A 58,949-nucleotide genomic window follows, 5' to 3' on the forward strand; every position below is an offset into this window, starting at 1 on the left:
GTATTTACAGCAAATCATAGTATTTGTGCCCAAACATAGTATTTCTTGCCAAATCGTAGTATTTGTGCAAAAACATACTATGTCTGCTAAATCACAGTATATCTGTTATGTTATAGTATTACTACTAAGGCATAGTATTTCTACCAAATCAAAGTATTCTTTCAAAATCATAGTACTACTGCAATTTCCTAGTATTTGAGTGAAATCGTAGTATTTGTTCTAAAACATATTATGTCTGCAAAATCACAGTATATCTGTTATGTTATGGTATTACTACTAAGGCATAGTATTTCTACCAAATCATAGTATTCCTTCAAAATCATAGTATTACTGCAATTTCACAGTATTTGAGCGAAATCGTAGTATTTGTGCAAAAACATACAATGTCTGCAAAATCACAGTATATCTGTTATGTTATAGTATTACTACTAAGGCATAGTAATTCTACCAAATCATAGTATTTCTTCAAAATCATAGTATTACTGCAATTTCATAGTATTTGAGCGAAATCATAGTATTTGTACGAAATCATGGTACTTGTGCCATATCATAGTATTTGATGCAAATCATAGTATTCGAACCAAAACATAGTATTTGTATGAAGTCATAGTATTTCTTCTAAATCATAGTATTTCAATCAAATCTCAGCAGGTGTGCTAAAACGCAGTATTAATGCCAAATCATGGTATTTGTACTGAAACATAGTATTTCTGCCCAATCATAGTATTTCTGCCATATTGTGCTATTTGTGGAAAAAAATAGACTGTCTGCAAAATCATAGTATATCTGTTATGTTATAGTATTATTACTAAGTTGTAGACTTTCTGTTTTGTTATAGTATATCTGCTGAATGAAGTATATGTGCCAAATCGTAGTATTTATAGCAAATCATAGTATTTGTGCTAAAACATAGTATTTCTGCCACATTATAGTATTTGTGTAAAACCAGAATGTCTGCAAAATCATCATATATCTGTTATGTTAAAGTATTACTATTAAGGCATAGTATTTCTGCAAAATCATAGTATTTTTGGAGAAACATAGTATTTCTGGTAAATCATAGTATTTCTACTAAATAATAGTATTTCTGCCAAATCATAGTATTTGTTTCAAATCATAGCATTCCAACCAAATCATAGTATTTGTGCCAAAACATTGTATTTGCACAAAGTCATAATATTTCTTCTAAATCATAGTATTTCAATCAAATCTCAGTAGTTGTGCTAAAACGCAGTATTATTGCCAAATCATAGTATTTGTACCCAACCATATCAGTTCAACTTATTTAACTCTTCTCAAGACCCCAACACCTCTTCTTCATCCCGTTTCAGCAGAATTGTGAGTTTTTTCATCCCTTTTCAGCACAAATACCAGCTTTTTCGGTTGTTTTTAGCAGAAATCTCTTTTTTAGCAGAAATTCTACTGATTCACCTGTTTTCAGTGCAACGTTCTACAACTTTCCCTCTTTTCAATAGAAATTCTGCTGATTCACCTATTTTAAGCACAATTTTCAGCCTTTCATCTCTTATCAGTACAAATCTCAGTATCTTCTGCTCATTTCAGAAGAAACTTTTTCACCTCTTCAGGACAAATTTGAACCTTCTTACCCCTTTTAAGCAGAATCTTTGCCTTTTCAACTCTTTTCAGCAAAAGATTCTGCTTCTTCACCTGTTTTCAGCAGAATTTTTCAGTTTCTTTACTGCCATACAATTTTTTGCAGCTTTTCATCTTTTTCAGTCATTTTCAGCAGACAGCTTCAGCGTTATGGCATCCACACAGCATTTTCGCAGGAAATGCAAATTTTTCTAGTTCTTTATTATTATTCTTCATCTTCAAGTTGCTTCCGTACGTTTTTTGGCCTTTAACTACTTCCACAATTTTTGTGCTATTTTCACCGTTCAAATTTCACAATATTCCGCTATTTTTGCTCTTTCCGGCTATGACTTTTGGTATTTATTACTATTATACTTTTTGAAATATTACTTTTTTTTCCTTTAATTTGTCCCATTGAAATGAATGGGAAACTTCCACAATTCTGCTAAAACTTGCTTGTTTTTGAAACTTAACTACTTCCTCATACTTTCACCTAGAACAACCATTCAAACTTTAAAATGTTCACAAATTATTGGGCTATTCATGTATGATTCAGCTTTTTCATATCTGTTATCGTTTTAATCTTATCCCTCTTTAAGTTTTGAGTGTCATTTTTGTGATTTTTCACAAAATACATGCGTTGTTATGGTTGCTATGCACTTGGCTTTCAGTGTGCCACTGAAAGTTTTGCAGTCTTCTCTTCATGTCCGAACAACTTCTTGCTACTTGCTCAGTTTTCACTCAACCCCCACAAATTATACATCAAAACGTAGGTATTTTTGCTGGCTTTCAGAAAATGTCACTATCATTGTTGTGGGATTTATAGAATTTTGGCAAATCTCCTCAGACTAACACAAAGTCTCAAAACTCTCCATACAAAGTCAATGGAGAGTTTGTTCAAAATCACCGCTTGATTTCTGTAATGAGAGGCATATTCGAATCGTCATATCTCCTTAACGAAGCGAAGTTAAAACATGAGGCTTGTCCCAGTATATCTTCAGACACTCCTGACGCTCACAATTCAAGAATTTTTTTCTCACCTATTACTGTTCTGAGATGAGTTACACTTGTTTGAGGGTAGGAAATTCGTCCTTCGCTCAGATTTCTTCAGATTTCAAACTCTGGAAATGAGGCCATTTTTTCTCTCGTCATATCTTTTTTTTGGATTTCCACAGAGACCTGAAAATTTCCATGACTGTTCACCAAAGCCTTGCTGTCTCTTACGGTGAAAGAATGATATCGATACTCCAAATAGATTTAGAGTTAGAAAGCGTTGTTTGAGGGCAAGTCAAGGCAGTTTTCGCTTTGCCTCTACTCAGTTATGGTGCATTAGAAGTCAAATATCTTCAATAATTCATATTTTAATGATAAATTGTCAACACTTGAGGATTCCCCCATCTCTTCTGAACAAAACGGTGTAAGAATGACTGTTCTAGCCCCTATGGTTAGGAAATTATAGCCATTTGTTTGAGGGGAATCCTCACTATGAAAAATAAACAGCACAAATCCTGTCTCTGTGCTGCGTGTGTGTAAAAACAGGTGCACCTGTTTTGGCGGGAAAAAGTACACAGCCTCTCTGATTGGTGGATTCAAATTTAGCAGCTCCCAGGCTGTTTGGCTGCTGCTGCTGCTAGTGTGTGTGTGTTTGTGTGTGTGTGTGTGTGTGTATGTGTGTGTGTGTGTGTGTGTGTGTGTGTGTGACAGAGAGAGAGAGAGAAAGAGAGGGCGAGAGAGAGTTTTTATGGGAGCATCTTATTGTATGATTTAAATTCAATATATTTAGACTGGTTGACTGAATTTGATCCTGTGTGTGTCTCTCTGTGCTTGTATGTTTCCATATGTGTACATATTTGTGATTGTGTGACTGTTATACTTTTTTTTGCTGATTTTTTTTTCATTTCACAATTACATTTGAGGGACCCTTAGCATGTTCAGCATTTTTTCAGCTGTCCATTTTGCTTTTCCAATTTTTCTATTTAAATTATTACTATTGTGCTAAGTCATAGCATTTCTGCTGCTTTTCAGTATTTATTTTTATTTCAGTAATCATACTATTTCTGCCATTTTATAGGATTTGTACTTAATATAGTATTTCTGCTTAATTATAGTATTTCTGCCATTTTATAAGATTTGTGCTCAATATAGTTTTTCTGCTAAAAAATAGTATTTCTGCCAAATTGATTAATTATATTTTTATAATCTATCTACCAAATCATAGTACAGTTTTACTGCGTTTTATATGGCTTCTAAGACAACCAATCATATCTGAGGGCCTGCTCATTCAAATTTGCATATTGGAGCATTCATGGCTTCTAAGACAACCAATCATATCTGAGGCCTGGCACATTCAAATTTGCATATTGTTGCTTTCATGGCTTCCCAGCCAGCCAATCATATCTGAGGCCTGGCACATTCAAATTTGCATATTGGGGCCTTCATGGCTTCCCAGCCAGCCAATCATATCTGAGGCCTGGCACATTCAAATTTGCATATTGGGGCCTTCATGGCTTCTAAGCCAACCAATCATCTATGTCATATATCTTTAATATTTCATATTTGTATTTTAAATGGTCAACATTTCAAGATTCCCCCATGTCTTCTGAACAAAACGGTCTAAGAATGACCGTTTTAGCCCCTACGGTTAGGAATTTATGGCTGTTTGTTTGAGGGGAATCCTGACTATGAGAAATAGACTGCAAAAATCCTGTCTCTCTCTCTGTGCTGCGTGTGTAAAAGCCTGCACTTGGTGCACCAGTTTTCGCAGGAAAAAGCACACAGGCTCTCTGATTGGTGGATTCAAATTGAGAAGCTCACAGCTGTTTGACTGACCTAGAAACATGCTGTTAACAGCCCCTGTTAATTATCATACTATTTCTGCTATTTTATAGGAGGTAAATATAATATTTCTGTGTAATTATAGTATTTCTACCAAATCATAGTATTACTGCTAAAACTAAAAGTATTTCCGCCAAATCTTGATAGTTCTGCTATGTTATTGTACTTGTAATTAATTATAGTATTTGTGCCCTAGCATAGTATTTCTGCCAAATCTTAGTATTATTGCTAAATCATAGTTTTTGGGCAAAATCATATTATTTGAGCACATTCATTCTATTTGTGCGATAGAATAGTATATTTGCTGAATCACAGCATTTCTGCTATGTTGTAGTATTTGTCCTAAATCACAGTATTTCTGCAGTGTTTAGGTATTTTTGTTTAAATAAAGTATCTCTGTAATCTTGTACCATGTTTGCTAAATTTCTGTATTTCTGAGAAGTTATGTTTCTGCTAAGTTACAATATTTCTGCTAAGTTCTGCTAGGTTATTTTGTTTCTGCCGAGTATTATGTTTTCTTTACATTATTGCAGTTCTGCTAAGTTTTTACATTTTTGCTAAGTTCTTATACTTCTCCAAATATATTACAATTTTTTGCTACTTTTCAGCTTTTTCAGCTATTTTTAGCAGACAGCTTCAGCGTTACAGCATCCACACTGCATTTTCGCAGGAAATGCAAATTTTTCTAGTTACGAGTGCTAAACAAGAAGAGTTCCCAGATGGTCCAGTGGACACATGTGTGACTCCTGTGATTAAAGCATCTTTCTTTCAGCTTAACGAGTGAACCGTCAGCTCGTTCAAACACACGTTAAAGTCCATTTGGCTCGACACCACCGAACAGAGGCAGCAATATAACATAGCTAACATTAACAGTGCAGTGAATCCTGCTTGTGCCGTGATATTCAGGACTGCAAACCGAGCAGCATCACTGACTTTCGGCTTGTTGTGTTTGTGGATATATGACTGACTTTAATTATCCATAAAATCATCACATTCTCTGTAAGATTAAGGTCAACTATATATGTATTTAGAAGTAGAGGCTTTAAAACCAAGTTACCGCTGAAAGTACAAACATCACTAATGTCACATAACTTTCCCGACATGTGGCCAACAGTAATGTTTTAATAGAATAGAATAGCCTTTATTGTCATTGTACAGGGTACAACGAAATTGGAGTGCCACTCCCTTGGTGCAAAATGCAATAATAAATATAAATGTAAAATATAAAAGGTACAATAAAACAAACGTAAGTACTCAAACAAAAGTAAGTATGATATTTACAGGATAGCAGCATTAATATAATGACAGTATGACAGTATGAATAGCAGCATAATATAATGACAGTGACAGTATGGTATGGCTAAGCAGGTTCAATTATTTTTGTGCTTATTTACAACGGTGATAGCTCTGGGAAAGAAGCTATCCCTGAATCTGTTTGTCCTGGTTTTATGTGACCTGTACCGTCGGCCTGACGGTAATAGTTCAAACAGTTGATTGCTGGGGTGAGAATGGTCCTTGATGATATTGCCAGCTCTGCTGAGGTACCGAGAGTTTGCAATGACCTCCAGGCTGGGCAGAGAGCAGCCAGTGATCTTCTGGGCTGTGTTGATGACCCTCTGCAGTACTTTCCTGTCTGCAGCTGAGCACCCTGCATACCATGTTGTTATGCCGTACGTTAGGATGCTCTCTATGGTGGCTCTGTAGAATGTCACCAGCAGCCTCTCCTCCAGGTTGTTCCTCCTGAGCACTCTCAGAAAGTGGAGACGCTGCTGGGCCTTTTTTACCACCGCAGTGGTATTTGCAGTCCAGGAGAGATCATCAGAGATCTGCACGCCCAGAAACCTCATGGAGTGTACCCTCTCCACACAGTTCCCGTGAATGTAAAGTGGGGCCGGGTCTGCTCTGCCCTTCCTGAAGTCCAAGAGGAGTTCTTTAGTTTTCGTGGTGTTCAGTTGGAGGTTGTTAACTGAACACCACTCAGTCAGTCTGTTGACCTCATCTCTGTAGTCCGACTCATTCCCCCTTGAGATGAGTCCAACCACAGTGGTGTCGTCCGCAAACTTTATGATGGTGTTTGAGAGATGGGTAGGGGAGCAGTCGGATGTGTAGAGCGTAAACAGGAGGGGACTCAGAACTGAGTGTGCTGAGTGTGATGGTGCTGGACAGGTGGGGGCCGAGTCTGACAGACTGTGGTCTGTTTGTCAGGAAGTCCTTGATCCAGAGGCAGATGGGGGTGGAGAGTCCCAGGTGAGACAGTTTCTGGACCAGGATCTCTGGGATGATATGATTGAATGCTGAGCTGAAGTCCAGAAAGAGCATTCTCACATAGCTTCCTCTGTGCTCCAGGTGACGCAGCGCAGTGTGGAGCGCTATGGTGATAGCATCCTCGGTGGATCGATTAGTCCTGTAGGCAAATTGGTGGGGGTCCAAAGTGGGAGGCAGACTGGCCCTGATGTGCTGACAGACCAGTCTCTCAAAGCACTTCATCACTACAGGCGTAAGTGCAACAGGCCTGTAGTCATTTGGGCTGTCCACAGCTGTCTTCTTGGCGATGGGGATGATGGTGGAGGTTTTGAGGCAGGGCGGGGGGTGTTTAATGACAAGGAAAGGTTGAAGATTTTAGTGAAGACTCCGGTCAGTTCGTCAGCACATGCTCTGAGAACCTTTCCATGTATTCCATCAGGACCTGCCGCCTTCCTGGGATTCACTGACCTTAGAACACACCTCACTTGATGCTCCCTAAGTGTTAGTGTGCCGGTGCTGGGGGCAGGTGGAAGTGGTGTGACAGCTGAGGGTCTGGTCGTCTCAAAGTGAGCGAAGAAATGATTTAGATCCTCAGCCAGCGAGGCATCAATCCTAGATGTCGCCTGGTTATTGCTTCTGTAGTTGGTAATGTGATTGATCCCCTGCCACATTTTTCTGGGGTCGTTGTCAGCAAAGTGATCTTCAATCCTCCTCCTATAGGCAGCCTTAGCTTTCCTGATGCCTCTACTCAGGTCTGCCCTGGCCGCCTCTGTACGCAGCCCTGTCCCCTGACTTGAAGGCAGTGTTGCGGCTTTTTAGGAGGGATTGCACTTCGCTATTCATCCAGGGTTTTGATTTGGAAACACCCTGACCCTTTTGTTGACGGTGACATTGTCAACACAGTTCCTGATGTACGAGAGTACAGTGTCCGTGTACTCCTGGAGGTTGTGGCTGGAGAATAAATCCCATACAGTAGTTGAGAAGCAGTCCTGCAGTTGAGAGAGGGCTCCTTCAGGCCAGGTTTTTATTGTCTTTGTCTGGGGCTTTGTTTTTCTCAGCAGGGGGTGTAGGTGGGGTGAGGGACATGCAGAGGTGGTCAGATCCAGCCAGGTGGGGGAGGGGTGTCGCTCTGAAAGCATGCCTGATGTTTGAATAGACATGATCCAAAGTGTGTTCACCTCTCGTAGCAAAGTCCACAAACTGGACAAATTTAGGAAGCACAGTCTTTAGGCACGCTTTGTTAAAGTCACCGGCGACAATAAAAACCCCATCGGGGTGGGCCAGCTGTTGTTTGTTTATGGTGTTGAGCAAGAGGCTGAGAGCCGTGCCAACGTTAGCATCCGACGGTATATAAACAGCTATCACAATAACTACTGTAAACTCCCTCGGGATGTAAAAAGGTCTGCACGAGACTGCCAGAACCTCCAAATCAGGAGAACAGTGTGTGTGAATGATCCTGCTGTTACAACAATTCAATTCAATTCAATTCAATTTTATTTATATAGCGCCAAATCACAACAAAAGTCGCCTCAAGGCGCTTTATATTGTACAATAGATCGCACAATAATAAATACAGAGAAAACCCCAACAATCATATCATATGACCCCCTATGAGAAAGCACTTTGGCGACAGTGGGAAGGAAAAACTCCCTTTTAACAGGAAGAAACCTCCGGCAGAACCAGGCTCAGGAGAGGCGGCCATCTGCTGCGACCGGTTGGGGTGAAGAAGGAAAACAGGATGAAAGACATGCTGTGGAAGAGAGACAGAAATTAATAACAGATATGATTCGATGCAGAGAGGTCTATTAACACATAGTGAGTGGCTGGAAAGGAAAAACTCAATGCATCATGGGAACCCGGCAGCCTCACGTCTATTGCAGCATAACTAAGGGAGGATTCAGGGTCACCTGGTCCAGCCCTAACTATATGCTTTAGCAAAAGGAAAGTTTTAAGCCTAATCTTGAAAGTAGAGATAGTGTCTGTCTCCCGAATCCAAACTGGAAGCTGGTTCCACAGAAGAGGGGCCTGAAAACTGAAGGCTCTCCCTCCCATTCTACTTTTAAATACTCTAGGAACAACAAGTAGGCCTGCAGAGCGAGAGCGAAGTGCTCTAATAGGGTGATATGGTACCACAAGGTCATTAAGATAAGATGGGGCCTGATTATTTAAGACCTTGTATGTGAGGAGCAGGATTTTGAATTCAATTCTGGATTTAACAGGAAGCCAATGAAGAGAAGCCAAAACAGGAGAAATATGTTCTCTCTTCCTAGTCCCTGTCAGTACTCTTGCTGCAGCATTTTGGATTAGCTGAAGACTTTTCAGGGAGTTTTAGGACATCCTGATAATAAAGAATTACAGTAGTCCAGCCTGGAAGTAATGAAGGCATGAACTAGTTTTTCAGCATCACTCTGAGACAGGATATTTCTAATTTTAGAGATGTTGCGCAAATGGAAGAAAGCAGTCTTACATATTTGTTTAATATGTGCATTAAAGGACATGTCCTGGTCAAAAATGACTCCAAGGTTCCTCACAGTGTTACTGGAGGCCAAGGTAATGCCATCCAGAGTAAGAATCTGGTTAGATACCATATTTCTAAGATTTTCAGGGCCGAGTACAATAACCTCAGTTTTATCTGAATTAAGAAGCAGAAAGTTAGCGGCCATCCAGGTCTTTATGTCTTTAAGACATTCCTGCAGTTTAACTAATTGGTGTGTGTTACCTGGCTTCATGGATAGATAGAGCTGCGTGTCATCTGCATAGCAGTGAAAATTTATGCTATGTCTTCTAATGATGCTGCCTAAGGGAAGCATGTATAATGTAAATAGAATTGGTCCTAGCACTGAACCCTGTGGAACACCATAATTGACCTTAGTGTGTGAAGAGGACTCTCCATTTACTTGAACAAACTGGAGTCTATTAGATAGATATGATACAAACCACTGCAGCGCAGTACCTGTAATACCTACAGCATGTTCTAATCGCTCTAATAGGATATTATGATCAACAGTATCTGTACGGTTTTTACTAAGCTAACTACCTTTAAATTAGTAAACTCCCACCGTAAGGGTGTGTTTTAACTGATGAAACTGTGTCATACTCAGGCTCGGACATCTGATTACTGCCTTTTATAAGCTTTATTGCACAAGCGTAAGCTAACACCAGTACAGTAACCGTGCCTTTACAGAAGCCAGGTAATCAACTGAAAGACACAAAATAAACAACCATACAACATTAACAAAGCAACCCTATTAATGACAGTACAGCTTAGTAATAGTCATATTTATGGCTTTAACATATTATTTAATCAACACAGAAACTCACCAGCTCGGCTTCATCAATCATAACAACAACATCAATGAAAAGAAGATCCGGCAGGTAGGATCTATGAGCGGATGTTAACACATACTATCACAGACTAACATAAATCACTCCGTCTTAAATAAATTTGTCATTTAAAACAAATTTGGGTCTGATTAATAATAAATCACAACAAAGCAAACTGGCATGTTAGAAATATAGGAAAAAACCACACACCTCCCACTTGGGCTACGTGCCAGACTAAGTAGGCCACAATAACCAGTAGCATACACATATATAGAACACAAAACTCTTATAACCGTCTTTAAACAAGTTGGTCTCCACACCAAAGAGTCCCCAATCTGTAAGTATTTCTCAGGTACTCAGGGGGATGAACCACGTCCCTCTTGCTCTTCTACTGGCAGTAACACCACCAACCTCCTTACGTCCCTGTGGAGAATGGTGGAATGACATGGTTCCCTGTCCTTCCTTGCCTGGGACCAGTTGATGGGACGACTACAACAAATCCTTACTTTGACGTCTCGAACAACACCCCGGTCATCTGCATCTGCCTCCTCCACACGGCCCAGCTTGAAGCGGCCTCTAAGGGCATTCTGATCTGCCACCCAAACTAGGTCCCCAACAGAGACATTTCTCCCCGGGGCATGCCATTTTTGCCGAACAAACAGGTGCGGCCCGGCCAACTGGCTCCAGCGCCTCCAAAACTTGTCCACTTCCACCTGGACTGCACGCAGACAGCTGAATGGGTAGGCAGGGAACTCAAACCCCATGTTGTCACCCCTGGGCCCCGCCCGATCCAACAACAAAGAGTTTGGTGTCACAACATCTATAGTTTCTTCCTGAACTTGAGCTCTGGCCCCGATAGGCCTCTCATTGGTGAGGTTGGCCGCCAAATAGAGGAGGGTTTGGAATTCCAGAGCAGTCAAGTTCCCCTCCTCACCAACGTTGCTCAATGCCCTTTTTAACACGCGAACAGCTGCCTCCGCTGCTCCATTCCGATGTGGGGAGTCTGCTGGACTAAACTCCCACATCCAGTCAGACCCAGCCACAGCTGCCCTTCTTTGGATCTCTTCTTTGTCGATACTACCAAGGAAATCATAGAGCTCCTTCAGTGCAGGTTTAGCTCCCACAAAATTGGTCCCCTGGTCAGACCAGAGTTTCTTGGGGTGACCCCTCAGGGCAGTAAACCGCTGGTATGCCTTCAGAAAGCCCTCAGTCGACAGATCTTCAACTATGTCTGCATGAACTGCTCTTGAGGCCATACAACTAAAAACCATGCCCCAAACTTTCTTCTTCACTCGTCGCCTTACTGAGTCTCTAACAAAATACGGACCAAACAAGTCCAAAGTAGTGTACTCGAAAGGGGCTGCTGGCGTAGTGCGTACGGGAGGAAGATCACTCATCACCTGAGTGCATAGCTTGGCCCTGCACTTTCTGCAACTTATGCACAAATCAATCACCTTCCGTACGATCCTGGGGCCTTGAACTACCCAGCCCCTCTTCCTCATCCGAAGAAGGGTGGCAGAAACACCTTCGTGGTTAACACGATGGGCGTCCTCAGCGAGGAGAGAGCTTAACCGACACTTGTAGGGGATCAAAGGGACCCCGGACCTCTCCCCCTCAACGGATTGAATCCGGCCATGGCACATCAAGAGCCCCGTTGTTTTATCCTTGCGCACAACCAGGCGGTTGAGCGTCGTCGTAGGGAAAGTCACACCTGCTTGGGCGGCGAGGCACAAGTCCTGAAACGCCTCTACCCGCTCCTGGGCCGTGGGCACTGCCTCCCACTTTAATCCTGCAGCTGTTTGACCCCTGCCAGATAACCAAAAACGCAAGGCTCTGCGGACATAAGCTATGACCCCACAGAGCTTGGCTAGAGAATTGAACCGTGAAAGATCTACTTGATTTATTAAGGCTGAACCCCAGTACTCCTTGATCCTGCAGACACTAGAAGCAACAGAAGGAGACCCCACAGTCTCAAAAGAAGTAACCTTGTTGCTGAATGGTAACAACTCTGGGCTTACTCGACCGCCGACCACTGCGTTGACACTATCAAAACCATCTGGAGTAGTCTGCGCCATTTCCCGTGACCTTGTTAAGATGGCAGAAAAAGCCTTTCTTTGGAGTCGACTGACGACTTCTCTAGTCCCAGAGGCCACCTCTGCAGCTGACTTTATGGGCCATTCCTCTATTGGCTTGGTTAGGAACATGGGACTGGTCTGCCATGAAGAGTCCTCACTAAGCTGCTCGGGGGAACATCCTCTTGTGACCAGGTCAGCCACGTTGAACTGGCCAGGAAGCCACCACCAGTCAGTGACAGGCCCGGCCTTCTGTATCTCGCCCACTCGATTGGCAAAGAAGGTCTGGAACCCGTAACTCTCTCGTTGGATGGCACCTAACACAGTCTGACTGTCCAGGAAATGGTACCAACGATCTATTACCAACCGACTGTACTTCAGAAAGTAACCTTTCAGGCGGGTGGCAAAAACAGCTCCACAAATCTCTGCCTTGACAGCATCTCCCTTTTGTTCAATTGGAGTCAATTTGGCCTTGGACTCCACGAGCCGAGTTCTGACCCCTTCAGAAGTTTCCCAGCGCAGGTAAAGGACCGCTCCGTATGAATCACAACTCCCATCAGAGAATGTAATTCCCCAGGGTTTACCCACCCAGCCGGATGGCGTAATACTTCTGGGAAAGGTGATGGTACACAGCCGCGCGTACTCCTCAAAGAGCTTAATCGCTCTCCCACGTAGTTCACTAGACAGCGGCTTATCCCATGTATCCTTAGTCAGTATACCGGCCTCCTGAAAGGCTCTTCTGACAAGAATAACACCTTTCTGCTTCAGGGGCGTCGCCAGACCAAGGGGGTCGTAGAGCCCTGCTACCTGACTCAGCAGCATACGACGGGTGAGGGGATTCGGCGTCTTCTCCCCTATGTTCTCCTCAGTGAGGTCTACTTGAGTACGCATCTTTTTCTTTCTTGTGGAGAAGTTGATAGCCACCATGAGGAAGAGCTTGTCTTCTTCCACGAGATAACCCACACCCAAGGCCTTGTTGTCCTCGGTCCGCAGCTGGTTGGGCAACATGATGGTTTCTGGTTCGGCAGGAACAGCACCTTGCCTCCCACTAAAGCCAGACCGCACCCAAGGCTTGAGGTAAAACCCCCCATACTTGAGAATGGTTTCAACCCCCTCCAGGATCTCGCTCAGTCTCTTGGGGTCGTTGTGGGACACAAGGATGTCGTCCACGTAAGTATCCTCTTCAATGACACGTCTTTCTTCCACCCTGTTAACAAACTGTGGCAGGAGGGCAGTCTCTCGCATGGCAACCTGAGCGATACAACCTGCAGGCTTGTCACCCATGTTCACACGCACTACAGCATAATCCTTGATGTCCTCCTCCGGGGAATGCCTCCACAAGAAGCGATGAACATGCACCTCTTGGTCCTCCAGCCACACAGAGTTATACATTTTGGAGACATCCCCTATCGCCGCATGCTCTCCCTCATGGAAATGGTGCAGCACTGCCCTAATGGGATTCAGAACATCTGGGCCCTTCATCAAGATGCTGTTCAAACTAACACCTCTGTACACCTGGCTGCTGTCCCAAACGAGCCTCACCGGCGTTGTGTTGGAGTGTGGGTTGGGCGCCATCAAATGGTTTATCGACCACACAGCTCCTTTCCACTCGTCCAACACTGTTTGGGAAAGCTGGATAGCGGCCCCCCTTGCCAGCATGTCACGCACCTGCTTAGCATAAGCTGCCTTCCATAGCGGATCTTTCTCGAGGCGCTTTTCTGACTTCAGGAAAGTCGCCTCCACAGCTTTGCGGTTGTTAGGCAGGGTCGCAGGGTCTTCTTTCCAGGGATATTTAGCATCCCAATGGGGCTTGTCACTATGATTGTCACTCAGCTTGAAGGTCAGACCTCCTCTGATGATCTCCAACTCTCTTTCATCAGCAAGTGACATTTCCTTCCCTCCAGGGGCGCACTTCCCGCAGCGGCAACCGCCACACAAGGGGTCACAGGCGGCACCAATACTGTCCCACTGTAACCATTTGATGACCTCAGCGTTGGATGTATTCGTGGTACCGACCTCTACGCTGTTCTCTGGTTTCGGGTAACAGTTACGAAGGGCCGCGACTCTCTGAGACTCTGTCTTCATGGAGCACGCGAAATGGGTTGATGAGAAACGTGCAGTCACCTCCACATCTTCAAACAGATCTGGGTGTGCGCCACTGATGGTTTTCCCTAACGGACCATCCCACAGAACCAAGTCACCGCACCTCATCATTCTCTGGGGGGCTAGACAACCCTCTTGAGTGCTGATGAGTAGCTTAATCTTTCCAGGGCGGATCAGTTCCCCCGGTTCGACGGAGCCTGGGAAGAACTTCTCCAGGCGCTCCGAGTCCACTACGTGACCCACATTGGCAATCTCTTCTAACCCATAGCAAACCATCTCATGGAGTCGCCATGTCCCCTTCTTTGTGGCTACTTTTATGCTCACCAGGTATCTCTTTGTCTCTACTTTTGCCTCCATGCCACCAACACCATGAACGACCAAGGTGATTGGTTCACCAGTCAGGCCAAGCCTTTCTGCTGCCTGGTGGGTGATGTAGTTCGTGTCAGTGGCTAAATCGATGAGTGCTCCAATCCAGTCTCCCCTCTTGGTGGTGACGTCCAACAACATCATGAGGACCGGGAGCTCCTTCAGACAACTCTCATCTTCCGAGCCCCTGCTAGCACACAACTTTGAAGTCACTTTGTTTGTGCAAGCCTTTCGAACAGCCTCCAGCTGCTCCGGGGACAGACCTAGACCAGCAAACACAGCCTCTTGCTCTTCCGTTGGGCCACGGGGTTCTCTCCTTTTCCACCCTTTGGTCCCTTGCCTAGCTGTATCTTTCCTAGTTGGGGTTTTAAGACACAGGAAGAAATGGTGATCCGATGAGGCATCACCCCTTCTGCATTCCCCATTACGACACAGAAAGTTTTTACTACACGGGTCATCACTCCCATGGGAGTCCAGACACCTGGGACATACCCTGGTCTTTTTCACGTAAGCTCTCCGCTTTGACGGGCTGGCCTTTTTAAACGTCTTACAGCGGTATAAACGCCCTGTATGACCCTCTTCGCCACACAAACAGCAAGGATTCTGTGACAGCTCACCTCTCATCTCGCTTGCAGTAGCTTTGGTGAACGAACGCCTCTCCATCCTCCGATCTGGTCTCTCCTTTGGTTTCTCACGGGGGCTCGGTTCAGCTGCCCTGGCAGTATTAGACTGCCTGATGGATTGCAACTGCTCCAGTTGCACCAGAACTGTCTTCTGATCTTTCAGGAACTGCCATAGCTTATCAAACCGGTTCTGTGGACTGACATCGTTGACAGGATCACACCGGTACAAAAGCCACCTTTCCTTCATACTATCCGGCAACTTACTCTCAAGTGAGCGGATCACTAACTGATTTTTTATGGCATCTTCACAACCTAGGTCTATTAGGTCCAACAGCGCCCTCTCTACAGCCTGGATCAACTGTAAAACCTCTCTGGGTTTGTTGTTGCGCACGCCTGGTAACTCCTGTAGTTCAAGTACGATGTCGTCTGCTATCTGTGATACGTCACCATAACAGTCCTCTAAAACCCGGAAAACCTCGCTCGCAGTACGGCAGTGAGACAGCCTAAGTTCACATTTTACTGAATCAGCAATACTGTCCATCAGGTGGAAGAGTCTGCACTCCGGGGAACCTGTGGGTTCCGCTAACGCTTGGAGGGTTCCCCAGTTACTCTTCCAGCGCCAGTAGCTCCTCCTGTCCCCAGAGAACTTTGGTAGGCTCAGGGGTGCGTGCGCGATCCTCGTTCCGAGCGATCCTTGAGAGACGGTCGACGTGCTCTGTCCTGCCCCAGCGCCATCGGGTCTCACACCATGTATTCCTCGAAGCTGCTGTGGCGTGCTTGAAAGGCCAGGGTTGAACACAGTACTCACGAGTCTCTGGGATAGTGGTCCCTGTGGTGGCGCTTGAAGGGTTACAGTGGAGGGACTTGCAGCTCGTGCTCCATCGGGACCACCTGCATCAACGACTTGGTTACTACTGTCCACCGCAGCACTTTGGTATGCAGCGGGGTTCACGTCAGCATCTAGCGCACCACTGCCACGTGCTGGGCCATCATCTCCACCGGTCGCGGCGGGCCCATTGGGCTTGCTAGCGCTGGTCGTCACTCCACCGTCAGCGCCACCTTCATCACTGCCCTCACCTTCACTGCTAGTCCGGCCCCTAAGGTCGCCACACCCAGATCTCTTTCTTCCATCCAGGGCGGTAGCCAGCACCACCATAGCTACTCTCCTCCTTTCCTTGAGCTCTTTGAGACAAGCTCGCATAACATTCACCTCCTTCTCTGGAACATAACGATCCCACTTAAGCACAAACTCACTTAGAGCTTCCTCTCTGCCTTCCACAGCAGTGAGCAGTGAATCAAACTGATCCTGTTTTGTTTGACCTGTTTTGAGCGCCTCCACCTGGCTAATCGCATCTTTTAGGTCAACTCTTAGACTGTCAAACTGACCTGATGCACAACGGGACCATGATGCTTCCTTTAGTTTCATTTCTGTGGTCTGGTATTTTGAGCGGCAGTCCTGCAGCTTCTTCTCCACTTCAGCTATTTCTGCTGCAAACCCACTTGCATCTTCTTCTTCCATAGCAGCAATGTAATCAAAGCTGCTATCACAAACCTCATCATAACTGTCTTTAAGTGTCCTACATTCAGACATGAGGTCGTGTTCAGACAGAAGTTCAATGTTAAAAACAATGGAATTGGCCTTCCTAGTAAAAACTGCTTGCGCAGAGGACCGCCTTTTCTTTAATTCTTCTCGGCATGCCATACTGACTTTTCCTCCTCGTTTATTACCGGCGTTATTCCTTCGCCCTCAACAAAGATGGCGGCGACCCACTTCCGGTTGCTTAGCGGCTAGTAACTGAATTAAAAGTTCGTTTTCGGCGGCTGGCTTATCCTATGCCAGCGCCCTAATAGTCCCAGCAAAGAAATCCACACACAGTCTCTCACGTACGAGGGCTTAACGGTGTTTTGAGAACGAAGTCACGTCGATCGGCCGCGACGATCGGCCGGGCTCCATCTAATCGCTGGATTCTCCATAGTCGACACAGACCCTCCTCCGCTTCTCCGTCGCGGGGACTGGCTAGCTGTTGATTACTGTACGGTTTTTACTAAGCTAACTACCTTTAATTTAGTAAACTCCCACCGTAAGGGTGTGTTTTAACTGATGAAACTGTGTCATACTCAGGCTCGGACATCTGATTACTGCCTTTTATAAGCTTTATTGCACAAGCGTAAGCTAACACCAGTACAGTAACCGTGCCTTTACAGAAGCCAGGTAATCAACTGAAAGACACAAAATAAACAACCATACAACATTAACAAAGCAACCCTATTAATGACAGTACAGCTTAGTAATAGTCATATTTATGGCTTTAACATATTATTTAATCAACACAGAAACTCACCAGCTCGGCTTCATCAATCATAACAACAACATCAATGAAAAGAAGATCCGGCAGGTAGGATCTATGAGCGGATGTTAACACATACTATCACAGACTAACATAAATCACTCCGTCTTAAATAAATTTGTCATTTAAAACAAATTTGGGTCTGATTAATAATAAATCACAACAAAGCAAACTGGCATGTTAGAAATATAGGAAAAAACCACACAGTATCAAACGCAGCACTAAGGTCTAGCACAGGGGTCTGCAACCTTTTACACCCAAAGAGCCACTTGGACCCGGTTTCCACGCAAAAGAAAACACTGGGAGCCGCAAATACTTTTTGACATCTAAAATGAAGATAACACTGTATATATTGTTTTTTATCTTTATGCTTTGTGTGAACAACTAAGGTGTGCTGCTTATGAAATCCATGAAGTGCTACAGAGAAAATTAAATTATATTTATGTAATCAACACATTTTGAACTCTTAAAGAAATATAACAAAAGGAAAGACACCAACCTGAACTAAAATGATCCATGTAGCAAACAAAAACTGTTAGCATACCCTTATATATCGCCTTTGGGCTGTTGGAGCCTTGACATGACTCTTAAAAATAATTGGAAAAAAGCACTATGCTGCTGAAAAATGAAAAATAGATATTTGCAAAATTCTGCCTAAATATGTATTTTACCTGGTTAATGCGTCGCGGCGGGCGTGGTCTGCAGCACCGCTGCAGGGGAGGCGGACGCACCTGAGCGACACCCGCAATCACGCCTCGCTTTTTACGTCTGCGCTATCTGCGCTGTTGTGTTGTTGGTGGTGTATGTCGGGCTCTGAGCTGAAAAGCTACAGCCGGCTGTATGCGTACAGCAACCGTGTGTGAAAAGTGCTCAATAAAGAGATGCTGAAAAGCATGCTCATGTAAACATCGTCGGGTCTGCCGTGATTTGTTTACAATGGGACTTCTGCTCCTGAACCTCTGCGCACAGAGTCCGCAAATTGGGGCTATACGAAGTCAGTTTACGCAGGACTGTAAGCCGTCATCTGTCAGGTGTGAGCGGTGTTTGTCTTTAACATAGTTCACGGTGGAGAACAGCTGCTGACATAATGTGGATCCGAAGATCCATAATTGGCCTACCTGGGGTTGAAAGTCTCGATAAATGCACGGCGTTTGGTAGGTATACCGGCTTCATGAGTGTGACTCTTATTTTGAGCGATGAAAAAATAACAGAATATAATTTTATTTTTATATTTCAATATCACAATAATCTTCCAATTTAGAACTACGAGTTAAAAAGAACTAACATAAATAAAATACACTTCCGCTAAATACTTCTAATTTATTTGCCCAAACCACGCGGAGCCGCAGTATAAGGACTAAAGAGCCGCATGCGGCTCCGGAGCCGCAGGTTGCCGACCCCTGGTCTAGCAGGACAAGCACAGAGATGAGTCCACTGTCAGAGGCCATAAGAAGATCATTTGTAACCTTCACTAAAGCTGTTTCTGTGCTGTGATGAGCTCTGAAACCTGACTGAAACTCTTCAAATAAGCCATTCCTCTGCAGATGATCTGCAACACCACTCGTTATGCACGTAAACACATAGCCCCCCTGCTCTGCTTTTACCTGAGTTGCTGTTTCTGTCGTGCCGATGTAGCGTGCGGCCTGCTAACTCGACTGCAGCGTCGGGAATCAGCGGGTGAAGCCACGACTCCGTAATAAGAATAATGCTGCAGTTGCGTGCAAAGCTCGTGGTGGCTATCTGTAGCTCCAATTCGTCCAATTTGTGGGTGATGGATCTGGCGTTCGATACGAAAAGGCTCGGAAGTGCTGGCCGGTGTGGTTGTTTGCGTAGCCTAGCATCTGAGCCCGACCGGCATCCCCTCTTCTGCTTTCTCTCCCTCCGTCGCCTCCTACGCTTGCTGGGCGGGCAGACCATCCACGGTGACCCTGGCGGTCTCGCTATCTCCTCCAGGATGTTGTGTGTTCGCTGATATTCGCCAGAAACAGACAAACTATATTTGAAACCTAGGTCAATTAGGTTCTGGCGACTGTAAGAGATGGCGGCGTTACAAACATTTAAAAATATACACAGTAAAAGTAAAAACGAGCACCAAACTGGAGAGCTAAGAGCCGCTGCACCCGTGTGCGCCGCCATCTAATGTTCTTAAACATTCGCACATAAATAAGTGACATCATATCCAGTACTTACTTTTGACAGTTCACTCTTCAGCCGCTCCCTTCTGCCGTATTTTGCGGCAAAATTATCCACACCCACCGCCGCGCTATGGATTGTGGGATATATGGGACCAAGAAGCGCGCACCAGACCACGCTTGATATTTGGGGAAATCGACGGCGCATTTGGAGTATGCATTTGAAGTACACTTTGAATTGGGACAGCCGTCGTCACGTGGCGGTGACGTAATCGCACTTGAAATGCGTACTTCAAGCGTGCATACCCTGAATTGGGACACAGCCACAGTCATTGGCGTTTAGTCGTGGTCACGTCGTTAGTGATGGGATTTCCGGCTCTTTTTGGAGAACCGTCTGTTTCGGCTCGGTTCACTAAAAAGAGCCGGCTCTTTCGGCTCCCAACTGGCTCTTCAGGTTGTTTTGTTGCTTTAATTAATTTATTATTAACAACAATATAAAATTATACACAAAAGGAATTACTAATGTAAAAAAAAAAGTGGTTTTATTTATATATGTTTATATATAATTAAATACGGTGGCCCCTAGAGACAAAGCATGTACAAACTCCAAAAAGCACGTACAAACTCCAAAACACGTACAAACTCCAAAACACATTTCTAGCGTTAACTGAACTTCCAAAACAGAGCTACCTAGATCACTTAAATTACACAATTGAAAGCATATGTGTATTGTTTGTGTATTTACACACAAACACTCATATATATTAAAATAATTTAAAAAAATGTTCATTTACCTGTTACTACTAGAGATGGCACGATACCACTTTTTTATGTCCGATACCGATACCGATGTCATAAATTTGGATATCTGCCGATACCGATATTAATCCGATATAGTGTTTTTTAATCAATAAAACTGTTTTTTTAATATCTTGTTGCATTTTGTATAAGTTCATATTCAAGTTTAAATAAACAACAACACTAAAGCTATTCTGTTATACCTGTATGTAAAAAAAATACACTGCACCCAAAATATTTCATAGTTCAGCAATACTGATCAAATAAGAATAAGAATAAACTTAAACCTACTCCATCCTTCCTATTCTGGTATTTTAAAGAGTACTTAGCAGAAATATTAAGCAACCTAACTAATAGGGTTGCAAACTTCCAGCAAAAAAAAAAAAAAAAAAAAAAAAATAGGGAACCACCCCCCACCCTCCACCTCATGATGCTTAATCGACGTAATCAACTTTAATTTGACGCAGTGTGAACAAAAAAGATGCACAGAAATAAATTATTTTTCAAGAATACTTAAATAGATTCAACATCTTTCTTCTACAGAATCGCAGACTGCACAGATGGTATCTTCCCAAAGGAAAAAGTACTATAGCTTACTAGGGTATATTAGACTTAATAGCTACTATATACTGTAATGGACTTCTATATATTTTACATAAGATTAAAACTTTGGGTGTAAGATTCAGACAATTATTTATTAAAAGCTAGACATTTTAAATGAGAATAAGAAAGAAAAGTGTGTCTTTTCCCTGTTCATGCCCTATCGACCCCCCTGGCTTAACTTTGCTAGATCCGCCCCTGCACTGTTACCAGCCGTCAGCTACGTAGAAAAGGATCCTGGTGTAGAACGTAAATAAATTCTAACAACAGCTTGTCAAGCTTAAACGTGCTGCTGTTGTTCAGCCGCTGGTTTCCTCTTTCTGGTGCAAAGTGGGCCAAAAACAAAGAAGAGAGACGGAGTCGCGACAGAAAAGCTGATCAGCTGATCATTAAGCAGTTTCATGATTGAAGTAGCAGCAAGAGAGGGAGGGAGAGAGAAGCGGCTGTTAAGCTTAACGTGGGAATGCTTTACAAACATTCAGAGATGAACTTACACACTTGCTTTACTTCTCTCTGGGATCACTTCCTCGGAGATGAAATGCTGGTTTGGTAGTGAAGCTACAAATACACACAGCTGCTCTATCACGTGACACATACTGCTGTGACGTGCTACGTTTATGGGCTGAGTTACGCCGTGTCGCGAGTTTTGTGAGGCGCTTTTTTGATATTTAATGGATCGGATTACATTTTTTATTTCTCTCCGATATCCGATCCAGTAATTTACGTCAGTATCGGACCGATACCGATACGTGATATCGGATCGGTCCATCTCTAGTTACTACCACACACCAAATCCGGTTGTTGGTACTTCCTGGCTTGTGTAGCCACTAGGTAACAAAAGCTCAACACTGCCCCTAGCATCCTGAAGCACTTCTGTTGTGTTTTGTACATGTTTTGGAGTTTGTACGTGCTTTGTCTCTAGGGGCCACCGTAAATATACTTTTATTTATTCACTCTACATAAAATGTAAATATACTTTTATTTATTCACTCTACATAAAATGTGATAAATAAATCATATAATACAAAAACCAACTATTTACATTTCAACTTTTAACTATTTAAATTTTCAGCTTTTTCCTTGAAACAACACAAAACACTACAAACCACAACACAATTAAATATAAGTTATAAATCCGGCTCTGTTCCTGTGCTATTGCGAGTGTAACTACCGCCCCTCCCCCCTCTTCCCAGCGCAAAGCACAAGGCTCACGTGTGGAGTGAAGCGGAAAAAAAGTGCGAGAGAAAGAAAAACGAAAAAAACACACGGCTCCCAATACGGAACCGGCTTGCGTCGTTCACTTCAAAGAGTCGGCTCTAAGAGCCGTTTCGTTCGCGACGACACATCACTACACGTAGTCAGTCGTGGGCGTTTCGAAAGAGGCTCTCGGAGTAGAGTTTCAAAACATTTGCTTTTGTGAAGCTCGACATAGCATCAAAACATCAACATCGAGATTCCGATTAGTGATGGGTAGATGACGCCTCGTGAAGCGTTTCAGCGCATTCCCCAAACTGTATCGATACTGTGTCGACACAGTGTTGCTGTTTTGCTCCATACTGACACCTGCTGGACCTTAAATATCATTGCAGGCAACTTACTTGAGACTCACAACAGACACTGATTCAATGACCTAGTCATACTTGTACACTAAGGTATTGTACTTTCCATGGAATCATTTTATATCTTTTACATTTCAAATATTGTAGACATCTATAAAATATATTGTGAATGACATTAAGTGAAAATTAAAATGAAAGTATTGTGAATGTAATATTGCCCATTTGACTCAGAGTTTATTATAAAATTCTATTCAGAAAAATAAGTTTATCCAATGTTTTTGCATTCAGTCTATTGCATTTTTTTGACACCATTTCCTCAGATTTGTAAAACTCACAGGCACAGATGAAGCTGGGGTACACAAAAACTGTAAAGCCAGGTGGAAAAAGTTCTGATAAGATGTCTTGCTATTCCCCCAGTACGTTAAAGGATCCTCTGATCTTGGAATGTTTCTCTCCGACACTCTCCACAATACTAAGGGGTTGGCAGTCCTTTATAATAAAATTCAGGACTGCCTGGTCCAGAACAGAGTTCAGGCTGTTTGATTTCAAAATAATAAAACACATATTAATAAAAAAAAAAAATGATGATAAAGCTGTTCAGTGTCAATATAGGCTGACCTGTGTTCATTCTCAGTGTGTTTGTCTCCTCATTTTCTTTTTTGGCTCTGTAATGCCTAAACACTGAGGAGGTGCTTTTGTTTGTGTAAGAAAGCACCGCAGAACAGATGAGACATTTAACCTGCATAAAATGAAATAAATAATTTACACTTCAACTCACATTGCTGTTTTTCCTATTCTGATAGATTACACTGAAATAAAGACAGACAAACTATTACCTTATTTGCAGTTAAAAGATCAAAATGATCCCACACAGCAGAAACATTTCTTTTTCTTTCGGGCTCCATTTTGTTATGGAGAGATGTGTATTATTTTTTTTTTTTTTAATCTTTGCGAGAGTAATTTCGTGTTTTTTTGGTGGCGACTCGTTCCGTTGACAGATGCGGATGCGGTACTTTTTAAACACAGTTTGGCGCGTTGGCAATGAGCGATACAGCAGCTGTATCGATCACGTGACTTGATACATGCGTTGGTGCGTCAGTGTTGCTGGACCCATCACTACCGTTTAGGGTTGGGTGATTAGACGAATATATCGACTATCTCATCGTCGATAGTTTTTACAAGGGCGATTTATTTATTTATTTGCCCATGAGTAAGTTTGCTAATAATGATGGAGCTAACAGAAGCAGTCAGAAAAATGATTAGAAGAGAGAAGTAGGGAGTAGAGTTCCGACGGACGCGTGTGTTTCTCATGGAAGCGCCTCGATGAGCTTTCTACTTCTTCAGTTGAGGTAACTGCGTTAGCATACTAACAGGCAGTCCAAAAGAAGCCTGCCTTTCACCTGGCATGTTGATTTGATAGCAACATGTAACATCCGTAACGCTCCGTTGTAAATAGCAAAACAAACACGTAAACTTTTGGTAACACATTTTGTTATAGAGCGCCTTCCGACTGTGATGCCCGGCTTGGCGACCATGGCTGTCCTGACGGGAGTATTTATCTTCCATCTGCTGGGACATCTTGACTGTGAAGGTAACCAGCGTTTAACCAGTCTGCGGGGTAGTAAAAGGTCACATGAAGTGGGCTCTATGTAATTACTGTGAGAGATTGTTTAAGTCACAGTTATGTTTCATTTTCACTTCATGTAATGGCGGAGCTGCTGAGTAAAATTTAAGTGAACTTCCGGATTTAACAGTAGATTTGTTTTAGAGCTGAGTGACGGCATTATGAAGACAATTACCGCGAAACTACTTTTTAGCTATAGAAATATGAGACACGATCAATACAAAATCAGAAGGCCTCTGCTCCATCCCAGAGCGGTTTGAAGGAAAGTCCCGTTTGCACGTGGTTTGTATAAACGTCAGCTATGTCCAGTAATAGGTCAGCGGGGAGTTTAAAAAATGTGGCTAGATGGAGGTGGAGCTCCGTTTATTAATAATAATAATGATAATAAAATTAAAGTAAAAAGCATTTATCCACACTGGTTTTTATACCAACGTGTAGTGTTCCTTATATTTATAAGTCAAAAATTCAAGCATCAGCAGCCTTACCTTTTTTGCTGACATATTTAAACAAACAAACAAACAAAAAACAGAGTGCATGCTAAACAGCGGTCACAGCTTAATGCTTATTGTTATATTTTGATGGAATATAAATAATATTAATATAGTATTATAAATCTATAAAATTAATTATTTTCTGCCTTACAATTTGTCTTCAGTAATGCCATAATAAGACAGACTGCAAATGATCTTTATAACAAAGAAATTTTTAGTCACAGATGGAGTGCAGGTCCTGCTGTTCAAATATGGATGAGTCTGTCAGATCAAAACAGTCCTGTAGCTGGAGGAGCGCGTCATCAGGCCATGTTTTAATGACCCGGGTGCTTGAAGGGGTTTGTTTCCTGAGGAGGGTGTAGGCAGGAATGAGGAGCAGAGACAATGGAATAGAATAAACCTTTATTATCCCACGAATGAGAAATGTGGGCATTACACAGCTCTTATAGCGAGAGGAATATAAAAAAACACAGAAAATAGTTCTATATACATAAGCAACTGAAATTCAAACAGATAAAAAAAAAAATGTACAGAGATAAGTGTGAGGGTATGTGTGGATGATCCTAATGAAAATATTCAGTGTACAGAGAAAAATTAAACAGATGACGAGTAGGATAACAATGTTAAACTGTATTATAGAGTCTAACAGCTGCTGGTAAGAATGATCTGCAGGAGCGCTCCTTCCTACACTGTGGGTGTAAAGGTCTACTGCTGAACGAGCTGTCCATGATGGATGTTAGCTTAGACAACATCCTCTCCTCCCCAACCTGTTCGATGGACTTCAGCGGGCAGTCCAGGACAGAGCTGGCCCTCCTGACCAGTTTGTTGAGTTTCCCCCTGTCCCTCTCTGCCATTCCACCACTCCAGCAGACCACAGCATAAAAGACAGCAGACGCTACCACAGTGTCGTAGAACATCCTTAGAAAAGTCCTGTTCACCTCGAAGGATCTCAGCCGCTGTAGCAGGTGGAGACGACTTGGACCCTTTTTTTTAAAGTGCATTTGTGTTCATGGATCAGTCAAGTTTGTTATTGAGGTGAACACCCAGGTATTTGTACTCCTCCACCGTTTCAGTGTCCAAACCCTGGATGTTCACTGGTGTAATAGGGGGTGGCTTCTTGCTGAAGTCAATCACCAGCTCCTTCGTCTTGCTGGCATTGATGCGAAGATGGTTCTGTTCACACCAGCTGACGAAGTCAATAATGACCGTCCTGTATTCCGGTTTGTTTCCCTCCAACACCCAACCAATGTCGGTGTCGTCTTAGAACTTCTGTTTACAGGGTGAAGAGAAAAGGGGCAAGTACTGTTCCTTGTGGGGCCTCCGTGTTACAGACTACCACCTCAGACACACAGTCCGTAGCCTCACATACTGGGGTCTACTGGTAAGGTAGTCGCCTGGTCTCCAGGCTCTGGACCCTTGCTTGCTGTGCTCTGTCCGGTGAGCAGAGAGGTGATCAACTTGTCCCAGTTGGGGTGTCACTCTGGAGGCCTGATTGATGTTACCCTACACATGTTACACATCCCCTGATGTCATTTCAGTGGATTTTGCCTCTAGTTTTTCTAAAACTATATTTTTCTGAGATGCCACTATTCACAGGTAGAGTCTGTTTTTCTTAGGCTTCAGGAATGTATTCAGCTCAATTCACTTTTATTTATACAGCGCCAAATCAAAACGTCAGTCACCTCAGGGCACTTTATATTGTGAGGTAGACCTTGCAATAATAAAGAAAAACCCAACAATCATATGACCCCCTATGAACAAGCACTTTGGCGACAGTGGGAAGGAAAAACTCCCTTTTAACAGGAAGAAACCTCTGACAGAGCCAGGCTCAGGGAGGGGCGGGGCCATCTGCTGCGACCGGTTGGTGAAAACAGGTAGCAAACTGGCATGTCATATGTGCCACCAGCTACAGATTGAGACATCTCTCATCTTGTATTATTACAGCGTGAACATGTGAACTTCCCACTATCTTATCCCTAATATGCCTACTATGTATTTCTCTTCAAAAAGAGGACACCACAGTGAAGCTAAGAAACCAAACAACCAAGTAAGAACTAAGAAATTAAGCAGAAATAAACAGGAGTGTTCTGGTCCTGTACATGAAACAGGTTGTAAACTGACTGCAATAAAATTAGACCCATAATTATTTGGACAGAGACAACTTGTTTCTAATGTTGGTTGTGTACATTCCCACAATGAATTTTAAATGCAACAACAGATGCAGTTGAAGTGCAGACTTTCAACTTTAATTCAGTGACTGGAAAAAAAAAAAGGTAATTGGACAAATTAAATAATTGAAAGTAAAATGTTCATTTCTAATACTTGGTTGAAATCCCTTTGCTGGCAATGACAGCCTGAAGTCTTAAACCCATGGAGATTAACACATTTCCTCCTTTTTAATGCCCTGCCAGGCCCTTAGTGCAGCTGCTTTCAGTTGGTCTTTCCAAGTATTCGATTCCCAATATTGCTCCTCTTGGTTTCTCTTCAAAGAGATAAGACTACACCACAATGAATCCTAGAAACCAAACACTTAAGCAAGGCTTTAGAAACATGCAGAAATAACAGGCAGTGTGGTGATTTATGCTGTGAGGACAACCTCACACCCATCAATGTCACCCAAATTAAAAGAGTCAAAACATGCATCAAAACAGAATGGTGATGAAAAGATACATGAGTCCAGAAATCTAAACTGACTGTAGGAATTGGGGGTGGGCTGAGATGGTGGTCACATCGTGGGTGAGACTCCAGATAATAATGTTCATTGCTGTTTTCCACTGCAGTGAATACAATGGGACCTTAAGAGAAATGGCTGTTTCGCTGTTGGCTCTCCACTGTACACAAAGGTGTAACTAAAGCTTATGCTTGTTCTATGGCATTGCAGATATGGCTGTCTCGTAGGTAGGGCATTTGCTAACAGAGAGAGAGGGGTGTTTCAGAGGGATTTTCAACCTTTTAGTCAGTAGGACCAAGGTTCTCGAGCACTGTACCACTCCAGCTTCATTTAGCCGACTTTGTATCTTTTAAAAAAGAGCTAAAAACGTTTGTTTAATCCGGCATTCTGCTGACATTTTATTGTTTGTTTTAAATTTTGCTCCGTGGTTCTCTATTGATGTTGTGTTTTTGTTGTTGTATAGCACTTTGTGACTTGTGCTTGTGAATATAAACACATTTTATAAACTTCCTTTCATTATTGAGCTGTTCGATATTCATCCAGTCAGGGATTCAAATCTGTGCAGACATTACTTATTAATCTTTCCTAGATTTTCAAGCAAGAGGAAATTTGTTTTTAATACAATTATCAGTGAAAAGAAAAACAAGTTAAAAACAAATGGGTGCATCACAGTGGCTACATCTACATTTAATACAAACCATGAATAGAAGAGACCACTACATGGACTCAGTCAAACATATAGACTTGGCACGTGGGGGCAGCTTCTGTTTGAAATGGTAAATGGTAAATGGCCTGTTTTTATATAGGCGCTTTACTGGTCCCTAAGGACCCCAAAGCGCTTTACATATCCAGTCATCCACGCACACATTCACACACTGGTGATGGCAAGCTACATTGTAGCCACAGCCACCCTGGGGCGCACTGACAGAGGCGAGGCTGCCGAACACTGGCGCCACCGGGCCCTCTGACCAACACCAGTAGGCAACGGGTGAAGTGTCTTGCCCAAGGACACAACGACCGAGACTGTCCAAGCCGGGGCTCGAACCGGCAACCTTCTGATTACAAGGCGAACTCCCAACTCTTGAGCCACGATCGCCCCAAAATGCCCCAAACTCTGTCCAAACTGAGAGTCTCATGAAGCTGATCTATAAAACAGTCCAATTAATAGTTCACAGATGGTACTGTAACATTTACACTGGTTATCAGTCTTTTAACTGATGAATTTGTAAATGCTGAGAATCACTGTTGTAATGATTTGTCATTTCTGAGACATGAAATGATTTATTCATGTAGAGCAAAAAGTCCAACTCAAACAAATGTTTTGCTGATTATGGTTCAGAAATCACACAGTTCAGTTTAGGCGAGCACTGTTTAACAAACAGAACTTTAAAGTTCCCAGGCTCCATCCTGTGTCTGTGAACTGTTACTTTTGTATAAGCTCTGGTGTTTTCCAAAAGGAAAATCAACATATTTTAATCCGTTCATCTACAGACAAACATCTGTCATCACTGTTTTAAAAACATAAAAACATCTAGCACACATGTGAATATGTCACCAGTAAAGCTTCATTATTCACTTATAAACTCTCACACATATTTTTCTTTCTGCATCATCTTATCATCTGTTTTGTGATATGTTCAGTTTAAAGTGAGAAGACGGTTTGAATTATTGTATTGAAATTAAATATTTTGTTAGAACTGTATTACTTAATTTTCTTCCTTTTTTTCTCAACTTTTCCTTCTGTAGGCCAAAAAGAGGTCAAAGTCACACGAGGAGAAGATGCCACTCTGGAGTGTTACGGTCCCAGTGGTGCTACTGACATACTGTTAAGGTGGACCAAAGATGAGGGTTATGTAATTTACTTAAAAGATGGTCATTTGCAGGAACACCTCCAGGATCCCTCTTTTAAAGGTCGGGTGAAGCTGAAGGATTCAAAATGGATGAAGAATGGAAATTTCTCAGTGATTCTCCAGAATGTCACCATGAACGATTCTGGAACATATGAATGTGAAGCTGGATACAACAAACAGGCACCTCACCTTTTGAACAGCATCAGCCTGAAGGTAGAAGAACAAGGTGAGTGAGTAGAGTTGTGTGTGTGTGTGATCAGAGGTGAAGCTGCTTCCTGGTTGTTGATGTTTGTTTCTAAAGATGTTGTTGATGAGACTTTGTAGAAAGCAGCTGGTCTGAGTGATGTGATCAGAGTGCAGTAGATAATGTCTGACAGCAGTTTGAAGAGGAAATGGATTCTGTTCTGTTCTTCACTCATCACCTACCTGACAGCTGACACCTCACACCTGTTTCTCACCTGCAGGTCAGACAGGAGGACACACAGAGGATGGAGGGAAGGATGCTGGATCTGTTGGACTCGTCATTGGCCTTTCAATTGTTGCTGTTGCTGTGGTGTTTTCTGCTGCTGTTGTTCTTATTTTGATCTATAGAAAACAAACAATGTAATCAGGACTCACATCCTCCTCCTGCTGAACCACAGATCGAAATGTCTGAGAGTTTTCTAAACTCTGAATCTCCTGCTGCTGAATACAATGACAGAAATGACCTGGAAGCAAACAACTGCCACGATCAATCCACAAGGATCCCTGATGTCACTCTGACATTTGAGAATGAACTAGTTTGTCCTCCTCAGGAAACAGCAGGACTACTTCCAGAGAGTGACATGAGAGTGCAGTAGATAATGTCTTACAGCAGTTTGAAGAGGAAATGGATTCTGTTCTGTTCTTCACTCATCACCTACCTGACAGCTGACACCTCACACCTGTTTCTCACCTGCAGCTCAGACAGGAGGAGGCACAGAGGATGGAGGGAAGGAGGATGGAGGAGCGAAGAGTGGATCTGTTGGACTGATAGCTGGTCTGATAGTTCCTGCTATGATTCTTGTTGCTGCTGTTGCTTCTTTTTTGATCTACAGAAGACATAAGCAGCAGGATCAGGATCCATACTAACCTCCTGTTGAAATGAATCATGTTTTAAACATCTCAGAGCTTTTCCACCTCAGCTCCGAGTCTCCTTCTGTTACTCCAAATTCCCAGCGTGTCACTCAGCACAGGAACAAACAGATGATCTGAGGACGTGTTTATCATGAAACGTGTGCTAAATTTGTTTTTCAGGGTTTCTCTGAAGGGGATTTATTTCTGTGACTGAAAAACTGACTGGAATTATGGATTCTCTAATGTTCTTTACTCATCACCTACCTGACAGCTGCCACGTCACACCTCCTTCTCATCTGCAGGTCAGACAGGAGGATGAGGGAGAGAAGAGTGGATCTGTTGGACTGATAGTTGGTCTGTCAGTTTCTGCTGTGCTCCTTGTTGCTGTTTTTGGTTTTGTGATCTACAGAAAATATGGGAATTCAAAGTACCAGTCTCCTTCTGAACAAGGACAGCAGATGGAAAGGTCTTCATAGCTGACCTGTGAGTCCTGCTACTGTTCCAGGTTTTTATCATTAAGTTTTACACTCAGAGTGACAGATGTTCTGAAGATAGGTACAGGTAACAATGCAAAAGTAAATTGTGTATAAAGGAGTTAGAGTGGAGGATGGGGGAGAGAACGGTAGTAGGGTTGGGCGGTATGTAAAAATTTTCCAACCGGCAATCGTAAGTCCAATAATCGATGATGAATGATACATTCGCGCATGCGCAGACTTTTTGATGGGCGTGGCCCACCATATCCCAGAATTCATAGCGCGGCCCAGTTTCCAACAATGGTGGCAACTACTTAGTTTTAATATTACTCTTATTACTCTTTCTGGGTCACAAAATAAAGTTTTGCGATATTTTCATGAGATAATGTAGCTGTGTAAATGTCTGCTCGGTTTATCAAGACATCGCATATTAAATGCTTGGACGTTTTTGGAGACGTCTGTTACCCAACAGCCTGATAGGTAGCCGGCTAGAGCTGGCGAGAACAGCGAACTCCTGACGCATCGTTTTCAAACCCAGCGTATGAATTTGGAGACAGCTGTAATCATGCAGTCTGATTTGCACATTTACAACACAGAAAAAGTGCAAACACGAACTAATTGCCAAAAAAAGTAGCCAGTTTGGGATTTCTTTGGCTTTAAACCGGATGAAAGTGGTAAACCAAAGGATGTAACTAAAGCGGTTTGCCGCTTGTGCAGACGTATAGTGCGAGCAAAGAACTCAAACATGACTAACTTGCATGAGCATGTACGTGTCCACCATCCAAATGTTTTTTTCTGAGGCTACTGCCTTTCTGTTATGAGTTTGAGTAAATGACTCGCTGCATTTGGGGGCACTCTGAGGAGGGTGCATTTGCTCCCAGATGAAAGAGGGTGCTGTTAAAACAGCGCATTGATTTTATTTTTCTGTTGACTGCTTCTGTTAGCTCCATCATTATTAGCAAACTTACTCATGGGCAAATAAATAAATAAATCGCCCTTGTAAAAACTATCGACGATGAGATAGTCGATATATTCATCTAATCACCCAACCCTAAACGGTAGTGATGGGTCCTGCAACACTTCCATGAGAAACACACGCGTCCGTCGGAACTCTACTCCCTACTTCTCTCTTCTAATCATTTTTCTTTCCAGAATCGGAATTAGTGATGGGTCCTGCAACACTGACGCACCAACGCATGTATCAAGCTCACCTAGCGAAGCCTGTATCTGTGCGTGCGTCGCTTTACGAAAAAGTCACGTGATCGATACAGCTGCTGTATCGCTCATTGCCAACGCGCCAAACTGTGTTTAAAAAGTACCGCATCCGCATCTGTCAACGGAACGAGTTGCCACCAAAAAAACACGAAATTACTCTCGCAAAGATTAAAAAAAAAAAAAATACACATCTCTCCATAACAAAATGGAGCCCGAAAGAAAAAGAAATGTTTCTGCTGTGTGGGATCATTTTGATCTTTTTAACTGCAAATAAGGTAATAGTGTCTGTCTTTGTTTCAGTGCACTGTAAAAAAAAATTGTTGCGAAAACGTAAAAACTCAAAGCAACCCACTGCATTTACTTTTTTAGGTTCTGATGGATAACTTATGATTTCAAATTTAGGAGAAAAGTTGCTTCAATTAATGTTTTTGTGTTTACAAGACTAATAACTGTGCTTTTTCTCAACTCATATTTTATCATTCTACCAATGTAATTCCTAAAGTTTACACAACATATATTTTTTTGTTTTGCCAATCAATTTCCTAAAGTCTAGAAAAAGTATCCTTTATAGTTTTCATGAGGTGCTCCCTGTTGTATTAATGAATGTTTACACAATGTTGATTTTCAAATAACTTTGTGTTCAAACACAACTGCACCACTGACAATGTTTTGAGATCAGCCATTTTTAACATACTGACAACATTCAGCCACAAATAAAGTCCTCTTCCTTTCCTTTTCGATCTGGTTTCCATATATGGAAACCAGATAGAAGAGTTCACATCCGGCCATCTGATGGTTTGATCTGTTTGTTAGTGACTATCAATCAAGATATGTTTGGTATTCTGTCTGACAATACCACACCTTTAAAATTGGATGAGTAACATTTATTACACAAATTTAACTTTCATTTTGTTTTTGGAAAAGGACTTTATTTGTGGCTGAATGTTGTCAGTATGTTAAAAATGGCTGATCTCAAAACATTGTCAGTGGTGCAGTTGTGTTTGAACACAATAAAGTTATATGAAAATCAACATTGTGTGATGTTGTGAGTCTGAAGTAAGTTGCCTGCAATGATATTTAAGGTCCAGCAGGTGTCAGTATGGAGCAAAACAGCAACACTGTGTCGACACAGTATCGATACAGTTTGGGGAATGTGCTGAAACGCTTCACGAGGCCTCATCTACCCATCACTACTAAACGGTAGATCTGTTGGACTCATAGTTGGTCTTTCAGTTTTTGCTGTTAGTGGTGTTGTTGGTTTTTGGATCAAGAAAATATTCTGTCAGTGTCTTTACCAGCGTGCACTGCCTTATTATTTCTCTGTAATTCAAGTTAATTGTAAATTCAGAGACTGTTGTGAAATGACTTTGCAAACACTGTGATCTTTAGTGAGAGCAGGGAGCAAGTGGAGTTATGCACTGGTGAGAAGACGAATGAAAGTCAGTATAAACAACACAGAATACATGTGAGTGAATGACAGAGATACAAGGAGTAGAAGTAGTGACTGTTTGCCCCAAATAAAAAGTATTGGTGACTGTCAAAAACATTTATTTGTTTTTGTTTGTTTGTTTAGAAACATGTTTTTATAAATAAAGTTTTAAGATGTATCAGTGTTTTGTATTTCTTTTTCAGTCCTTAGCAGAAAGACAATAAGAATAAGTTTATTGATCGCAGAGTGAAATGAGTCTTGAGAGGAAAAGAAAACTCTGACCTCTCAAATCAGTTTGTGCAGCTTTAGTCTGATCTGGAATCAATCCAAAGAAAATGGCAATGTTTAGGAAGTAGATGTGTGAATGAACCCTTTGCATCTACAAACAGTTATAACATGAATAACAGAAAACCCATGTAAACCTATGTTCCTGTGTGCTGGAGTTTTGTTTCAAGCCTGGTGGCTTCAGCAGTGCTGGGAACAGTGGGTGAGTTAGTGGGAGGTGCTTAAATGAAAAGGCCAACAAATTTTTGTAATTTGAAGGCACAAACACACAGATTTGATAAAAGTAGTATTTGAGATTTTTTTTTTTATTATTTTTGTATGTTTTATCAATTAAGTTAATTTACTGTGGTGGAGTGTGGTTTGTGGCTCAGCTGTAGGGTGACCCACACAGGTGATCTCCATCATGTAATCATGCTGCCCTATTTGAGCAGGACGCTGAGCTGTGCTGCACTGGAGTAATGCTGCTGGAAAGCTGTAGAAGCAAGAGTGAACACACTGTACATAAAATATTCATGTGCCTGCAGTGTTATGTGCCTCAGGTCCTTTCTGTCACAAATACAGATTAAACTAATAAAGAGTACAATAAAAAACACAATGGCTAACACAAATAATTTTATTATGAAAATCCCAAATGAATTTATGATGTGTGTAGGTGTGAAACAGATTAAACAATTGATTGCCTAAATGTTAAAACTGACCTCACAGCTGGATACAAAAGCAAGAACATTATGTGACTAAGCAGAGGCGTTATGGAACTGTATTCCTGGTGTACAGAGGTTAGTTGGAGGACCTGCTCGCTGAACAGGATGATTTCATTCCTTGTGTTGGAGTGCCATCTTGTGGTGCTTTTGGGAATTTGTTTGGTAGAGCACAATTTGAGGCCAGTTTCAATGATCTTTATTTCTTATTTATATTGCTGTATCCTTCCACAAATGTTTGTTAAATTAACTGAGTTTATACAGACAGTATGTAACTAGCAATTCTCTCCAGCTGTGCTGATTAATCATCTATATTTGCCCAAAATCTTCCAGGTAACTATAGTTACACAAATGAAACATAAAAATACACCACCTCATCATTTCAGAGGCATTTAGATAAATTGAATTTATTTCCTAAGCAAAAACAAAAGCAGTCTATGCCAACAGAACATGATAACACAAGCCAAATATTACTCTCTAAAACATCATGTTCCAAATGATGTGAGATAACTGAATAAATCACTATTTAATAGTTTATTTGTTAGAAACAAGAATGAAAGTTATAAATGTATTGTGCATGACATGAGTATTAAAATGTGGTGACAGAGCAGGTGCAGATGCGTTACAAGTTAATCTGGTTGTAAGCTATGGCAGTTTGCCACAGGTGGTATTAGTGGACTGGAGTCCATTTGAGTGCAGAAAATGCAAACTGCACACTTTAGTTGTGAGGTTGAACTCTGAAATCACATCACAGTAATAACATGTGGAGCAAACGAGAACTAAGGAAAGAAGATTCTCCAGACTGTTAACTTTCACAGCACTGGTGTGGTGACCTTGCAGTTTTCTCACATGTGAGAGTATCACCAGATAAAATGGTTTTTAATATTTTTTTTGGTCAAGAACAAGATGAATGTTGGATTGTTGCATTTAAACCAACCCCAAAAATGTGGTCGAGTGTTTACAGTTCATGATTTACAAAGACTATTGCTCTGATCTAACAACAAACAGCAAACAGGGGTGCACACAAAACCACACACTAATGGAAGGAGCTGTAGATATAAACAAATATGGGACATGATCATGGATCATAGTAACGTCTTCCTGAAAACAGATAAGAAATCTAGAGTCAAAAGTTGTGTATAATTTTTCTATTGGTTTATTTTTCAGAGGCAACCATATTTGAACTGAACTAAAGAAGAAGGTAACATGGCAATAAACATAACAGCGGACGTATAGTTATATTTGTAGGGTATACAGCTGTGACATACCTACAGCAAAGATTTACTATAGAAGCATAAACCCCTTCTTACACCCAAGCCTGTACAGTACAGTTCATCTGATGTCCACTTAGGACTTTCTCCAAAACAGAGTCCATCCCCACAGAAGCATCTTAGAGAGAATTCATCTATCTGGATACCTGATGTGACCACTTTCACTGACAGATACCAGGGTCGGTTGTGCTACCCAAAACTTAAACTTGACCTCTGTACTGTTTATGTGCTTCTGGTGTATTTTGGAACATTTTTAATTGCACCTCAGTGCAGTTGATTGTACAACTGCACAGCAGTTAAAAATGTTGATTTTCTATCACATTTATGACTTTTCTTCCCATGATGATTTTTTACCTGGATAAATAAAGGACTAATAACAAAAATTTCTTTTGTTGAGGTGGATTTTCAAAGGTTCACATAATAGGGTTAATGTTTGTGTGCCAAACAACACTGCTTGACTGTGTAAGTGGAGCTGCCTGTCATTTGGGCCGGTCATTTTTTTGAGTTATGATATTTTGTTAAGTATTTTTAAGTAGAATTCTGTTCATTTCCCCTCTTTTATGGGCCGGCTTAGTTCTTAAAATAGCTTATTTCTCATTTAAAATGTTTGTATTAACTTTGGGTTTCATTATACTCCAAAAAGACAATCACCAAGCATCTGAACTGTACATGTGAAATAATAACATGAGCACTCAGAGCACAACTCCATTTGAAGAGCAATAATTAAACTAAAACATGCAGTTTTATGACGTTATTACATTATGCTGATGTCTGACCTGTGGCCTATGAGTGTTGCATACTAAAATGGCCTATTTTATTATCTTTACCCATATGATTTGAGCAGAATTAAAATTTTCCATATCTACATCACACAAAATCTAAACATGATATCTTTAACTGTGGATGCTAGACTGCTAATTGATTGCCCCTCTACCTTAGAGGGGTGAATAAAAGACAAAAATATACCATGTACACAAGTGTTCACAGCATTTTCCGTGAGACTCACCTGCTTACCGCCTGACGCTGCTTTTAACATGGTTGGTGCTAAGGTAAAGAATGCAATTATATTCATAGGCTAGCGTGAGGGTGCGGTGCTTAGCACTGTTGCCTCACAGGAAGTATGACCTCACTTTAAATCTACCATCTGGCCTTTCTGTGTGGAGTTTGCATTTTCTCCCTGAGCTTCATTTTTTAGTGAGTAAAATTGACTGTGATTGGATAACTGGAAGAACTGGGATTCTAAAGAGGACCAGGTATTCACCACATTTTATACTGACAGCAGTGGAGATGTTAAGGAGGTTCAACTGTTGCCATTTATAAAGCAGCTACTGTGCTACCAGTTTCACCAGTAGATGGCAGCAAAATGTAAATGTGGCTCATGTCCAACTCTGGCTTTAAGGAGAGCTTTAGGAAGGACTCTGTGCTGGTTCTGGAGATGGGAGTCAGAAAATGCCAAGTCTCAATCACACATAAGCATGAGTTTTTTCAGTTTATGACTGAATGCTTGTGTTAATAGACTTCTCTGCATTGAACCACACATTTTATTAATCTCTGTCTCTTTTCCACAACATGTCTTTATCCTGTTTTCACGTCATGTCATTAATTATTTACCAAAGTTCAAAATAACTTGGGTTGGGCTTTTTCTTTCTCTCCAGAGTTTTTCCATCATACAAATCATGAAAATCAAGAAAAAAAAAGACTCAAAATGTTTTCTTTGGTTGGTTTACTTGGAATATTTTTGTACATAAAAATGAGATCTTTTCAGTCTCAAACACATACCTCATGCACTGAGGCTTTCTGCACAGTTTTCGAGAGTGCCCATGCTGTTCTCAGTCTGTGATTGTGGTTTAAGGTTTATTCTTTATTTTTTGCTCTGAAGAGACAAGTGTATCGGTTAGCCACAACCAAAACAGAACAACTCAATTTTTTTTTATCTGAACCTTTGGTGAAAACCACACAGAACCACATGAGAAAAACTAGTGAAAAAATATTTTACTGAACATGATCTCTACACCTCTACTGTGGGAAGAAGAGCAGGATCTGACAAACATGAACAAAACACAAATAACAGTGATTAACTGCATGTTTGTATTAGTCTTAAATAAATGTGTGTGCGTGTGTGTGTGTGTGTGTGTGTGTGTGTGTGTGTGTGTGTCTTTAAGTAATATGTATGTTTTGGTTGGGTTCATTGTAATTAGACAGGTATAGAATAAAATATACTTTTGAACATGTTGATGTCCTCTGGTCTGAGGTGTTGGCAGGGTCGGTTAGAGACCAGCAGCTGGATTGCGGCTGTGGTTGGACTGGTGGACTACTGCAGCCCAGAGTAGATGACATTTGGCACTAGTTTAAAGCCTGAACACAAACACACACAGTTCAAAGAACAGGAAACATGATTACAATCTTTGTAGTTTAATCAAAACCACAAATCCATTCATGCATCCATCCATTTTCTACCACAGATCAGTCTAAGTAGAAAAACCTAGACACAGTATCCCCACACTCTAGGTGTGGGGATACTGTGGGTACATTGCGGGCCCACAGTAGACCTCATTGTTGGCCCCCCTCTTTGCTTAGTGTAGATAGCCTACAGTAGTGTGACACCCACATTGGCCCACACAGCCCTAGCCTGGACCCCAAAGGAGCACATTTGCTGGATACATCCCAGCTTTGGAGAAACCTGAGCTTAACATGATTCCCATGTTCCAAAGAATCTGCAGTTCATAACAAAACTTCAGGGTGAGCATGGCAGAAATAGCAAATGAAAACATTTTCACATATAATGATCTAACTTACATCAAATGAAAACAAAAGGAAACAAAGGCGTCTTATCTGCCCCCCTGACATAAACAGGAGAGAAACATAAAAAAAAAAAAGCTTCCCATCAGGCTATTTTCCATTTTCATAGTTTAAAAATTACAATTCAAGGGTAGCACCTGTGCTCCAATGAGTGGTAGAAACTGCACTTCTTAACAGATTGGAGATGTAATGCATTCAAAATCAGAAACTGTGAAAACTGTACAGCTGCCCTCTTTTGCATAAACAGCTTTTTTAATAGAAATGATTTATGGCATTGTTTGTGTTTTGCTTTAAAAATAAATTGACATCCAGACTTTGGTGAGCCATGAGATTTCAGGTACATATTGATACAAAGTTATATGTTTTTTATTTGGTTGGTTTTTTTAAATTCAGCACAAATTCAAACATTGAGATGTGGAACTGACTCCTGTCAGAATAACTAATTTTAAAGATTTTTTGTTAAAATAAATAGGTCATGTCAAATTGTTTGAAGTCGACCTAATCTGATTTCAGCACAACATTTTTATCTTGAAATTACACTGGTCCATTATGACCCTCAGTCCATCCTGGTGCCTACGTTGACTTCTTTATTTGAAGCTTTAAACACACTTAATGTGAACATCTAACAGTGAAAAAGGACATATATGCCAGGGAATAAGAAAAGTAGAATAGGTCAATTTTTACACTGGCTGTACCTGTCGTACCTCTTGGTCTGTTGGCTATTTGTCCATCACTGACATCTTCATATATTCTCACTGTTGAGTAGACTGCATCTGGATCACTTCCTGTTCAGTGAAGAAGATTTAGATTACTGCAGGTACAAAAGCTGCAAATTTAGCAAGAACAGTGTTATATTAAAAGGAAATAACAGGAGTTTCAATAAAGGCAATAAGAGAAATATAAAAATGATTATACATAAAATGACATAAAACATCCAAGTCCAGGCACACACGCTAGGTTTGAAAAAAAGAAATGATTTGGTGAAATACATTAAAAACACACCAACACATATTGGCTTACTCTTCAATCCCAGTGCAGTGATACAAAGATACAACAGAGCAGCTTCACTCACCATGGGTGTGCAACACTATGTGCATGCTGTTATGGTCTGTTAAAAGCACTTTTGTAACAGAAGATTGTGTCAACAGTGGAAATTTAAATCCACTTTATAATTGACATAATAATAATAATGTACAACACTGTTAGTAAAGTAATTGAAATAAATACACAAGAAGCCAGTCCAGAGATATAAAACCTACACTGTGTCCTGGATCTGCCTCCAGTCCCAAACCTCTCGCCTACTGTAGGAGGTGCCCAGGAGACATCCTGGTCAGATTATGAGTCACCTTAAGTGAATCCTTTCCAACGTGGAGGATTACCGTCTCTACTCTAAGCCCTTTCTGAAAACCAGATCAAGCTGTAAATCATCAACTCTTTCTTTACTACAACAGGCAGTGCAGCATCTCAGTTACTGTAGCAATACGGCTGCAGTGACTTCCAGTCATGTTGCAGTTTATGACACTGGTGCAATGATCTATTTTATTGCCAAACATATTTAAAGTGTCAGCTTTCATGTTCTCAAATAACTGCAGTTACCACAGTCTGTAGGGCACCAAAGCCAAGTTCTAGGTTTGAGAGCAGAAAGGTAACTCTGACAAGTTTGTCTCTGATTAGCAGGGATTCAGTAAAAATCTCTAAAAGTGTTTCTCCCAAGAATGTCTCTTTTTTGTTCTTTAGGAAGTTTTGATCAGGACAGCCTCTCTGCTGTACTATGTGACAATGCGAGGTTATACTCGAGCTATAAGTGCTCTGTCGATATCTTTGTGTCTCTACACCCTTAAAAACGCTGATCAATGCCGGTATATTTTAAATGTTTTTAGCTCTTTACTTTAGTTTATATCACTTTCCATAACCTACATTAAATTCCTGGACTTGGACCTTCACCTGTGTCAGGCCCATCAGGGCTCAAGTAGTTCAAGCAGCCCTATTTGTGACTGTGGCTCAGGTGGTAGTGGTTCATCTATGAGTCAGGAAGTGTGTGGATCAATCCATGACTCCCCCACTCCATGTGCTGCAGTATTCTGGGGCAAGATACTGAATCCTGAGTTTCCCCCAATGCAACTGTTAGAGTGTTATACACTTAGGCATAAATAGGCCAAGTGGGGCTTTCTCAGTGCTTCAGGACTGTTACGAGTGCACAGACTGGAACATGTTTAAAGAGGCAGCGACCCAAAATGGCTTCTTGGACCTGGACGAGTTCACTGAATCTGTGACCTGTTACATCAGTAAGTGCACAGAAGATTGTCTCCAGAAACATCATCACGAGAGCCAATGAGAAGCCCTGGTTCAGTGCAACTGTACGTGCATGTCTGAGAGAGCGAGATGCTGCCTTGCGATCTGGAGATAAAACAGCTCTCAGAACAGCCAGAGCCAACCTCTCTCGCACCATCCGACAAGCAAAGCATGCACATGCACAAAAGATCCAAAGCCACTTCCACACCACAAAGGACTCTCACAGTTTATGGCAGGGCATTCAGGCCGTCACACAGTACAAGCCTGTACGAAGCAGCTGTGATGGAGATGTCACACTCCCTGAGGAGCTGAACAAATTCTACGCATGGTTTGATGCCCTGAACAATACACAAGTAAAGAAAGCCACGCCCCCCACCACCGACCAGACCATCTCTCTGCCTGCAGCCGATGTGAGGAGATTTCTCACCAAGGTCAACCCACAAAAAGCTGCTGGACCAGACAAGATCCCAGGTCGTGTGCTGAGAGACTGCACTGATCAGCTGGGTGATGTCTTCACAGACATTTTCAACTCATCACTGTGCCAGATGATCATCCCAGCGTGCTTCAAGTCCACCACCATCATCCCAGTGCCAAAGAAATCCTCTGTATCCTGCCTGAATGACGACCATCCCATCGCCCTGACCTCCATCATCATGAAGTGCTTTGAGAGACTTGTCATGGCACACATGAAGAGCAACCTCTCCTGCTCACTGGATCCGCTGCAGTTTGCATACCAGCCGAACAGGTCGACCGAGGATGCTATTTCCACTGCACTTCACCTCTCCCTCTCCTACCTGGACAAGAAAGACACCTATGTCAGCATGCTGTTCATAGACTTTAGCTCAGCATTCAACACCGTTATCCCCCAAAAACGACAAGTCAGCGTACAGAGATGAGGTTCAGCAGCTGGCGTTCTGGTGCAGTGAGAACAACCTGTTACTGAATGTGGACAAAACCAAGGAGATGATTGTTGATTTCAGGAAGACTCGCTCCACCCACACACCACTCAGCATCCACGGTTCCACGGTAGAGACTGTTAACAGCACCAAGTTCCTGGGAGTTCATATCTCAGACGACCTCATCTGGACCACTAACACCACCTCCATCACCAAAAAGGCCCAGCAGCGCCTCCACTTCTTGAGACGGCTAAAGCGGGCCAACCTCCCCCCTCCCACCCTCACCATATTCTACAGAGGCACCATAGAGAGCGTTCTGACCAGCTGCATCCCCGTGTGGTTTGGAAACTGCAAAGTCGGCGACCTCAGCCAGCTACATCGGGTCGTCAAAGCAGCTGCCAATATCATCGGAACATCTCTCCCTCTGCTACAGGACATCTTTCACAAACGCTGCATCAGTAAGGCCTCCTGCATCGTGCGTGACCCCTCACACCCCTCACATGGACTCTTTCCCTCCTCCCATCCGGCAGACACTATCGCAGCATTGGGGCCCGATCCTCCAGACTGAGGATAGCTTTTCCCCCAAGCCATCATACTCCTGAACTCACTACCAGCTCCCCCACTCCCCCCCACCACAGACACCCACACAAACCACTAACGAACTCTATTGGACTCCACATACCACTGCCTTTGTAAATACAGATGCTGCTCTGTGGACAATCCTACTCTCAGGAAACCTGCTCATGTTGGTCACTTTATTTCACATTGTAAACTGTAAAGCTGCTATGTTGGTCATTCTAAACCATTTCAAAGTCACTTTAAATTTCAATTGTAAATTGTAAATTTAGACTGCTACTAACCCCTCTACCTCAAAGTGTATCCTTACTCCCCTTACCTCAGTCTCAAGTGTATATATATTTATTCTTCTTATTCTTATTCTTCCTACATTTATTATTGTTCTTTTGCACTGTGTGGAACTGGAGCCTCGTCGTCTCATCTCTCTATGTCCTGAACTGTACATAGCAGAGATGACAATAAAGTTGACTTTGACTAAAAGTGCTTTATAAATATGTGTGTGTGTGAGTGAGATATGCAGTAATAAACACTTTGAGTGCTCGACTGAGTAGGAAGTTACTAAATAAGTTTATTTAACATCTTCATGCCATCTTTACATTTTTTCTTAATAAGAGTGTTTTAATACACTATGTCTACGACACACACTTTTATTATTTGTAAATTTGGATCATGAAGAGAATAATCAATGATATTTATAAACACCATCAACTGTGAACAGCTTTATTTCCCGCAACGCCTCCGCTGTGAAACACAGAGAACAGGCGGCTGTTTCTGTGAAAAGGAATGTAAATAACCACAAAGCTGCACAAAGTTAATCTGTTTATGCAAACTGACACTTGTAGGAAAACACCTTCTCACTACATGAACCCTGCTATTAGCTAAACCAGAACACTGAGCAGGGCAAATTCTGATCAGCATCAGGCAAAAGTTAACTGGAAACAACAAGAGGGAGTAGATGCTGTGGTCTTACAAAGAACTTTAAAGTAGTCAAAATGATTGAAGGTCAGTTTGAGCTACAGGTGATGACAGTTAATGATCTTTTGTCTGTTCAGTCTTTTTAACCACTTGTTCACCAACATCTGGGCCTCTTCTAGGCTGCTTTAGTTTCCACTTTGTGCACTGCTGGAATGTTCTACTGCCCAGATGTGGTTTAAAAGTCACAACACACCTGACTTTATAAAAGCTTTAACACATGAAACCCTTGGTGAATAAGGGCTTGCCTGCCTTTGCAAGATAAGACTGGATATGGCAAGCTCTGCATGTTATCTGCATCTTATCTTAAAGAGCTCTTAGTACCGTATCCCCCCCCAACAGTCTGAATCTCACCTTCACGTTTCCTGCAAACATGTTGTGTCACCAGCAGAACCACCAGAGAAACCAGTAGAACCACAACACAGACTGTTCCAACAAACAATAACACATTGGTAAGAGGAGGAGAGGTGGATGTAGGTGGAGGTGTGGTGGTGTGTTTCTCTAAAATAAAGCAAACACAGTCATTAAGTTGTCGTCACATTGTGAATGTTGAAACCTGCAGAAACACAGACAGGTGAGTGTGTCACCTGTGACAGTGATCCAGCTGGATGGAGACTCTCCATGACCGCTGATGTCACACTTGTAGAGGCCTTCATCAGACCTGGAAACATGGTGGATGGTCATGTGACCTGTAGGCTCCTCTCTGATGAGGGAGCCATCTTTATAGAAAGCAGCTGGGAGGTTGGAGGGACCAGTCTTGTTTTTACAGTGCAGAGTGACGTCATCTCCCTCCATCACAGGGAGGACAGGACTCTGCAGGATCACTGATCCACCTCAACACAGAGACAAACTACAGCATTTCATCCATTTACACACAGCTTCATCAACACTAACTCCACACACTCAGCTTACCAGTGACTGTCAGGTTAACCATGTTACTGATGGGACCCTCTCTGGACTCACACCAGTAAACTCCACTGTCCAATGGGTCGATGTAGCTGATGTTACAGGAAGAACCAGCTGGTTGTCCCCACCCATCTCCACACTGAGTCCTCTGTTGTGTCTTTGGGTTTCTCCTCAGAGTCCATCCAGCAGAGCTGTCGTCCTCCTCACAGCTCAGAGACACAAAGTCTCCTTTAAAAAACTGAGAGCTGCTGGGACTCACAGTCAGACGAGCTGTGAGGAAGAAGGTATGATGTGAATCAATTTTTAAAAGAGAATGACCAACTGAGTTTCATAATCTTTTACTGTTTCAATAACAGTAACACAGCTACACAAAACAAAACATATATTGCATCATGTGTCTTTAGTATTCACAAATCAGATGCTCACTAAAATCTGACTGATATGCAGTATGCGGTCAGATCCTGGCTGGTCCAGGTTCAGTGCTTTCAGATGCACAGTTATAATTAATGTTATTAAAAACAACAAAACCAGTGGTGTTGGATTTAATGCCTCAATTTGTAGAGACAAGCTTTATTGAAAGTTTATATGTGCCAGACAGCATTAAAAATAAGATGCAGAAAAATATATTTATTATATTATTATAATATAATATAATATAATATCTATTTGAGACTCTTTGAGATGTTTTGGATGATCATGATGAGGTCACTGACCTTGGTGTGTTGTGCAGCACAGCAGTAAGTTCACACCTAAAGAGAAATGATCCTCAGTTAATCTGAGTTTTCATTTGGTTCACATAACAGCAAAGCTCCTTCTGGTACCACGTCTCCCCTTTAGGGGACTTTTAACTCCTGCTTCGGGCTTTTTCTAGCTGTTCATTAGTCTGTTTTTGTTTTACATTATCAGATAGGTTATAAAACTATGTCCATAAACATCATGAATGTATCACAGAGATACAGATGGCTGCTAATCAGTGTCAGTAACAGACAAATAAAATAGGTTCAGTTTTCCACTTCTGGGGTAGTTGAGGTGAACAGTAGCAGACAGCAGGTACAGCACCCTGTGTCAACATCTGCCAGTCTCTCTCCCCTCTATTAAGGACATCTACACCACACGCTGCATCCGCAAAGCCACCAGCATTGTGGCTGATTGGACACACCCCTCTCACACACTCTTCACACTCCTGCCATCTGGAAAAAGGTACCAAAGCATTCGGGCACACACATCCAGACTGTGCAACAGCTTCTTTCCACAAGCCATCCGTCTCCTCAACAAAAAGGGACTGGACTGATAAACACACACACACACACACACACACACACACACTATCACTCAGCTCAACTCAACTACCTCAAAGCACTGAGACTGGACTTTCACATCAACCTGTAAATGCTCTTTTTGCACAATATTTTTATGTTTACTGTTCCTGCACTACCTACCTACCAAGTATGTTTACTGTTTCCTTTGCACTACTTACCTAGTTAGAATAGTTAGTTTTAGTTAGTTAGTTTTTGTTAATTTATGTTGTAACTTATGTTAGGTCAGTCTGTCCTGTCTCTAGTTAGCTAGTTTAGTGATTTCCTGTTAATTTATGTTGTAAATTTATGTTGCATGTAGCACCTTGGCCCTGGAGGAACGCTGTTTCGCCTCACTGTGTACAAACTGTATATGGCTGAAGTGACAATAAAGCCAACTTGACTTGACTTGACTTGACTTCAATCAAACAGGCCACAACTGCAATAATGTAAATTTTAAGCCTTCATTCCTCAAGATACAATTTAAAAATACACACTTTGAAATATGTTCTTTTCTAATTTCTCTGTTTTATGTACAAACAACACTGGTTCATCTCTGATTCATAAGTCAGTGTTAAATAGCTTAACGCTTAAAACTGTGGCTCTTTACACAGTACATATGTCACCACCCTTGTATAACTCTGCTGATATGCTATAAAAACAGTTAATTACATTCTGAAGTGAAAGATTGAACTTACAGAGCAGCTGCTGAAGAGATGCTGGGTTCATCTTGACTGAGCTCAGACACAGCAGTTAAATCAACTTCCTTCTGTGTTCAAAGCTACATATACTGCTTTGTGGTTTTCTTGTTGCCATTATGACGGCTGATCTAATTTAAAATAGCACAGAGATGATCAAACTCCATGTGACCTTGTTATATTATGTTTGAAAGGGTTGTACTTTTGTTAAAAAGGTAAAAAACAACAACAACCAAATACCCTGTTTTTCAACTGTCAACTTGAGAAATCATGTTTTATAGCAGGTAACTGTTCTGTGTTTGGGGTTAGTATGAGACCCTCTCTCTCTCACCCTCCCCCACTAAGTGAGTGGGAGGAAGGAGCTGTTGTTAAGGAAAGAGGGCCAAACAAGCAGGAGACCTAAAATAGTTAGTGCCCACCTTTGTCAGTGTGTTAACTCCAAATATTTTTAATTCACTGTGCAATCTTCTTCAGCCAGCAAACCCAGGGAGTAAAATTCTTTGAACACACTGACCAACCATCACCCAAGCCTTTGGTGAATGCAGAAATACTCAGATTCCACCTTAAGGCATAGTAGACCCTAAATTTCATCACAGCAGCCCTAAAAAGAACTACAGTAATGGTAGTACTGATGATGTATTTACTATTATTTTGATATTGTTTTCTAATGTTATATTTGCCAACTGGAGAGCGTGAAAAGTGTCTGGTATTGTTGACATCTTAAAGTGACAGTGACTTCACACAGAGGCTTTTCTGCTTGTTGATGATGAAGAGGTAATGACACAAATCAGTGATGCAGATTTAAAGCACACTTTAACTATGGCAAAAGTTCAAATTGTTCTGATGTTGTGACGTGTCTGCTTATTTATATTTGTTCTCTAAACAGCATCAAAAAAAAGTGTTGCAAAGCATGAGACATAATCCACAAGTGTAAACTAAGCTTTACAAATGTGTGCAATGATTTGTAAATTTTGAGGACACACATGCAGGTGCTTCAATCCACACACATATACGAGGCAATCTGACCACCATGTAAAACTATTTTACAAATGTGTAAAAATCGAATAATTACTGAACGTTTAAACACAGTTTACTAAGTTCAGCTTCCTGAATTTGAAAATTTTACCTTTTGAAAACCTTTCTGAGTGTACAAATATCTAAAAGTACACATGACATCACTCTTGCCCACAAAACCTTAAATATGTGTGTGCGAATCACCGCACAGATCACTTCTCACACCCACGTGGGGTTTGAGACAAATGTAACGCTGCCACCTTCCCACAGAGCCACAAATGTAAGATACGTTCAAGTCCCAGGGTAAAACTGACATCTTGGCTTCCACTTCATGTACATGTTTTTTCTTTCAAATAAAATGCACGTTTCCTTTTCTACATAAACGGAACATAGATTAACCAGTATCCAGTAAAGGTGCTGCTTCATTATTTTATTTTGTTAAGCATTTCTATTGCTGGGCTTCTGTGTTTTTTGTGACAGCAAGTCTAAAGGATGTTTCCCGTCTATACCCAGCAGCAGTCCCTATTTACTTTAAATATGTTTTAAAGCCACACATGTATCTGCTTCTGTTTGGCCTGGTGACTCACTCTGGGTGTGTTTACAAGTCTCAGCATGACGGTTCTGTGATCAGAGACCCAGGTGGGGGAGGTGGGAGGCCTTGTGTGCTGCTGTTTACTTTCATCTCACTTGCAGTTACATTTAGGCACTAAAACTACACTGTTAGTGTTATGAACCAGGTAATAATCAATGTTGAGTGTGTGGATATTCCCTGATGGAATTGCTGTTTACCCTGCTTTGAGTTTTCTACTAGACAAAGCTCCATCTGTACTCTGTCTTCTTCCTGTCTCCCACCCAGTGTTGCAGTTGTTGTTGTTGTATTAACCTTTGTTTTTCTACAAAATGCTGGATTAGCAGCTCTTTGCATAATAAGCCCTGGAGAACATTAGGTTCCAGGTGAGAAATCAGCAGGTATGAAGTCTCTGAATACAGGATCAATCAGTTCTCCATAGAATACTGGTACCATTTCTGGACGATCCCTCTCTTCGCGTGAACAGAGGGAGGGTCTGAACTTTGTGAGTGGTATCTAAGGTGTTTGTGTATTACCGATGAGCATCAGAAATAGATAAACCTTATTTTATATTTTAATGTATTTTGTGGCTTTAAACAGGCTTTAAATAAGCTAACCTTTATATACCTTGTTGCTATTAAACTGCATAAACAGCAGTACTAGAAGAAAGCAAAGACTGTGAATTCTGTTTTAGATATAGACAGACAAACAAACAAAAATGCTGTTCTAAGCATTTTAAAAGCTGGTGAAGTTATTGGTGGGAAATGTGTGATTGTCATGCATTTTTCATGCCTGTGTTACTATGTTACTACTAATAAAAGACATCTGTTGTTGAAGCATATGTGGATATGAAAACCTGCTTAAAGCCTGCACCGATACAGCCTCAATGTCCTGCCATCAGTGACAGGACCGTGATGGATGCCTGGTGGAATTCTGACTGACTGCCAGCTGATGGGTGACTGTCGTGATATCCCCCACCTGTGACGAGAACGATGCAACCATGATTATTAAATCCCATAAGTAGCATCATTTACATCATTTACTACATTTATAACTTTCAAATGTGTTCAGGGATTCTATAATAATGGCAGAATCATAATGTTGAGGCTGCCTATAAAATTTCAATGTATGCTTACAGCAAATAAAACACAGGTTGTGCACACATGACAGAAAGTGATGCTTGCATTTTATGATTTTATGATTATTGCTGACTTGTGTTTTTGAACATGAATGATTATTTTATTTGTTATTCCACAGCTCATGTTCTAATGTTCAAATGTAAATACATTATGTGTAAATACTTTTGGCCGTAGTGTATATGCTGAGCCCACCCACACTGTACACCTTTTGAGAAGAGAACTGTTTTCCCTCCCGAGCAGCCTGACAGTTTGCCAAATTTTTTAGAGGCAGACCAAAAATCTTTTTCCATTTTTAACATCGTCATCATGTTTTGTACAATACGTCCACCACCCCTCCTGTGGACAAGTCCTTGCTTTCCTTCCATCTATTGTCCCTCACACCCAACATATCTGCCCTTCTTCTATCTTCATTCTCTCTGGTGTGATTTTACAGAACGTAAAAACATTTACAGTAACTGCTCTTATCAGCACAATCCTGCCTTTCCTGCTCTCCTGCTGCTTCCTAACATTCTTTTTTAATGACCTTCATGTTTTGCAGTTGCTTCCTGACACATTTCCTTCCAATAAAGCCCTGCCCATGTATCTGGGTTTGAGATCGACAGTAGGAGTACACTAACTGGTGTACTTGTCACTCCAGCTGGGTTTCCCTGTCGTGTACACACTCAGTACTACAAACATTTATCACACTTTCATTGGGAGTTTTTTTTTTTTTTTTAAACTCAATTTTTATTATACTTTACAACATTGCAACTCGTACTTGGCAATGTTCACAAGTAGGACAGTTACAGGAACCGCAATGCAGAAATACAGATTACAGTAACAGCTGCAATTAGGAAACACAAAACAAAACTGGGAAGCAAAACAAAACCCAAGCAAACAAACAACAAAAGCAATAAAAATAAAACAAAAAGTTTATGTAATATTAAATAACATTTGACAATCTTAGCCAAAAATGAACAAAATGAACCAGACCTATGCTAAATTACTGAAACAGTAAAGCATGTATGGGTCGCCAACGCTCAGTAAACAATTCTCTCTGAATCCGCAGAGCATATGTTATTTCCTCCATCTGGTAAATTTCTCTTACTTTATCAATCCACATATTATATGAAGGTGGGTCAAGATTCAGCCATTTAATAGTAATACACTTTAGTGCTGCTGTAAGCAGAATTCTTAAGAGATACTTTTTATTGTTTCCCACAAAACCATTTGGTAATACTCCTAAAATGGCTAGCTGTTGGTCTTTTATTAATGGTTGTTGAAAAACTGTATTGAGAACTTTAAATATGTCATTCCAAAATGAACAGATTTTTGGGCATGACCAGAATATATGTGAGTGGGTTCCTAAATAAGTACCGCAATTTCGCCAGCAGGTGTCAGGATTTGTAGGCTTCATTTTGGCAATTATCTCTGGGGTTCTAAAATATCTCATGACCACCTTCCATTTAAATTCTCTCCACAGCCCAGAATTAGTCACAAGATGGGCTTCACCAAACACCTCTTCCCAGGTGTCCTCTGAGATTTGAGTGCCAATCTCAGCTTCCCACCTTGCCTTAATATCCAAAGTTGCACTTGTGTTGAAACTCATAAATGCATTATAAAAATTGCTGATTAATTTTGGGGAGGAATTACTTTGAAATATTTTCAGAAATATTTCCTCAATGGGTGAGGGCTCCAAAACTTGCCTCCATTCTTTATGTTTTGTCAAAAAACTTCTTAACTGCAGAAATCTAAAAAAGTCAGAAGAAGGAAGCTGAAACCGACCTCTCAGCTGTTCAAATGAGCACAGGTGTCCATTCCTCACGACATGACAAAGTTTATGAAGCCCGTTATTTGACCATGCTCTGAAGCCAGAGTCTTCCACAATAGGAGAAAAACCCTGCAGGGAGGAAAGGCTAGATAAAATTGAAATTTCTTTTGGAAGACCAAATGATTGTTTGATTCTACGCCAAATCTTTAGTGTGACCCTTGTCCATTCCCCCATATGCAAGTTTTTAATTGAAATGTTAGAAAAAAGCAGGGATTCCAATGATCTTTCGCACATTGTCTTCTCAATATTTAACCACTGAGTTTCAGACAAATCCCGCACCCATACAGTCAGGGGTCTCATCTGAGCTGCCCAGAAATAATATTTCAGATTTGGAACAGCCAATCCCCCCTGCAGTTTTGACAGTTTTAATGTTTGGAACTTGATCCTTGGACGTTTACCTTGCCATATAAATTTGGAAAAAAGTTTATCTAAATTATCAAATGTAGAGTTGGGAATGTTAACAGGCAGCATTTGAAAAAGGTATAGAAGTCTTGGCAATACATTCATACGTATACTCTCGATCCGACCCAAGAAAGACAGAGGGAGGACTGTCCATCTCTCTAAATCTTTTTTTATTTTTGCAACTATAACTTCATAATTTACTTTATACAAGTCTGATAATGAGTGAGGAATCTGAATTCCTAAATACTTGATACCTTCGTTTGGCCATTTAAAACCACATTGCTCCTTGAATGTTTGTGAAATGTTTCCTCCTATATCCATTGCCAATGTTTTGTCAATATTAACTTTGTAACCAGAGAGGTAACCGTATGTAGTAATAATTTCTTTTAAATGAGGTACACTGACTGCAGGATTTGAAATGTATAAAAGCACATCGTCTGCATAGATGGACAATTTATGCTGTTCTCCATTAATTGAAAGGCCCTGAATTTTATGTTCATCTCTAATCAGCTGCGCCAGAGGCTCAATACTTATATCGAACAGCAGGGGCGACAGTGGGCATCCTTGTCTACACCCACGCTCCAGTGGAAACCTGGCTGATATTGTTCCATTTACCCGCACAGCCGCCATTGGGTTGGAATAAAGAGTCTGTATCCACTTAATTAAGTTTGGCCCAAATTTAAATCTTTCAAGTGTGTGGCCCAGGTACTGCCAGGAAACCCTATCGAACGCTTTTTGCGCATCAAGAGACAGAATCATTGTTTCTTCTTGTTTGGTCTTGTACAAGGACATTAAGTTCAACAACCTACGAACATTGTCCCCATAGTGCCTTCCTGCGATGAACCCCGTTTGGTCTGGATTTATGACCTGTGTAATGATTTTACTAACTCTTTTGGCTAAAATCGTGGTGAGAATGCGCAGATCAGTATTAAGTAGTGAAATTGGCCTATATGATTGACAATTTGTGGGGTCCTTGCCCTCTTTATGGATTACGACAATTGTTGCATCGTTCCAGGACGGCGCCATAGCCCCAGTCTGCAGAGCGCAGTGGTAAGCTTTCAGTAATAAGGGTGCGACTTTGTCCTTGAGTTTTTTATAGAATTCGTTAATAAAACCATCAGGGCCAGGACTTTTTTTAGTTTTAAGGTTTGAAATCACCTGTAAAATTTCTTGTTCTCGAATTGGTTCATCTATCTCCTTTGCTACAGATTCTGGCAGTGTTTTTAAATTGATCCTTTCTAAGAAATCAGATAGTGTATTGTCATCTTTACATGTATCTGAATTTTTATATAATGACTCGAAAAAGTTGGCAAAGCAACTTGCAATTTGATTTGGTTTAGTGATTAGGGTTTGATCTGACTTCAACTTTTGGACCATATTACAAGTTTGCTGTTTCCTGAGTCTTATTGCCAGCAATCTACTAGCCCTACTACCCTGTTCATAGTACTTTTGTTTAACGAATCTTAAATTGCCCTCAATTTTTTCGTTTATTAAACTATTGAGCTCACTACGTAACCCTTTAAGATCAGAAAGCAAATTGGCTGTCTGTGCTTTTTTGTGTTGTTGCTCTAGGTGTTTTATTTTGGCCTCCAATTCACACCGCCTAGCCTCTTTTCTTTTTTTCCTGGCACTTGCAAATGATATTATGCGACCTCTGATGTATGCCTTGGCGCAATCCCAGAGCGTTAAAGGCGATATCTCCGGGTTGTATTCAACTCAAGTAAGTATTTAGTTCAGTATGTAAGAACTCACAAAACTGGCTATCATTTAGGAGTGAGGCATTTAATCGCCAAAGTTTTAGTTTTGGTGTCAATCCTAAGTCCCATGAGAGTGATAACGGTGCATGATCAGATAACGTAATTGGTAAAATTTCAATATTGTCAATTCTATGCTCTTCTGTTTTAGAGGTAAAAAGAAATCTATCCTGGAATAGGATGCATGTCTATGCGAGTAAAAGTATAATCTCTGACTCTAGGAAACCTATTTCTCCAGACATCAATTAGTCCCAGTTCAATTGTCAAATGTTTTAGAGCTTTGCTCATTTGTGACGCATGGCTTTTAGAACTTGGTTGTTTATCCATATAAGGTGACAGGACACAATTAAAATCCCCTCCAAGCAATAAAACACCAGAACACTTTTGAAGCACTAGATTAGAAATTGTATGTATGAAATTTGGCTCATCCTCATTAGGGGCGTAGATATTGATGAGGGAAACCAGTACTCCATCAATAGAGCCATTGACCATAATGTACCTTCCATGTGGGTCTCTATAAGTAGCGAGTGGGGTGAAGTTTATCTGTCTGTGTACTAGGATAGCCACACCTCTTTTCCTACCAGATTTGTGAGATGAATAAAACACTTGTTGTGCCCACGACCTTTTTAGCTTGTCATGCTCAACGTCAGATAAATGCGTCTCCTGCAAAAAAGCTATATGACAATTGAAACTTTTTAACTGGCCTAGAATTTTTTTCCTTTTAATAGGGCTGTGGAGGCCTTTGACATTATAACTTATGACTTTAAGCAAATCTATCTTGACTATTTAGGGTTAAGTTTGAGAAATACCTGAGAGGCACAAATAATTTTGAACTCCATGATGACCCAAGGTTTTTGTTTAGCATAGGGCAATACAAAAAGAACCATCAAACCAACAAACCAGAAACTAATATATAAACCACTTTGTACAAGCTTTTTACCCGTCAAATGATCCCCGGGAGAACAAGGGACCTGAACAGGGGTAACAACGGCAGGACAAAAAGTCAAAGGGACCCCGAATGCAGCTAACACAAGTTTAAATGTCTTCATATGGAATGATGAACTGAAGTTCGGGGAAAATTGCTGGGCGAGCAGTCTCAGTACCATTAATAATTCTCAGTGCTGTCTGCTAAAACAATATTGGGACTCAGGCCCTGCACTAGTAGTTACAACCAGGCACAGAGATGTAGCTTACTGACGTAGAGAACTCTCAGTTACCTTACACCTTGAGACAGAGGATAAGACAGTCATAGTTCACCATCTGCTGGAGAGAGTATATTTTCCTTGACATAATCCATGGCTTTGGCAGCATCCACAAACTCCTTTTCAACGTTGTTGTAAGAAACACGGAATCTGGCAGGGTACAGGATGCCAAAGCGGACTCCCGGTCTATCCTGAAGTATCTTTCTCACGTCAGTGAAAGCCGCTCTGGCTTTCGCCACGCTGGCCGTGTAGTCGGGGAATATGGCGATTGGGTTTCCTTTGAAGTGTAATTTTCCTCTACGCGCTCTCCTGAGGATGTCCGCCGCGTCTCCTTCGCTGTTTAATTTAGCAATGATAGGGCGTGGAATATCCCCGGGTCTCCGTTGAGTCAGGCTACGATGAGATCTTTCCACGCGGACTTCTCTGTCAAGCTGAAACACCTCTTTAAGGAGCGCAGAGACCGCCGCCGGAGAGCTGGAACCCTGGGTTTCAGTCACACCGATAATCCGGATGTTTCCCCTTCTCATACGTCCCTCGAGGTCTTCACATTTGTGTTTAAGGGCTTTCACCTCTTTTGTGAGGGACTCCATCGTGTCTTGTACAGCCACCATTTCGTCAGACCAATTCGACAGACCCGCTTCGACAGATTTTACGTTAGCTCTCACCTGGTCCAGCTCGGCTCGAATAGCGGTAGTGTTGCTATTGATTTCTGCCTTCACATCTTGGATATCCCTTTTCAACGAATCAAAGCTGTCAGCCAGAGCAGACCTGACTTCCTGCTGGATGATGGTGGCGATATCTTGTCGCAGAGAAGTAATAATATCCGTCTTGAGGTCTGCCACATCCATTTTAGCTATCGGTGCCGACTTCGGTGTTTGGCTAGCGGTGTTGTCACCACTTTTGCCCGCGGCTGCACTGGTCTTAGCTGTCGACGAAGCCTCGTATTTGTATTTCCGCAGATTTGCTGCCATAAAAGCGACTTTCTTGGATTTATATCCGTAGGAACTTTGTTCAAAGTTTAAGATTGTCTTTGAGAGCAGGTTGGTAACTTAAGTGCCTATTTATGATGCAATTTAAGCTGGAATGTGCAGAGGCTCTGAAAAAAGCGTGTTCACTCCATCGCGCTCGCTAGCGCCCCCCTCTCATTGGGAGTTTTAATGCAATTTAGCATTTATTTTCTGCTATACAAAGACTCTACAATGTAAATGATCAATGTAAAATGTAAAAATGTCCAGAAACTACATCAGTAATTTGTTTTTGTTAAAGCAACATGGTCTAGAGCTCTACACCACGAGGGCGTCCGAGCTGCAAGTACAGCCTTAAGAATTCAAATTACCTGTCTTCATTTTTTTTGTTTTTTTTTTTATCCAGCTAAGCTTCCTCGTGTGTTTAGAGAAATACTTCCATGCTTACCAAGTGTAGCATATAAACAAAGTAAGCTGCAAAGAGAGGGAAGCAGTGGTTTGTGTTTTTGGGATGATAGATTAAAGTCCTCATCAGTGTGGTAGGACTTGACTTAAGCGGCCAAAGAAGTGCAGGAGACTGATGCTGTCCAGTGTAGCAAGTGATTTCTTCACCATTTTGTGACCCAAACAATATTTACAAAGAAACAAATAAGAAACTCAACTCCAAATTAACTCAGTTCAAATAAACATAACTGAACTTTAAACAACGAAAATTAAGGTCAAACTGCACACAGCTGCACTGACCTGGGCCCGTATCCCTAAAGATTCTGAGAATCCTCTCAGAGAGCTCCTAACTTAACCTAAAAATTCCTTGCCAGGAGTTTTAGCTTAGAAGTGATTCCAGAACATTTTCACTGAACTCTGAGCAAGGAATGGATGGAAAATCCTATCTTAGTGAGGTGTGGTTGACCCCGTTGCTAGGTATGAGTCATCATTTCAAAAGCCGTGATTGGTTGATCCTACAAGTTTGATGGAAATGAGCTTTTGGTGAGAATGAGCAAAGGATGTACCCTCAAATCAATAAACATAATTATACACTCTAATCTTATGCTGACTGTAATTGTAAATAATATTTCACATTCAAGAAAATATCTGGAAAATGAATAGTAAACTGTAGGGGTTGTAGCCTAACATTAGAATCTAAAATATGTGAAGACTTAAAGTCATTACACCCTGTTCAAATAATGATTCATGTCTTATTTGCTCATATCAATATCCTAGCTGGCATATTTTGTACTTTCACTCCCATATGGACCCCATTGAAAACAAGATGGCCTATCTCAAGGGGCTGTCCCTAATGAAGTAGAAATCACAATGTTACAAGTCCAGTGTGGTCTTAACGAGGGTAACACGGCTCAGCTTTTATCAATGTCTGTGATTGCTGGCTGGTCTATTTATTAAGGCTTGTTAACAAATATCCTACAAACACAGAAAATGGAGAAAAAAAAAAGGACTCGCAAGCCGAACTGGACTGAGGAGCAAGGTTTGTTGCTGGCCCAGTTGGTGAACGAACATAAAGGTATGTTACGAGGAAAATTTGGCCCAACTGTCACTAGCCAAGGCAAGAGGCGCGCCTGGGACACAATATCCCAAACAATCAATGCCTCTTTTCCACTGGTGGCGTGGACAGGCGACGATTGTGAGAAAAGGTGGTATGTGCTGCAGTCCAAGGCAAAAGATGAGATTGCAGCACACAAGCGGGAATCCTCACTCACAGGTGAGCAAAATATTATAGCCTACCACATAATCTGGCAACTTGCTCCTGCTGGCAAAGTTAATTTACAGGCCTAAGTACTGTGTTCATTGACTGTTTCTTTCTAGGGGGTGGACCACCCGCAAAGCGGCTGTCCCAGGTGGCCGACACTGTCTTTCAAGTCCTGGGACACTCTGAGGTCAGTGTCACCGGGCTGCCAACAGGCATTGACACATCAATGATGCAGGCCCTTGAAGTGCAGCAAAGGTAGGACACAGGGTTATTCATATCTACAGTGTTTATTCATTGCAGAAGCCATTTCATGTGTTATCCATGCTCATTGTATCAAATTAATTTAATCAAAACAATAATTAAACTAGGCCTATGTATTTCTGTAGCATGGAGCCATCACAAGAACCGGGCCCATCAAGTTTGCCGATGAGATTGCCGCCTGAACCATCTGCAGCTGCTACTCAGGATAGCCCGGCGGATCAAACACCATTCCCATCCGCAGCACCTGCTCCGTCAGCATCCCTGCAGGAGAGCAGATTGCAACTCACAATTGATGTGTTTGAACAACAAAAAAAAGTCCTTTCCCTTCAGGAGGAGTACTACCGCCTTAAAATTGAACACCTAAAAAATAAACCATTTACAGATTGTGTTCTGTGTCTTGCATTTAACAATTGCAGGTGATGTGCAGTAAAACTGTGGTAGTTCTTAATACCATCACAAGTTCTCAAAAGGCATGGGGCTACAGCTTGCCTGAAATGTAAATTTGTGAAGTTTGCCCTGTAAGGCAGTCCACTCTGGGCTAGTTTCCCCTGTGGAATGTAAATATCTTCTTCACCACCATCCTCATCGTTGTCCTCATCCTCATCGCCATCCTCCAGAGGTTCTGCAATCTGTCTAACCTTGCAAATATTGTGTAATATTGCACAGGCTATGATGACTTTGCTGACTTTTTCAGGCCTCAGCCGCACCTCTCCGTGGAGAACATGAAAGCGCCTCTTAAGCTGGCCTATGCCACGCTCCACCACCGCTCTTGTTGTCTTGTGGGCCCTACAATAGAATACAGAGACCTTTAATTATTTGATGGAAATATTGCACTACTTGGATGCTCTAACATATTGCTTGCATTTCATTTCCATGATTTTTGTATCGTTTGGCTTACCTGTTATAGTTTAGTTGGGGCCCTTGGCGTGGCTGGAGGTAAGGTGTAAGGAGCCATGGTTTGCATGGGTAGCCACTGTCCCCTAACAAGTGGCAATTAGCTGGCACATAGCGTCTCTCAAAAAGCTGTCTGATGCCGCTCTCGGAGAGCATTCTCGCATCATGTGTGGAGCCTGGCCATTTCGCCACAATGTCCAAAATCTTACAGGCCGCATTGAACACTATTTGCACATTGATGCTGTGGAAATTCCTCCTGTTAACAAAGACAGCCTCGTCCTCTGATGGTGCAATTATTCTCACATGTGTTCCATCAATTACACCCACAACGCCAGGGAATCCTGCAATGTCCATAAATGCCCTTTTATGTGTGTGTAAAGTGGGGGCATCCAGCGGGAATGAAACAAATTGTCACAATATTAGGTTGTGACAAAGCTGTCAGTGTTTGGGTGATGACTCTGCTGACGGAGGATTGGGACAGACCCAAGTCATCACTGCTGCATTGTTGCATTTTCCCGGTTGCCAAATACCTCAGGGTTGTGATTACTTTCGTCTCCGGTGTAATAGCGTTGTGGCGTCGAGTTGGTGAAGTAATTGCATCTCTAAGGAGATCCACCACAAACATGATTCCTGCACGATCCAATCTGTAGCATCTCAATAATTCCCTGTCATCCAGTGTTTGCAGGACATCTCTCCTGCCTCTTCTGTTGGCCATTTTGTGCAGCTGCTTAGGGGAACTCCTAAGCCACTAAAAGTCCTCTTCCCTGCTCTTAGCAGATCTCGCCTTAGGAGCCCTTTTAAGCGCTAGGAATCTTGAGGAATAGCTTTTATATTAACTGGGATTGTTGTGTCACTTTTTGGGGAAATCTAAGAAAACGTCATGACTCTGAGAATTTTCTTAGAATTTGGCCGCTAGGAGCCACTTTTTGCACAAAGATTCTTTAGGGATACGGGCCCTGGTCCTTTCTCTTCAAACACCTGAGTTCTGCTTAAATAGTCCACTTAACCAAACAATTTCTCCTCTGGACTATTCCATTCAGTAGGTAAGATGAACATGATCATATTCTACTACTACTGCTACTGCCACTCTTTACTAGCAACA

At 41.7% G+C, this 58,949-nt stretch overlaps 2 protein-coding genes across 2 annotated transcripts; both read right to left on the minus strand.

Annotated features, from left to right (window-relative positions):
• Window positions 1-37,848: 37,848 nt before the first annotated feature.
• On the minus strand, window positions 37,849-51,696 carry LOC120434022 (low affinity immunoglobulin gamma Fc region receptor II-b-like). Its single transcript, XM_039601401.1, has 5 exons — window positions 51,682-51,696; window positions 44,147-44,342; window positions 43,822-44,067; window positions 39,203-39,283; window positions 37,849-38,054 (listed from the first exon to the last, which is right to left on the minus strand). The coding sequence occupies exons 1-5, from the start codon at window positions 51,694-51,696 to the stop codon at window positions 38,011-38,013; spliced, it is 582 nt and encodes a 193-aa protein (XP_039457335.1). The 3' UTR covers window positions 37,849-38,010.
• A 5,325-nt stretch (window positions 51,697-57,021) lies between these two features.
• LOC120439273 (putative nuclease HARBI1) lies at window positions 57,022-58,278 on the minus strand. The gene is made up of 3 exons (XM_039610084.1): window positions 57,852-58,278; window positions 57,443-57,739; window positions 57,022-57,214 (listed from the first exon to the last, which is right to left on the minus strand). Exons 1-3 carry the CDS (start codon window positions 58,199-58,201, stop codon window positions 57,172-57,174), a joined length of 690 nt encoding a protein of 229 aa, XP_039466018.1. The 5' UTR covers window positions 58,202-58,278; the 3' UTR covers window positions 57,022-57,171.
• Between the last annotated feature and the right edge of the window lie 671 nt (window positions 58,279-58,949).

Source organism: Oreochromis aureus, linkage group 3, assembly GCF_013358895.1.
Source record: "Oreochromis aureus strain Israel breed Guangdong linkage group 3, ZZ_aureus, whole genome shotgun sequence".
Classification (NCBI taxonomy): Eukaryota; Metazoa; Chordata; class Actinopteri; order Cichliformes; family Cichlidae; genus Oreochromis; species Oreochromis aureus.

Bases quoted from the DNA above. Each gene is read 5' to 3' on its own strand.
- LOC120434022 (XM_039601401.1), bottom strand. The intron at 44,068-44,146 runs GTAAGCTGAGTG...CTCTGTGTTGAG, and splicing joins GGTTAACCTGACAGTCACTG to GTGGATCAGTGATCCTGCAG. The intron at 39,284-43,821 runs GTGACACACTCA...TTCACTGAACAG, and splicing joins CAGCTGGATCACTGTCACAG to GAAGTGATCCAGATGCAGTC.
- LOC120439273 (XM_039610084.1), bottom strand. From the start codon at position 58,201: ATGGACATTGCAGGATTCCCTGGCGTTGTGGGTGTAATTGATGGAACA. The intron at 57,740-57,851 runs GTAAGCCAAACG...ATTCTATTGTAG, and splicing joins CCCCAACTAAACTATAACAG to GGCCCACAAGACAACAAGAG. The intron at 57,215-57,442 runs GCAAGCTGTAGC...GCTCTCCTGCAG, and splicing joins TTCACAAATTTACATTTCAG to GGATGCTGACGGAGCAGGTG.